The sequence below is a fragment of the Phragmites australis genome, chromosome 2, assembly GCF_958298935.1.
Source record: "Phragmites australis chromosome 2, lpPhrAust1.1, whole genome shotgun sequence".
NCBI lineage: Eukaryota > Viridiplantae > Streptophyta > Magnoliopsida > Poales > Poaceae > Phragmites > Phragmites australis.
The window spans coordinates 45108083-45169030 of record NC_084922.1 but is presented as its reverse complement, the minus strand read 5'-3'; the positions used below and the strand labels follow the sequence as shown (position 1 = coordinate 45169030).

Below are 60948 nucleotides of genomic sequence, written 5' to 3'. Positions count from 1 at the left end.
ATCACTCAGTATTATGATTGGATTGAAAAGTATGGTAAAGCTGATAAAACTTTTTATTCCATAGGGTTGGATGCCATTTGTTAGGCCATCTGAAAAGCACACAATAAGGCTTACTTTGATCAAAAGTTGATTATGCATCTAGTGAAGTCATTGTTCACTCTTGCTCTTTACTGACTATGTGGGCAGATTATCTCAAAGATTTGAGTAAGGAGGAGTTAATTTGTGGTGCTCAAAGCTTGTTGCATATAATGTCTCATGATGCAACATCAATCCTCTCAAGCTACTCTTCGACTTTCTCCAGCTGATGAGGACACTGAAGAGAATCAGGATTCTGACAATAAGATGGTCAGCATTAATGGGTGTGGTTGTGTGCTAGTTGTTAGAAGCTACTTGATCTTTTGTGTTCTTGGTCATCAAGCTTTTGTTATTAGTTATTGTTTCTGTTTAGTAGGACTCCTCTGGTCTTTGGTTCAATCTAGGTCATTTCCCGTCTCTTGAATTTGTGCTTCCTTTTATGCCTTAACTGTTGGTGATGTAACACACGCTATGATTCCATTATTCTCGTAATGAAAATGGGTATCCCCACGTTTGAAGAAAAAAATATCTCATGTTTAAATTGGACAATGCCTGCGAGGCTGCGATAGTTGGGTCCTGTCTCTGGTACTAATACGTATGGTACAAGTGCTTGACAAGCCACTTTACAAAAAAAAAAAAAAAAGTGCTTGACAAACAGACCTACCGATTGCTTAGATGCAAAACACAATCGTTACGAACTATGCTTCCAAGTAGTTTGGTCACGTTAAGCTTCGGAGTAAATCCATTTTTTCTTCCACAACTTCCCGTCAAAAGTTTGGCCTTGTACGTTAGGTATGCCTTAAGAACTGTACGTTGGGTACATGCAATATGATACTCCTATTAGGCATTAGCCCACCAAATGCCTTGAGTTTGTGCAAAAGAGAATGCGATGGTTAGAAGGTGATTATGTTTTGCATGTTCAAGCGGGAAAACGATACAGGAGGACAAAAAACCAAAGCAAATGATTGTGAGTTCTGTCGTATGCTGTGTCCATGAGTGGCTCCAGAGTGTGATGAGGTGTTAGCTGCGGACCAGGATTCATAGGAAGTATGACGAAATATGAGGAAACAAGAGAAGGCATTATGTTTTGGCCAAGTGCTCACTGGCAGAAGTCCACTTGGAATTTGGAAAAGTCTGGAACGAGAAACTACCAAGTCTGATGAGTAACGATAAAATCAACAGCAGATTCACAAATATTTCCAAATTTATAAACTAAATTGTTGTCAACTAATCCTCCACAAGCATCTTCACAACAACTTGTTCACAGTCAAGAACGATAATCTGATTCGGACAACAGATTACAAAGCCAGGCAAAAGAAAAAAATAGTAAGCTATCAAAACACATGACAGCACCACTGTAGCACTACGAACAAAGGGCTACCACAGCTAACTCAAGCTTAAGTTGCAGCTCGGAATGAATCTTTAGTTCATAGTTTTGAGTGGATCCAATAATGTAGAAAACACAAAACTTGCATGTGTTCAAACTGAAGGATATGTTTGATAATTCAAATTCTAAAAAGACTCATCCATCCTCTCGCTCGACTCGATTAAGAGTTTGTTGGGTTAGATCGAGTTTTTTTGTTTTTAGTTGAAAAATTATTTTTAGTTTCTAACTATTGATTTTTTACTATTAATTTTTACAATAATTTTAAAGCTTTTTAACACTTTAAATTTAGAAAAGCTCATCTTAATTAGTTTCTCGGCTTTTAGTTTATTTTCTCATAAAATAGTTTTCAACTTTTTAAAATCAGCTCAGTAACCGGGCTATTTAGTTTGACTTTTAACTTCGGAGAAATAAAAACTAGAATTGAGAAGTTTGATTCAGCTTCTGAAAAGGAAAAAAAACCCAGCCTAAATCGGTGACTTTAATTCATCCAAAAGTCCAAAACCAACTCCCGTCTTCGGAAAAAGAAAAAAACGGTACTCGCCCAACCCGATCCGATCCCCAAATTCCCCACATTTCATGGCGGCGAGCCTGTGGCGGGCGGTGATGGGCACCGGCGCGTCGCCCGCGGACGCCGACTCCGCGGGCGGCGTGGAGTTCTGGCGCGCCCCGGAGCGCGGGGGGTGGCTGACCAAGCAGGGCGAGTACATCAAGACGTGGCGGCGGCGGTGGTTCGTGCTGAAGCAAGGGAAGCTCTTCTGGTTCAAGGACTCGGCCGTCACGCGCGCCTCCGTGCCCCGCGGCGTCGTCCCCGTCGCTTCCTGCCTCACTGTCAAGGGCGCCGAGGACGTGCTCAACCGCCCGTACGCCTTCGAGCTCTCCACCCCGCGCGAGACCATGTACTTCATCGCCGACTCCGAGAAGGAGAAGGAGGAGTGGATCAACTCCATCGGCCGCTCCATCGTCCAGCACTCCTGCTCCGTCACCGACGCCGAGGTCGTCGACTACGACAGCCGCCCATCCACCGCCGCCGGCGACAGGTGATCGATTCTTCGGTTGATTGGTGAGCTAGAGGACCGGTGACACCTGTAACTCTTCAGCATCTTTATGTTACTTCTTTAGGTTTTGCAGTTGTGTCTTCTTGTTTCATGGATATGATCTGTGCATTTGTATAATATTGATGTCATCGGGTAATAATAATTTGGGATCCTGATGTATAGCGTGCTCTCTGTTACAGTACCATGGATCGGTTCTCTCTTTGTAATTTGTAACTTTCTCCAATGCCGTTTGATTTGTTTGGTCAATTAATTTATATTTGGTTGTTTCAGTTTTTGTATGAAGCTCCACCATTGGACTTGTGAAGTTGCAGCTAATCCCGCAAGCAAATTTTTGTGACTGATTTTGACTTGCGGTTTTTGAATATCTTATTGGCTTTGATCCATGAAATTATTTGAATTGCTGAATTCGACTTGCTATGTTTGAATACCTTTGTCTTTGATCCACACTTGAATAGTGTCTCATTTAGTTTAAATCTTGGCTTGCTTGCGCTAGCAACTATGTTTCGTTAATCATGATGAACTTAAAACAATGCTTACACAGGAAAGACTTATATAACACCATGCCTTCTGCATCATCTATTTTATTGTTCTTTGGGAGCTCGAATCTTTCAATTGTCTATTGAAAGTCATGTTGATGAAAACAGATGTACTGCTTGAAGTAGTTTGTTATTTTTATTTTTTTACATATACTAGTATGGTTATAGCTAAATTATCCAACCATGGAAATAGCAACGAGCAGCGATCTTATAGGTATCACGCCATAGTTGCAGCTGATAAGTCAGTGGATTATCTGTGTCGCAACTGGAAATGTTAAGGGTGTGGGTATGTGCAAATGGCCAAGTTCCAGCATGACTATGTCAAGATGGATGCTATAATCCGGTGCCCAACAACCAACACTAATTGCACTTTGTTGTGTGTGGTTCACATTTTACTTATTGATCCGATATGTTTGCGGTGAATCCTGCCAAATGCTAGCTCTTGTTATTATTGTACTAAGTATTCTTATCTTTGTTTAGTTTTGTCCTGAAACGCACATGCTATATTCTTATGTTTGACTCAAGGATACTTCTTTGCATCTCAAGTAAGGTTATGTTTCGTCATCCTGTGATTGAACATTTTATAGAAGTTATTAAATATTAAGATAAACTCATGATCACATATCTGCAGCAGTTAGATTGGGACCTTGAAGATGATCAATTGATAATAGATAGTATTTAGGTAAAGAAATGTAGTCGAGTTGCAAAATAAATGATCTGCAGCCAGTTTGGGAATGCAAATACCAAGTTTAACAGCTAGATTGTTGTCTATGAATTTTGATGCCTGTACCAGGTAAACCTGATCAGATACCTTTATATTGTCCATGCATAATTGTAATTGTGCTTCTCATGAAAGTCCATACAACTTCTATTCATTTTCTAAAAGTTTTATTTTCCTTGTAGAAATTTATGCTCTTTTTTAATCAGGCTTCTTTCATACAATTTTAGATCCAGCGTTGCTTCATGCTTCTGCTGTCTACCATGTTACGAGTTAGCTGTCTCATGCCCTCCAATATTTTGGCATGGACATGTATCCAGCAATAGTTGCCGGTGGAATCTCTAGGTTCGAATATAATTTAGGAAAACATAATGTAAAAGAAAGACAACCGAAACGCCTGCACAAATGCACGGTTAGATATTATCTTTCAAAACTATCCATCCTCTCATGCAACATTCGTTCAATGTATTGGTCAATCACCTTGGTGTAAATCGAAAATGGTGCAATGATCTCTTTGGCATGACAGCTGGACCCTCGCTTGGATTTGTTCCACATTCGTTGGCCAAATCTTCACCTTTCACCGTGTACCCAACAAAGCATGATGCGCGGATACCAATGTTGAAATACAAGCCCCTCTCTCTCCTAATGTCTGGCACTGAGTACGATCTAACTATGATCCGGCTTGATAGGCGTGACTAATGTAACAGGTTAGATCCGGCTTGATAGGCGTGACTAATTTAACAGGTCATGTCGTATTGGCTCGCGTGCTATATCCTTTATTCATAACATAGTCCGTCATACAATGTGTCATGTTGGTCTAACTCGAACACGATTGTGACATAGTGACCTAGCTGGCACGATGAGTATGATGCCAGGGGGCCCACGAGCATCGGTGGCACGATAACTTTTGGCCTGAAAAATAAAAAATAGTTATAAAATTAAAAATATATATAGAAAATAGATAAAATGAGATAAAAATATAGAACATAAATAAATAACTATAAAATTAAAAATATAGAAAATAGAAAGTAACCGAGCCCAGACGTCTTGACCCGGGTCATGCCGCTCCTTCGGCCCAAACACGGCATGTGGCCTCATGCCTATAGTATTATGTCTCAGATCGATCTAGTAGACACAATCTATTTAGATAGCTTTAGTCTCCAAGACTCTAACCTCAATTATCCAGCACGGCTTGATATGAACTACTCCCTCCGTTTCGCAATATTTGTCCATGGCCTCGGGAGTATTTGTCTCAAATTGTTTGTCTATTGCGGTAACCAATGATGCTTTATAGTTTATTTTTCTTCTATGCTCTTGAATGCATGCATGTATTTACTCAACGTTGGTAAATTACTTGCTCTCATTCTTACATTAATTAGGGGTAGTATGGTCATCTCAGTGTATTTTTCACTCAATTTCAGTATTCCTTAGTTTATACGTACTGATGTATATGAACAAATATTACAAAACAGAGGAAGTAATCTATATTGCGGAGCACTTGTCTTTCAACGTGTGGCTATAATTGTCGAACCAAGGACCACGTTGGTGACATTATTTAGACTCCTCCTCGAGCATCCTCAATAGAATAACTCTATGACAATGGAGTTAGTTTGTCACTCAATGACACGAAGCAGGTGCACTCTGCCAAAAAAAAAAAAGTCTAGTTTTCTTGCGCGTTAAATGTCTATGTGTCACGGCAAGACCTTGACCCCTCCATAGGGTTAAAAATTCGTCGAAAACTGCTTGATATTCGTAAAAATTGGTTAATTTGATCCGCATCGAATACTAAATTCGATCGGTTTTTGAATTTGAATTAAAAAATTACGATAAATCTAAAAACGCTAGAGGAAATTCTAAGATCTTTTGTGAAAAATATTAAAAAATAATGTCATTTGCATTAAGTTTGAAAAACAAAATACTAAAATAAGCCGTATGAACATGATGATTTGACCCATCATATTAAGGAAAAACTTAACATGCAAATACATATTTTTCTTATGTAGGACGTCTCTTAAAGAGGATCTTTAAAATTTATTTCACTTTATTTAGAGTTTTGTTAAATTCTCCATGATGCTTACAAGTTCACAAGCATAAAGTGAATATGTTAAGAAACAACATTGTAATTAAAATTTTCATGTCTACCAGTATTTTTCTACATAAAGCATACTATAAGTAAACTAATAAAAGTGGTTTCATAAATTTTGGAGGTATGATGGTTAGTTATGAATTAATCTAGTCGCAACACATTTACACAATCCTGTATATTGCGATAACACTTTCTTGTAATTTTAAAAGACATAGGATCAGTAAGAAGACTAACATAATTTGTTTCATGATTTTTGGATTAGAAAAGAATTAATTATGCATTTAACTAAGTTTAGCAAATACATTTTCTCACTAAAAATATTCAACTTTTTTATGATTATAAATACTTTTATCATGTAGATCATGTTACAAGGAAACCAACAAAATTTGTTTCACTTGATTTGAAGCTCAGATGAATTAGTTGTTGATTTTACAATGTTGAGCTATTTTTTGGTCTTTTTGTTGAATTTCACTGAAATTCGAAAAATGTGCTCGGTAAATCGGGAAATTCGATTGGTTTTGGACTAATTTGTTTAAAATGTGTTCAATGCGGAAAATGCAATCGGTAAATCGGAGAATTCATTCAGTTTCAGTCAAATTCGAACGGTTTTTGCTTACTCGATTTGGTCAGTTTTTGCCTTCGATTTATAAATTTGACCAAGTGAATTTATTCAAATTCTCACCAAATTTTGACCAAATTTTCTAGTTTTCGTGTATTTTTGAAAGTCGATGGGTAGCAGCTTTCGTTGCCCAAACGAATTTGTTAACCCTGCCCCTCCATCCCGCATCATCTTAATTGGGCATACATTAGGTTTCTTAGATAAGGCAAAAGGGGTTTGCCCCCTTCCAATTTCTATTAATAGAAGCCAAGTGCTTACACCGAGTTCATTAATATATACTACTCCATCCATTTAAGAATATAAGACGTATTTTATTTTAAAAAATAGCAAAAGTAAAATTGGTCCGTTAATTTCTCTTATAATATGCTGTCAATTGTTATAAAATCAACATCGTGTTAAAGTACTTCAAAATACAGATATAAAGTTTATATAATAAACATACATATAATTTTACTAATTGTGGATCAAAATTTATGATATTTGACTTTGTGAAACAAAATACATCTTATATTGTTGAACGGAGGGAGTAAAACAAACAAGAAAAAAAACTACATAACTCCACGAAGGAACTGCATGCTGCCTCCCTCCCAGCCAAGGTTCGAAAAATTGTTTAAAATCTTTCGATATTTGCAAAAATCGGTTAATTCGGTCCAAACTGAATTCTAAATTCGACAATTTTTTGAATTTGAATTAAAAAAATCAATTTTTTTAAAAAAATACAAACATCTAAAAATACTAGACATAATTCTAAGACATTATGTAATTTTTTTCAAATATAATGTGATTTGCATAATATTTTATATGGAGGAAATTTGAAAAAAGAGAGAGGAGAAAATACTGAAATGGGTCATATGAATATGATGATTTGGCACATCACATTAAGTAAAAGCTTAACATGCAAACACATATTTTTTTTGTGTAGGTAATATCTTAAGAGGATCTTTAAAATTTGTTTCACTTCATTTAGAGTTTTATTAATTTCTCCATGATTTTTACAAAGTTTATAACCATAAAGTGAACTTGTTAAGAAATAGCACTTTAATTAACTTTTCATGTCTACCATTATTTTTCTTCCATAAATAATAGTACAAATAAACTAATAAAAGTGGTTTCACTAATTTTGAAGGTGTGATAAGTTAGTTATGAATTAATCTATTTGCACCACATTTACACAGTCATGCATGTTACAATAACTATTTCATGAGTTAATGTATTTTTAGAAGACATAGGATCATTTAAGAAGACTTAAAAAATAGTTTCATGATTTTTGAATTAGTAAAGAAATAACTATGCATTTAACTAAGCTTATCAAATATATTTTCTCACAAAAAATACAACTTTTTCATGAGTATAAATATTTTTAACATGTAGATATTGTTACAAGGAAATAAACAAAATTTGTTTCACTTGATTTGAAGTTAAAATGAATTAGTTATCGATTTTACAAAGTTGAACTATTTCTTTGGTTTTTCTTGAGCTTCACTGAAATTCGATAAAATGAGCGGGTTTTGATGGAATTCGAGCGGTTACCAAATGGTCAATTGGTTCGATTTTTTGCCTCTGATTTATAAATTTGATCAAGTGAATTTGTCCAAATTCTTACCAAATTTTATGGTTTTCGCGAATATCGAAAAATCGCTAGGGGCGGTATTCGGGTCCCAAACGAATTTTTGAATCTTGCTGCCGGCATGCTTTTTGATGTCCTTGCCACTAAACAGCATAAGGACATCAATATAGGTACTTAAGAAACCTACTAGCACACAAAGATGTGAGGATGCCGACTTCGGGCTCCATTGTGCCTCCTGTATCAGTCTCGGTATCAAGTAGGTAATACGCACAGAATTCTTCATAATGATATTAAATACACACTTTGAATAAAATAAAGTAAAATAATTATCTAAACGACGCAAAAGATGGTCTTGTGGACAAGGATCCACGTCAGACTAGCTAGGCAGAAGAGGCTACAGCAGAGCAGGGCAAAACAAGCGGAACAACACAAAACCATAGGAAACTTGGGTGCAGACGTGACCTTAGACTTTTTCTCTTTAACTTCATCTGGATTGAGTTTGATCTTTATCTTAACAATCTGAAAGCAGCAAGACTGAGTATGGAAGATACTCAACAAGTTATATACTACTCCAAGAGGTTGATAGATGCATAATAGATGAATCAAGGATAAAATTTTACAGTATAGTTTTAAACGAAAATCAAGTTTTATGCCGATATCCAGTTATATTCTCTACTGTTAACCTTTTGAAACAAGTCATTTGCTAGCCTCAAAAGCTTCACCCGTGACCAGATCAAGTAGCCTTGTTCCCTGCTCCATTAACTCTTTGTATTCTATCTTTCTATTTTCTACCTTTCAGACTGAAAGATCCATGCGCTTAGAGTAGAGTTAGTATGCTTTAATGATTAATATTAACATAGTCAATGAAACTAATTTGATTTGTAAGTACCTAAGGTTTAGTCTCATTGATACTATATGATGTTCTTGGGTATCAAACACCTCAAAGAGTTGTAATTCAAGATCAAAGAAGAGCTTCATAAAGATATACTAAGTGATCATGGCATTGAGAGAAACATTTATGTAGAAAAGTTTGTTTCTTTCTAGCCGTACTAAAAAGAGGGTTTAAGTTTAGTATCTTATAATGTTTCTAGGTTAGTAGTAATTCACACGAGGCTTAGCTAGTGCTAATAGACTATAGAAAGACCCAAGATATAAAGGAAGAAAAGATATCGAAGTCGGGACAAATTTGGATTGAATTGGATAAAGTCTCTGTCATATAAAACTCATCGGATGATCTGATGTGAACACTGGATGGTTCATCGGAAGTTACGATGTTCACTGAAAGGTTACGTTGGAACATGTTTTCAAATAGGGATGAAGTAAAGAAGTCAAGGTGCCAACACTCATATAATAATCCATTGGTCCTACTGAAAGATGAAAAATACACACATCCGATGTTCTGATGAGCACACCAGAGGATTCACCGAAAGGTTTATGCATGGTTTCTCGGCTTGGAGCTGGCCAGATATACTCACCGGATGTTCCAACGATAAAGATTGAAGACCATCGGATGGTCCAATGATGTGGCAGTGGACTCCAACAGCTAGTTTCTGTTGCATTCACTAGATGTTTCAGTGCTAAGGAAAATGTCCTCATCAAATCATCCATTGTTCATAGTTTTCTAGGTCCGAGTAGCAATGACTAGTTTTTGGAGTTAGGGCTATAAATAGTCTCCTTACTCGGTTATTTAAGGGTGCTAGAGCTTAGGAGCATACACATACACTTTAGAGGAGTTATTGCCATCAAAGTTGAGTATATTTAAGACTAAGATAATTAGTACAAGATTAAGAACTTGATTAGTGCTAGTTTAGGCTTAGTGTATATCTGTCTAGGTAATTATTCTAGGGTTGGATCAAGTGAGTGTTCCACACTTGTTACTCTTGTGCTTGTCATTGCATAGATGGCTTGGTGATGTTCTTATCTTGCGAGGCCCTCCGAGAAGGTTGTAGAGCAGGTGCAAGCATTGTGAGTGGGAGGAGTGACCCATACCAGAGTGGCAAAGCACTATCATAATGAAGACGACAATGATTATCTAGGAGAGGTTTAGTAGGAGACCCATTTGCGAGTGGGGAGCTCTAATAACTATCCACGGAGTTATCCGATCGGGAAGTTTGGCTCTTGCGAGTAGCTCCAACATGGACTAGGGGTGAATGGCAAACCACTGATACTATGGAAAAAGTCATCGTGTTGACTGTTTGCATTCTCTCTACCTTTTACATTTTCATTTATTTCTTCCACTTACTATTATGTATTTATATTTCCTAGAATTGATATGTGTAGTTGGTATGATTGGTTCCTAAAATGTAATCGGAAGAGTAGAAATACTAGATAAACTAAGAGCATATTTAAATATAAATTAAAATAGGTTTATTTTGTGGTTTGGAGCCTTAGTTTTAAGTTAATCTAATTCACCTCTCTTAGTTTTAAGTGATTCTAATATATCACTCTTAAAACATCACCAATCCTTACGTCATAGACCATATTTTCTATCTACAACATGTATTATAGATCACATCTGCGGGATCATTTGACAATTTATGTCTAAAACCAACATTATTCCTAGTTTTTAAAAGACTCCAAAAACTGCAACTATTCCCACCAAAACCAGTCTTTTGGTTTCACCTTTTAAATATCTGAATCCAGTCACTACATAACTAAGAAACAGAACTGGGTTGGTGTTGAAAACCGAAAGCTGCCTTAACCATATTCCAAACAAAACGGCCTAGGGGACTTTGGAAGAACAAATGATCAATTGATTCTTTGTCCCCGCAGAATTGACATTGGGCATACATTAGTGACAGCCCTTTCTACCTTTGAGTCTTCTAAATTTGCTTTAGTGAATATGCTGAAGGTTTAGTTGTATTTGTAATACAAGCCTAACATTTGGAGTAATTACCTAAGCCATTATAATTGGTTTCATCAATAGAACAGCTTAGATTTTTTCCGAGGGAATTTCTAAAATATCATCTTTTTGGATGGTGCCACAAATGCATGGATCTATAGCCTTAGGAGCCAAAAGATGCCATCGGTCCTATCATCATTTGCTAAAGTTCTGTACAAAAAATACTCATTGGCAATTGTTAGCTTACGTCAACTTTTTATTGACGAATCCAATCTTTCCACTCTAAATTTAAGGTACCGGAATTACCTTTTCATTTTTTGCTTCGCAAGCTTTCCTCGAGGAAAAATTTGGAAGTCACACTGTCATGAATTTGTTAGAAAAATATCTACAGCCCTCGTTTGTGGAATCAGAATTACAGGACAAAGTTATCTACTTTGGACCTCGAGCTAAAACAATAAAACCGGATCAGTAAAATGCAAGGCCATAGTTCAAATTATTCACAAAATTCACATATCTTGCTCATGTTTAGCAACACTGCAAGAGCAATCAGCAGCCAACATTTCCCCCCAAATCACTCCTCCCTCTCGTAACCCTATTTCAAAAAAGCGCCACAAAAGGCAACAAAAGCCCCAACCCCTCCGCAAGCCGCACGGCCGTGGAGCCAGCGGCAAAACCACACTAAAATCTCGCCCAAATCAACGTCGACCCAGCCATGGCGACCTCCTTCGGTTTCGGCGGCTCCGCGGCTGCGGGCTCCACCGCCTCCTCCCCCTTCTCCTTCTCCCAGCCGGCCGCGGCCTCCTCCCCCGCCCCCGCCCCCGCCTTCGGCTCCTCCCTCTTCTCCGCTTCTTCCACTCCCGCTTTCGGCTCCGCCCTATTCGGGGCCTCGTCCGCCTCCGCCTCCGCCTCCGCATCCACCGCCGCCGCCTCCCCTTTCGGCTTCGGATCCACCGGTTTCTCGTTCGGTCAGTCCACCGCAGCCGCCACCTCGGCCGCGTCCGCGCCATCCCTCTTCGGCGCAACGGTCGCATCCTCCGCCGGAACCACACCTAGCTTATTCGGCGCCGCCCCCTCTGCCGCGAGCACAGCTAGCCTCTTCGGCGCGTCCGCCACCGGCTCTGCGGCGACCACCCCGGGCCTATTCGGCGCCACCTCCGCCGCCGCGACCACCCCGGGCCTATTCGGCGCGACTTCCTCTGTGGCGACTACCCCGGGCCTATCGGGCGCGACTTTCTCCGCGGCGACTACCCCGAACCTATTCGGAGCAACCTCCGCCGCGGCGACGACACCTAGTCTGTTCGGCGCCACCGCCACCGCTGCGTCCACGCCAAGCCCCTTCTCTGGCGCCGCCACAGGATTCAGCTTTGGCTCATCGGCGTCCGGCTCCACCGCTACCACGACCGCTGCCTCGACACCATCATTCGGCTTCTCGTTCAGCTCGGGAGCCGCCGCGTCGACCACCCCCTCCACCCCTACTTCTGCACCGGCTCTAGGGTTTGGGGCCGCCACTGGCTCGTCGCTGTTTGGATCCACCACCTCCGCGCCACTCTTCAGCAGCAGCACCGCCTCATCTCTAGCAACTGTTGGGACCACCACGCCATCATTTGGCTTCTCATCCGTGCCAGCAACAACAATCTCTGCCCCGGCGTTTGGCTTTACGCCGTCATCAACGAGCACAACGACGGTGAACACGGCTCCTGCTTTGTTCTCGGCTGCTTCCTCGGCCCCTGCCTTCTCCTTATCTAAGAGCACATCGGCCACTCCTGCCACACCAGCGTCCGGGCCCTTCACTGGCTTCTCCTTGGCCACCTCGCAGGCTGCAGCTGCGCCCTCACTGTTCCCTAGTACCAGCGCAGCTGGTAGCTCGTCTGCTAGCACGCTTGGCTTCTCGTTTGGTTCTTCTTCAGCAGCTTCTATACCAACATTTGCTTCTGTTTCTGCGACTGGTGCATCCACTTCACCATCAGCTACTGCAGCCCCTGCAACATCGGGGTCATTGTTCTCAGCTGCTTCTACTGGTGGATTCAGTTTTACAGCAGCACCATCATCGTCATCAGCAGCGGCAGCTACAGCCACTACCACCACTGTCACAAGTGTGTCTACATCTGCAGGCATGACGACCACGGCAACTGGAACTACAGGGTTTCCTAGTTTTAGTCTGCAAGCAACTACACCAGCTTCTACATCAACTCCCACAACTCAGTCAGCACTGTCATTTGGTGAGCTGCCATGGTTCTTCATTATCTGTAAACATGGTCTTAAAATGTTAGTCTGGTTTGAACCGATTATCATGCCTCTATTTGGTTTGAAACAATTAAGTTTCGTTCAACCGGTTTGTAGCTCATAACATCTCAAATGACTTACACCGTCTTTCAGGACCCAATATATATCATTGTACTTTTGCAATTTTTTTGTTTTTTTTGGTAACACAGGGCAGTTGCACTATACTGACTGTTATGTTTGTATTGCAATGTGTTTCTTAAACTATAGGTGTTTCTACTAGAGCTGCTAGCACATCAGCCACTAGCACCAGCACAAGTCAGGCAACTTCCTCAGCTGTTCAAGCTAGCAGCACAGGGTTGTACAAGTTCCCTTTATCTATTTCTACCGTTACTTCTAATGGGATCTGGGCTGACATTTTCCATGTTCTTTCTGTTGTGTTTGTGCAGTCCTTCTACTACAGCTATCACTCCAGCAGCGTCCCAAGCACCTAAGCTACCATCAGAAATTGTTGGTAAAAGTGTCGAGGAGGTACTGCACTTATCTGTCTAAACTACAGTTGGTTAGTTTTCACTGTGGCAGATGCTTTTTGATATCGGCAATGCATTGGAGGCTAGATCGAAATTTATGCTGTCTGAACATCTAATTTCTCGAATTAAGTAGCTCGATACTATTTCACTTTGTAGATATACTAATATAATCACTTATGTTGTAGATTATTAGGGACTGGAACAATGAGCTTCAAGACCGTACTGCGAAATTCAGGAAACATGCCACTGCAATAACTGAATGGGACAGGAGAATTCTGCAAAACAGGAATGTTCTTATAAGGCTTGAGGTATGTGTTGTCACTGTTTTTTTTTTTTGAACGTCATGTCTTTTTTTATTTTACTATTGGACTCAAACTATCTTGATATTTTTATGCTTGTACTTTTTCTAGTTTGTTGTTGAGGGTGTTTTGTAAGATAATATTTTAGACAAATGATAGTGTATGTTTTGTTACAAGTAGATGAGAGCAGGACAGAAGAAAGTAGTTGAATTTAATGGTCTTTTCACTATGAAATGGTTTAGCAAATATTTGTAACGCAAAGACCTGAAGCCCTACTTTACCCAGTTCTGAATTGTATGTGTATTGTTGTAAGATAGACATGAGCAGATGAGTTTTAGATGATCCTCTGGTAGAGATTAGCCACTAGACAAAGTTTTGTTGTTGTGACTTAGTCTTGGAATAGCAATGCAGAATTGATTTCAGAAATCGGCATAGTAAATTCCTTTTTTATTATTATTTATTCTTTTCCTTTTTAAAATCATCTTTCCTTATTTCAAATTGATTTGTTCTTTCTTGAAAACATCAAATTTATTAGCATGTCCTACTAAGGTGTTGTGTGCAAATTGATTTGTTCTTTCTTGAAAACATCAAATTTTTCAAATTTGTTCTTTCTTGAAAACATCACATTTTTAAAATCATCTTTCCTTATTTCAAATTGATTTGTTCTTTCAAATTAAATTTGTCTTTCTTGAAGACATTCTAGGAAATTTATTTCAAATTTCCTAGAATGTCCTACTAAGGTGTTGTGTGCACTTTAAACCTGGGAATTGTGTACAAATTTGAGGGGATATATACCGTTTACTGCAAATTCCCTGCTTTCAAAACTGGAGATAGTGCACTTTAAACCCAGGAATTGTGTACAAAATTGAGAGGATATATACTGTTTACTGCAAATTCCCTGCTTTCAAAACTGGAGATAGCTATAAGTGTTCTTCGTCTCAACATTCCTATATACTCCCTTTGGAGCAAAGAGAGGTGTTCAATTAATTAATTATGGTAAACATTTTGTAATGTTGCATTAGTTACTACCTTTGTCTTTATGTATTTGAGCTTGGAAGAGCTGAATTAACAAGTAGAAAAGTCAACAGGTATTCACACTTATTGGTACTAGTTATTATGATAAAGAAACAGAAGGAAAAACTGACAGTTTCTCAAGGAACTCAGATTGTCTATCAGTGCAATGATATGATTCAGATTAGTAATTAGCTGGTAGTTTTTCCCTTTTCGCCTATGTTCATGCTAGATTTTATCGTGGTCATGTTTTAAACTGACTATTTACCTCTTCTTTTGCAGGCTGAGGTGGCTAACGTTGTTGACACACAAACAAGCTTGGAGCGGCAACTTGAGTTGATAGAAACTCATCAGCGAGAGGTGTGTTGCTGTATTTTTTTACTTTGCTCAGATTGATTATAACTTCATTCTTTGTTCTTTTTTTGTTGCTTATTCATGCAATTTGATCTTCTGGTAGCATCGACGTATTTGAAATCAATTCAATGTTCATATGCTAAAATGCCAAAGATGGATGCCTCTTTCAATTATGCCCACCCTATTGACCTGCACATATATAGTTTTTAGTTACTTATCATAAATTCAATTTTGTCGATTGAAGATTTGAAATTGATCTCTTTTCTTTGATGAGAAGTTCAGCTTTACATAGTGACTACTGACTGTTATGCTAGTCAAGAATCAACATTGCGAACAGATGAGCTTCAAATTACTGAGTCCCTTGGCATATGTACTAATTTAACATTAATATATAATGGTTGTTCTAGTGCTCTTTTTTCTCACTTAAATGACAAGGTAGGCTACCTAATGGTTAATCAAACAATGTTTAAAAGTTAAAAGTTTTTTGTATCTAAAATAAAGAAGACCCCCTATGGAAAAATACTGGCAAATTGAAAGGCCTACACCAATACAATACATGTCTAGTCCGTGTCGAAAATGGGGTGACTGTTTGAGACCTGCCTATTGGAACTAATGGTGCAACCTTGAATGGGTTAATACAGTCCTTGAACTCAAATATGGCAATTTGACTATAAGATCCATCAGCATTCTTGTACTTCACACTGATTTTGCTTTAGATTAGAACTTGCTATGGTTTAAGATTCATAGAAGTAGATTTGAGATACATTAAAGGTCAGCGATACCAATGGCAGTGCTTATCGCTTGCCCTTGCAATTGTACATTTTTAGTTTAACCTTGAAATTTCTTTTATCACGAGATTAGTTCCTATAAATGCGAAAAAAGAGAAATGACACAATTCAGCTGCTTCCTTGATCTGCTGCCTGGCCTTGACCAATTGAACAGCATCTGGCAATATCTTCTCTGCAGTCTTTACTAACTACTACCAGTTGGCTATATGGATTTGCTTGCTTAGGCAAACACTAGGAACCTGCAGAGACTAATCATTCAGCTTCTAACTTGCATAGAACTGAATTTATAATTGCAGGTAGACAAGGCTCTGCAGGGCATGGAGGAGGAAGCTGAACGCATATTCCAGGATGAACGGGTGTTACTTCGTGAAGATGAAGCTGCTTCAGCACGAGATGCAATGTTAGTTCAATGAATTTTGTCTGACTGTTTCAGTCTGGGTAAAGCTCATTTTGGAAAAAGAAAAAACAGTAATATAATCTGCTCAAAATGACCTCTGAATTTGTTCTGGCCTGTTAAAAGTGGCTGACACTGTTGATTCATGTTTGTGATGGAAAAGTTTAAGATTACTGTCATTCCTGCATAGTTTGTTTTGTATCTCTAACCAAATTTGTTTTGCAATGCCAAGGTATGAACAAGCAGAAGTTGTGGAGCATGAATTGCAACATATTACAGAACAAGTAAAATCCATCATTCAGACAATGAATTCTACTCAGGTAACTAGTCATGATGTACTAGTGGAACTTGCTAATTGTTAGCAGTCTGCAGCAATCTCTTACTTCCTTTGTCCAATGCAGGGTGGTGAGCTTGAGACTGCTGATAGTATGACACCATTTGATGTTGCTGTCCGGATACTGGATAATCAACTTCGTTCTCTGATGTGGATTGATGAGAAGGTCAGGATATATAACTGCTGATAACTATTTTATGGTTTATTTTAAGTCTTTTTATGTCTTTCAGTTTGACATGTTACATTCCGGGCCTAAATATTTTGTGTAGCATGTTTCCTGATGAGTCTTAGAAGGTGGCACCTTGCTTTGTGCCCAGCAATCTTGTTTGTCTCAATAAACTATCCGATTTATCCCTGTGGCATCCATACAATCCTACAATTTGCGAGGATATAAATGGTAGCAATGATTTTGGCACAACGCAGAATGGCATTGTCATATTCTGTGCTATGATCTGCCTTTAAGCTTAGAAACTTAAGAAGCCTATGCCTGTACTTTTATTTATTGTTCAGTTGTGTCTTACCTTTTTTTTCACTAATTTCCTACTTTTTGTAGCCTTTAAACAAAACCTCACTCATCATGTTTGATGTATTCACGCACACGTCTCGTACTAGTGATTATTTAGTGGAATTAGTTATCTGATCTGCTGGCCCAGAGTCGTTATTTATACCCTTTTTTTTTCCGTTTTGCCTAGGTTAACGAGTTCTCTGGCAGAATACAGAGGTTGCCTAACAATAGCGCTTCAGTTGAACGAGACTCCGGAATTCCGAGATTTTGGTTAAGCTGATTAAGCTTGATGTTCTGTCAACGCTAGTGGACATGCGGTGCTGGATTGTTACGCTGCGCCACAGCGAAGTTTCTCACCATTTTCTTCCCGTTCAAGTACTTTAGTGACATGTACTCATGTAGCTTTAACGTGATGCAGTCTGGAAGTCTGGATTATTCAATGTCCCTTAGATTGCTGGTTATATGAACTCTGCTTCACAACAAATGCATGTGTTGGCAATCTAAAGAAAATTGCTTTCGAGAGTAACTACGGTTCTGCTCCTTGCAATGGGCGTTAAAAATTTGTTAAACAAAAGACGATGTTGAGAAGGGCATAAAAGGAGATGTGGGTGGACGGATGGATGGATTGGGATGAAAGGCACTCTTTAGCTTCTTTTAAGTAATAGAGATTTCACTAATTGTCATCAATATCAACTAAACCTAGTTAGATTACATCCCAAAATCTCTCTTTCAGATCATATAATACCATTGAACAAAGCATTTTTAAACAACTGCGAACATCAGAACATACCAAGCTCCCATCCATTGAATCTGTAGCCTTTGTTCGCAGTATAACATGTTAGTAATGTTGGATTGGTGTAATCCCACAGCCCTCCCATCCGTTCAACCAAACCGTTCAGCGCATTCAGCTCGAACACGATACTCACACTGCAATTGTGCAACATCATGTGATTCTCACATCCTAGATAATTCACAGTAAAAGAGAACTAAAGCTTGAAAGGTTTAACTGAACTCACCCATGTTTCTGGAACAACGTATTGAGCTTATCCCACCCAACACAAGTAGGCAGCCCTGCATGAATCCATGCATCTCCAATGCGTTCTTGGCATTACGTCAACCAGTTAGTGGCTGTTGCAGCCATAATTCCACATTAAAAGATTAATGATGTTTTTAAACACTGAACATGGAAAATGAAGCAGAAACGAGAAGAAATAAACAAAAAAGATGGCACATTTGGCATAATAACTAAAGGAGGCCTACACACCCAAAACTGTGTTCTTTGAACCACACCATTGGACAATGTCTGAACTGTATTGTTTTTCGCCAGGATGGCAGCAGCTGCGATATGCTCAGACAGACAGTAGTGAAGCAGGGAATTCCATAGAACAACTTACAGGCGCCACATGTAGCTGCTCTGCCACTCGAGCTCCGCTTCGCTGCGTCGAACAGCTGCTCGGCCGGTGCGATGCACTTATGCATGACATCTGCAGCCAGAACTGGAGGAGGCACCAAGAAAATGGAAACAAATGAGTTTCGTAGCTAACTATCAAAGCAAGTTTTTGGAAAATGATATAGCAAAAGGAAGAGAAAAACAAAACATCCATATTGTTCTCAGAGAGAACAAGTCAGAACAGATGACAATAGGTTACACGGCGCTCTCCCAGTATAAGCAGGACAAAGCAACTCTGCACTTAGATCAAGCATATGGCATGGTCGATACCGACCTACCTCAACAACATTACCCCAGATAGAGGTCAATCCATCCTAAATCACCAAGAAAAAGGACAAAAATCATCAACGAGCAGTATATGAGTATATATAGTTACCGATAGACGCAAGCAAGCAGCCAAAAACAACTATATATGGTTTCATAGAGCTATTTGATCGTCACACCCATACCAAAGCAGTAAGCAAGCTCCTTTGTCCATATCTTATTGAGGCCGTGGTCGTCGAAGAGGCTGACGGCCTCTTCCACGAAGTATCGCATCAGGTTGTTATCAGAGGATGAACTCTACAAGCAGAGATTCGGAGGGACCCCTTTTAGATTCGGTCGGAGGATGATTCTGAATCTACCTTCCCTTTGAGATTCGGTCGGAGGATGATTCTGAATCTACCTTGTATGTAAAATAAATATGAGTAAATGAGATGCAGGTGGAATGGATGATCGGATGCATGAGAAAATAAATACTCAGAGGATTTTAGACAGGTTCAGGCCGTACGGAGTGTAATATCCTACTCCTGTGTGTATGCTATAAATGCTCAGGGAATATCTCTCTGAGGATCTCTTGTGTTATAAGGATGTTTGTCTAAATCTAGAGCTTCGTGAGCTTGTCTCGGTCTCGAAGAAGCCGCTATCTTTTATGTCTCGATCTTCTCAGTTCGGTCTATCAATCCAGCCTCTTCCGATCCGAGCCCCCCTTCTCCGGGGAGCCCGCCCCTCTTTTATACCCTGTTGGGACGGGTAGCGTGCCCAGAAAGGATGTGGCGACTTCCAAGGCGCAATAAATGAAAAGCAATCATCATGGGCTGCAGCCTGATGTTACGGGGAGGATTAAAAACGCGCCCCCATCCGATCTTGTCGTCATCATCCTGCTTTTCGGCGGATGCTGCGGGGAGGGCCCACCGGGCAGCCACTGAGCACCCCGCGTGCCCGCCCGGTCAGAGCGAGCATGACACAGCAGGGCGGCAGGCGATATGCCTCGAGTCCTGCGACGTTATCCCGAGGCGCGCCGGATGACGCGCGATGGGACCCGCGCATTAAATATCCTCACGCCTCCCTGCCAGACCATGGCAGGGACTGACAGCAGGCGTGGGGGGAGTGGTTGGAAGTGACAGGCCACACGTCCTCTTAAATGCAGCATCGGGTCTCTCACTAATTGACACCTCACCACTGAGCCCCTGTGGGGACTACTAGTGAATGTCTCAGGCTCTCGGGGAACTGTTAGTGCTCGGGGACTACTGTTCATAGCCCCGAGCACTCTCTCCCGGATATGCCCTTTTTTGGTCCACAGAGAACTCGGGTGCTCGGGGACCACTATTCATGGCCCCGAGCGCCCTCTCCCGGAACTTGACTGCTCGGGTCCTCGGGGAACTCGGGTGCTCGGGGACCACTGTTCATGACCCCGAGCACCCTCTCCCGGAACTGTGACTTCTCCTGTCATCGGGGAACTCGGGTGCTCGAGGACCACTGTTCATGGCCCCGAGCACCCTCTCCCGGAACTTGACCTTCTTGGGTCATCAGGGAACTCGGGTACTCAGAGACCACTGTTCATGGCCCCGAGCGCCCTCTCCCGGAACTTGGTCTTCTCGGACCTCGGGGAGATAATCCCCGAGGGAGGGTGCCACGTGACACTCTGTTGTCTTGGCTAGAGATGGCAATGGGGGCCCAAAACCCGAAACCCGGTGGGTAATTACTCCATTAGGGGCCGGGTATGGACCACTTCTCATACCCGCGGGTCTATTAATGGGAAAAATCGTCACCCATCGGGTGGAGCGGGTATAGATCCGTTCTCCTACTACCTGTACTCGTGTACCTAATCGAATTAGTTGGACCTAGGTGGGCTTCCGCCGCCCCTCCCAGTGGCTTTCGTCGCCGTTGCCTCCTCCATCACCCCTCCCTTCCGCCACCGCCGTCTCACCCTCTGTCGCCCCTCCCGATCGTTGAGAGTGAGTTTCTGGGTGTGGGTAACCCGTTGGGTACCCGTTACCCACACGGGTATAGGTATGGGTAAATATCGTACCTGTGTGCCGGTATAGGTATTGTAGTGGGCGTAATTTTTTTACATGGGTATGGGTACGGGGTGGTACAACCCGACGAGTCTAGACCCACTGCCATCTCTAGTCCTGGCCTCGAGATTTAGAGACCTCTGATTCACATGTCACCGATAGTTGTATTACACCATGCGCCCATGAGGCGTCTAACCATGAAACCTGAAATCGAAGAAAAGCAACATTATTAGCCATATAACTTACAGATTGTATAAACATATGCTGTTTTCATAGCAACAATCATCCAAACAAATAATCTGGCTGCGAGCAAACATCAAAATGCTTCTAAAAAAGCAAAAAAAAAAACATCACGAGCAAGGTCCATGAAGCACCATAGAAACACATGCACAATCCAGTTTCCTCTCCATAATCTCGTATCAACTTGGCACATAAATCATGAGCTCCTCCAAATTTGCAAGGCAGCCAAATAGTAACTAACCGGATTAATAAAATGATAGAGCAGCATCAATATACTTGTCCATGAAGATTCAGTGCAGCCTAGTCTTCTCGGCCAACACTGGGGTTAAGCTCGTTCAGAAGGTCCAACCCCATGAGCCTGGACTGCCCCTCTCTGTCGCACGCTGTGACAGCGGATAGCTGCTGCCCTCCGTGCCCTTCGACAAAGCATTCGCCGCCACGGCCACATCGAACTGCGCCCGGATGTGTCTCTGCAATTCCTTCCGATCGCGACCAAACCCAACCCACCACAATCTGATTGAGTAATCCAACCCACGCTCCGCAAATTCACAGCTTTGAACGCGCTGCTTACCTTAACAAAGGTGAGGCTCCATGACTGGATTTAGCGCTCAGCTCCGCTAGCTTCCCATGGAGCGCAGCGTCCTTGCCCATCTCTTGATCCGGCCGATGCAGAGACCCATATCAAAACGAAGCAGAAGAGATCGAAACAGATCACTGTGGTAAGATCAGGCCGAGTGGGAAGACCAGGAGGAGGCGTGGGTGGATTGAGATGGTGTCTGCTGCTAGTTTCGGCAGGCAGGGATGAGGCGCCTGGCCGTCGAGAGCGCGTCGCCTGCGCCGCGGCAGCGGCCTTCCTGGCGTCCACGCTCCCCTCCCAGCGGGCAGCGCGGGCAGCGGCGACGTAGCGGAGGTCACCCACGAGGTGTTACGCGGTCGTCGTCCACGGGTGCGCGAGCGCATCTGGTTTTCGTTCTAGACCCAAGGAGATCGAGAGCGATGCGGGCGAATTGGAGGAAGGAGGGGTCAAAGGCGCTGGCGGCGCGGAAGGGAGTAGGGTGCCACTGGAATCGTTAGTGGCGCGGAAGGGGAATAACGCCGCCGGCCTTGTCGGGCGATAGGTTTGGAGTTCGTTTCAGGGATTGGATCGGATTCAGGAGGAGCGAGGAGATCGGGAGGGTGAGGAGCGAGATTATCTCTGCGAGGGAGCGGGACGATGCGCCGGTGAACCAACAACGGCTGATCTAACGGCTTGGCGGGCCGGCGATGGATCCAGAGACGCCACTGAGCGGGGCGACGAGCCGGCGTAGTGGCGGCGTATCTCGCGAGAATCCCGTCCAGAGCGTGGGTAGAATAAAACTGACGGTATATGAATTAGGAATTTTTTAAGTAAGAGAGATGAAGGCAACACCATCGTAGGCTGTGGAGAAAATTTTGGGGGGAGAGAGATGTCCCCGCCTGATTTTCCATTAATCACTTAATGGGGGCCCAAAACCGGTCCCGGTTTTAGATGGTTACAAGCCTGATTAGCTTATAGAATCACGTCGCCGCACGGGAGGCGGTATCTCCAGAGGTGGCCATCATCGTAAGAATTCATCAGCAGCCGTGTGAGCGACTGTGATGAATTCCTGTAGGCATCTAGAAAACTTCTTATGTTCGGTTTAAATCTGTATCATCTATATGACCAGTCGATCCAGGTACTCAAGCCATTACATAACAGGCCCAATACATATTTCTGTCCTGAAGCTATTATCAAATGGGCTGACTAGGCTTATATTACTTCGAATGGGCCCATCGAGTTCCAATTTCTTTGGCAACGCGCTATGACACTTGCCCAAAAGCACACGCATACCAGCTTTTCTTTTTCGTTTTTTCCTCTTTCTTTTTTGGAAAGATGCTATATTGCTATCTCAGCTCACTTCCCCCCGCTCCTGTGAAAAGTTCGGCTCGATGACACAGCTCGCTCTGCTGTTCCATGCTAAGCTTACCTACCTTGTTATGCTTTCTTAGCGTGGTTTTGATCTGTTCTATAGAATCTAGATTTTTAGAGGAATGAATAATATTATTCTGGCTTCTGCATAGCGAAATGTATACAGTCGCTCATTATTACAAAGTTTGATATAACACCTGGTAAACCAGATAAGTTATGGAAAAACAAAAGCATTCTGAACATTGGTCGGTCCAGTTCCTGCTGGTAGTCTATTACTAAATCGCCAACCAAAACGAGCAAAAATCTCCATCACGGTTATTTTCAATCTTCAACATACATCCTTTATAAGAGGCTGATCGTCCGTCTTATACAACAAAGACCAGTACCGAATCCAATACGTGTCCGGAAAAAGAACCTGCATGAAACCATCAAAGAAAGTCATCGCCTCCCTTCACGGGAAATAGTGGAAGGCTTGGCAAAAATAGTCGGACAACTAGAGTCGTTGGCAAATTAGGCACGCCACATACACTTGTTCGCGGCATGCCACACGAACTGTTTTCGGCCATATCTTATCATCATCAAAAAGTCCGTTGCCAACAGTAAGCACGAAGCATCGCTCGATAAATCATGGTGGGATTCCGTTCAACGACAAGTGGGAACTGCGAACCATGTGCCGAGAACTTTAAGCTGGGAACCAAATCGAACAAAAAACGTCATCAACGGCTACTCGCTGGTAGCTTAAACCATCTGTGAGGTAGCCGAAGGCACATGCTCCCTCTGCCCCCTTGCCTCTCTGACAGTTATTAGAGCTCGGAGAACACAGATTGAGAGATGCGAGCGAGAGGAAATCTGGAGAGAAACTGGTCAAGGGAGCACATGCCCGCTGCATGTGAGCCTGGTGCCCGAGGGAATCCCATTTGAAAGAGCTTGGGGAGCGCCTAGGAGGCTCAGATGGGCAAATTAAAGCGCAATATTCGTAATCAAGGTCCGTATAGATGCTGTGATGGGTGATGCACAAGCGTAGTACTATGTACTGTACACAGCACACTAGTGGCAGTAGTGGAGTCTAATCCATGAAAGTGAGCCTTACCCACCGGTGTACGAGTATGGTACGATTAGACGTGCCGCTAATCCGAGTCATCTAGGTGACATGGCGTCACTATGCAAAGCCAAGATCTTCGGCTACGGCTCAAAACGCTTCAGCCTCCCAACGGAGCCGAGTGTGCGTGTAATTATGGTATGCGCCGACTCGCGAACTCGACCTCACTCCACTAGCATTCATCATCTTTCTTTCTCCCTTTGCTTTGTGGTCCTTTCAAAGAAGCCCATAAAGCTCGCCAAGAAACTTTAATTGCTTGGCAAAGGCGACACGAACCAAAACGCCCGTCGCAGCGAGCAAGGGTTGCTACATTTACACCGAGAAGGTCCAACGCGAAGGCAACGTACAAAGGCCCCTGTGTTTTGCCTTTAGCTAGCACGAGGAATCGTCCAGTCTATTACAATCACCCGCACGCTACACAACATGGACCAAGCTGTCAATCAAAGAAGGAAAAACTAAAGAACCGTATAGGATTAAGCTTGTGAAAAACCTTATACGCCATGACCATCAATCACATATATATGGGGGGGTGGGGGCAAGCCAAACAAACACAAGGACGCCAATGGCGATGGATCGGGGGCCGGGAAAAGCAACTTGACAACGGCACGGTCCGGGGCGAGACTTTGTTAGGGCAGGGACCCATGCGTACTCTGCTGAGTTCTACTACGGTGTGACACCCTAGGAGAGGAGAGGAGGCTTGTATATTACAAGGCGACCAAAACCTAGCAATTAACACGCACTGGCTGCAAACGATGTGCCGGGAGAGAGCTCCTTGCCCTTGCATCCGGACGGCGCTGTCGCGTACGCGCGGGCGGCGCACCGAGGCACTAGTGGTGCGGCAACGGCGCCGGCGACTGCGCCGCCACGGGGACCGGCGGCTTCGGGCACTGGTAGCACTTGGCGAAGAGCCCGAACGTGTCGATCTGCCTGATGAAGTTGACCATGCTGGCCCAGCCGCCGAGCCCGAAGCCAACCACCAGCACCCACACCACGATGAAGGCGTTGAGCACGAACATCCCCGACCAGCTCGGCAGGAAGAACGGAGGCTTCTCTGCTGCGTTCTGTTCAATTGCATCCACAAAGAAATACTCGTGAGAATTGTTTCGAAAAAAGAAATACTCGTAAGCAGAATAAACACCGCACAGCTGTACGAAATATAAACATCGCGCGTGCGTGTATGGCTGATTCCCCGTGCCTGCATTGTTCCTAGTACTATCTCCTTTTTTTCCAACACTGTTTGATTTTCTTTTGGAAAGCTGAGGAAAAGGAGGGCGAGGAAAGGAACCGCCCAGCGCACACGGAAATCTCCATCGCCATCTATCGCTATCCCATCCCATCTCTCGCGCTGCTCTCCCCGTCTGCCGATGCCTCGCTATCCGCCGCGCGAGCAGCAGCTAGCCGAGTCCAGAGTCCAGACGGGCCACGCCGCGACGTCGACCACCGGCGCGCCAGGGTCTCCCATGCTCCACACTTCTTCCTCTCGTGACAGCGTTGCACCAGACATCAGCACGGCATCGGTGCTACGTCACCAGCAGCTGCCCAGATATGTCAACATCGTACCCATCGACGCCGTCCCATCGCGCAAAAGTCGCGGCGCAGCGGACGGACCGGTGGACCCTGCGGCATTCTTCTCCAGTCTCCCGTCCAGCCCAAGAAAGGCCATGCTCACCTGTGCGTGACCTGCCGCTGGGCACCGGAAGTGACAGGAGGACTAGTGTTAAGCTAAGTGGCTTAAGATAGGGGAGACTGATCTGCTATTGCCAAAGCGATGGCCAGACGGATCCGGACGGCTGCAACGTGGGAGGATCCGATCCATATCGTTGTCGGCCGCCGCCGGGAGGGGCCTGCTTCGAATTAATGTGGCTGTTGGCTGCATTCAATGATTGGGGATTTGCCCATGCAAGCGATGGGGCCGGGAGGAAAATAATCTATGGTCTCATATACTATTTGCAGTTTGGACTTAGTTTACAGCATAATACATAGCAAGAATTATCATAAAAATTATGATAAAATTAAAAAAAATCATATATGAGAAAACAAGAAAGAAAATAAATTATCATATGTCACGCTATAAATTAAATTTAGACCGCAAATATATAAAAACATGTCTCGTATGATTATTTTCCGGAGCCCTGGGCCTGTGACTCTGTGCATTTAACATGAACTGGCTGGTGCCTGTACACGGATCTCCACTGTCTAGGAGTATTCTATTGCTTATGTATGTGTGTTTTCCAATCGTCCAACTGTTCATGATGGATGCACGGCTACTAGTCCTACACTACCAGAAGCAAGGTTGAATGGATCGAGTTGCTAGTACTTGTTGGCAATGCACGGCGAAGTGAGAAGATAAATAGATAATGCCAGTACATTCTCCTGCCTACCCTTTAGTACGTGGAGCACGGGAATTGAAACATGCACTGAGCGACCACAGTAAAACTAAAATGCATGCACGTATGAATGAACTGATGGGCGAATCGGAATGCTTACCATGCGCGCGGAGGCCGTGCGGTAGGTGAGGATGTGCGCGAGCGCGGGGATGATGTAGACGGTGAAGCTGACGAGCAGCGCGCCGACGGCGGAGTTGATGGGCCCGAAGAAGGGGAAGATGATGGCGAGTAACCAGATGGGCACCACGATGGGGAGCCGCGCCAGCGCGCGCTTGAAGATGCTCTTGGCGTCGTGCATCCCGATCACCTTCTCCCACACGAAGTAGAGCGGCGTGCACGCGAACCCGAACGTGATGAACTGGTGGATCAGCATCAGGATCACCGCCGCGTCGCGCCACTTGGTCTTGGGCAGCAGCGAGAAGGCATTCGAGTGGTTCAGCAGCTCGTCGCCGAACGCCCAGTACATGGCCGACGCCGACGGCAGCGTCAGCGTGAACACGTACAGCGTCGCCAGCAGGTAGATGTACTTGAACTTGGCGGGCTTCCACATCGCGTGCATGATCTCGCTGTAGCATATGCGCCCAACATTCATCAATCATCAACATATATACAAGTTATACAACACACAAAGTTCAGTACGTTAAATAAACTTATTTTTTTCTTTGTTCCACACATAACTTTAAGCAATTAAAATTCTTCATCATCAGAGTAGCGAAATAAATAATCAATACAAGAAATTAACGGACAAAACGGTCTCGCACATGCGAGTCAATGATGCAGAGGCTTTAGTTTGATCAAACGATACGCGAGGACGGCAAAAGAGTGCTAGTGCTTCTCCTAGTCACGCACGGCAGGATACTTGCAAAGATCTTGGCGGCAGGAGGAATCTTGCAAGCTCTCACCAACACATGCGCCTCCCGTCAAATGATGGCGGACCCGACAAATACGGCCAAATAAGGCCGTTATACTAATCGTCTTCTAAAAACTCTGATCCAGCTTAGAAGATCTCATGCTGCAATGATGCATATCACTCTTGCAGAGTAACTGCCTAACTGGCCTTTGAAGAAATTGCTTGAAACCAGCTGCACTGGTGATAGGCATTGTGAAGATGGACAGAGACACTCACCACCTTCTTCTTTCAGGATTAGGATGCAATACTCAAAGTAGGCATGTGTCTCAATTTCTCCACTAAGCAAAGACTTTCCCATGGTAGTCTAGCCTAATGTCCATGGATGATTGGATGGTTGTAAGCTTATCATAATATCGCTCCTTGCATGAGGGCAACTAGGATGGAATTTCATTTTTCACAGCACGATGTGAACTCAGCAATAGCTGAATTTAATGAAGCCGGACCCCCATCATCTCTTTTTATTTCTACCCATGCATGCAAATGATATCCCCCCTCCCATTTGAGCACTGGAACAAGTAGTCAAGTACCCACATGCCGAAGCTGGAGATAGAAAATTCCCTGATCTCCGACCCAACGGCGCCCACTAACGACCAAGGCGTTTGAACACCGCAATACACCGCACGCTAATTATTCCTCTCATGGCGTCTAATCACGCCCCTGCGAGAACCATCAATAATAATCTCCAGGCAATAGAATAAGCACAGGCAATGAGCAATGCGAATAAAGGGGGTCGATCAAGGTGTCTATTCTAATGCAAAGTGGCTAACACTGCATCCCTTTCCTTGCTCTCCCCATAGGCTATATCTTGTACCAGTAGGGGAGCTTTTGGATGCATCACTCCACGCATGATGCACATGACCGCACCGAACTTTAGCGGCTGGATCACTGCATTTTTTGGGATCGATCGGTCGAGCTGATAACGAATGGCTGCAAGCTAACGCAGCTGGTTCCCACCACGCACGACCTAGAAGTTTTTAAGTGGTCATGACTTACGGTTCATGGGGATCTGCACGCCATGGATGATGGAGCTAGCTAAGCTAGCTACAAAGCTACAATCATGTGCAGTTAAGATTAATTATACTGTTGCGGTGAGGTATTGCTGGTACCGTCCACCCTGGATTGGAAGGGGAGGGGACCGATGGAATGGAAACCAGAGGCAGATTTCCAATCCGGACCGTGTCCTCCACATCGCCAGGCAAAAGCTGCAGCCGGTGAAAAGCTAACTTCGCCTCTGCAGCTTCAGGGTAACTTAAGTGTACTTCAGACAGAGTAATTAAGGCTACTCCTAGTGCGATATCATGCACATAAATAAGGTATTATATGTAAGATTTTTTACTGATGTGTTAAGCAATTAAAGAAGAGAGAGGAAATGGCAGTATCTTGTGAAAGATATAGGTATGATACGATATTTTAGGTAGGCAGACTATGAGGATGGAGTATTTATAAGGTGGGTCAGCTGTAGAAATAATGTACTAGATGAGAAATGTTTACTGTTGTGTCAATATGATGTGACAACATAAGAAACTGTGCTAGAGTTTTAGCATTGCGAGTAGTCTAATAACTAAACAAAGAACCTCCTCTTAATCAACATTGTGCTTAAGTTTGCAGTGTGGTATTAATTTGAGTCCATTTGGGAAAGAAATAGTTGCGACGACTTACACTGTGACGGCGTGGCCGCCGAAGGTGTAGAGGATGTTGGTGGCGCCGGTGAAGTAGAGCACCAGCTTGGTCGGGCCGGTGTGGGAGACGCTTTCGACCTGCGTCGGCACGGACGAGACAGTCAATCATTGCTTGCTAGACCAAGATGGATAGTGTGTGCGCGTTGGGATGGTGCTCTCTGGGTCGCTGGCGTGGCTTACCTGGCCGTTGAGGAGCGCGGCGATGGCGAGGTACCACGCGGTGTAGGTGGTCATGCCGAGCCCCAGGAACGACCAGATCCGGTAGTTGTGGAAGGACGGGATGAACACCGTGGTGGCGCAGCACGCGCCGAAGATGTACGTCCATGTCCGCTTGTCCAGCCGGTCGTTGATGTAGTAGATGTTGCTGCACGACACAAAAATCCCACACAGGTTAAGCTCATTCAGTCATTTGTCACGAGCCACACTCTGCAGTTGTCGCAGTAGTACAATGAGAGTGTGATGGAAGAATCGACCGACCTCGCGCAGGCGATCAGCTGGATGACGGAGCCGAAGAGCAGGAACGTGCAGTTGAAGGCGAGACCGGCCGCCTTCCAGTACGGGCCCAGCAGCCCATCCAGCACTTCGAACCACTGGTCAACATCACATCACACGATTACTAATTTTCTTCTCATATTAGCTTGCTTTCTGAATCATGACACTTCGTCCCAGTTAGCTAGTGGCCCAGAATTTCCTCAGAAATGGAGTCTCGCTTTTGCGACAGATAAGGATCAGGGAACTCCCAAAATCCACTCCATGTACAACATGGCTCACTTTTCGTTTGAGACGCAACAAACAACAGAGCATGCATATCGAACGCATGAGGAGCAGGGGATCCATTACGGCAATACCCTCTCCCGTTTTCACAAAAGGCGGCATTTTGCAGCCAGGGCGGATCGATAACGACCAGACTGAACTAAAAAAAAAGGGAATTTTAGTAAAAGCCGGAGAAAAAGGGAGGGAACTGTTCAGTTACAGAGGTTTTGGCAGGGTGGAGAAAGTGGAGGGGACGACGAAGCAAGATGAACGAGCTGTGGAGCACGGCGTGGCGGGCAGGTACCGTACCTGGATGACGTGGTTCTTGAAGCTGACGCCCTCCTTCTCCTTGCGGGAGCGGTACTCGACATAGAGGACACTGATGAGGTAGGCGGTCCAGCTGCCCATGAAGCCGTAGAAGATTTGCAGCAACACGCCGGACAGCATCCCCAACTGCGAGAAGGAGTACGGTAGAGTCAGAAGCACCTGCGCCACCTGCAAAACCAGTAGAAAAAATCGTCACTCGGTGCTCCATCTGCTGCCTGAGTCAAGGCGCATGCCATGGCATGGCGGAGGCAGGAGGCCGACCTGGTTGGAGGCGCAGCTGAACCATGCGTCCCAGACAGAACCGCCATGCCAAAGGATGCTCTTCATTCTGAACTGTCCGCCGCCGTGCTGTTCATCGCCGTCGTCCGCGGCGCCGATGCGCATGACCCCGACCTCCTCCTCCTTGCCGTTACCGTCGGCCACGATGGACTCCTTCGCCTGCTCGCGCGCCATCTTGAAGCGCCTGGCGTTCCCGTCTCCTGCCGCGCGCGCCCGCTGCGTTGTTCGGAGCATGTAACCGACCGGATCAAGATCCAAAGAACAATATAAAACGGAACAAAAAAAAACAGCGGCCCGTACAGAATACAGAGCAAGAAACTGGAACCCGAACAAAAAAGCAGCAAGAACAGCAACACCAACGCCAACACCAACCTTTTCGCAGAGAAAGATTCGAAGATCGCGGATGGCCGGGCGAGTCGGCGAGGGCGAGTGATGTGCAGTAAATGCAGGGTGGGTTTCGAAAGGGAAGGGAATGGAATGCCGCGGAATTTACTGTGCTATCGAAGGGAGGGTCTGTTCGTCTACAAGGAGCTAGCGTGGTGGCCGCGCCGCGCGGGTGGCGGTAGTAAAAGGCAGGCAGGCGGCGAGCCGGAGTTGCAGAGCAGAGATTACGGGGCCTCTGCCTCTGTCTTCTTTCCAGGCCCTGCTTCCTTCTGCCCTGTTTTGTTCTTCCTTTATGAGGGAGTAATGGTGAGGGGCTAGAGAGAGAGCGCGCGCGCTATCACTCGTAGGTGAGGGACTGAGGGGACGGAGAGAGAGGCAGCGCCTCCGTGCCTCTGTGTGTGATTCGGTGAGAGGAGGGAGATGGTGAGGGAGAAACGATACCACTCGTCGCTTTAAAACGCGCGGCTTGCAGAAACGATACCGCTCGCCCCGGCCCTTTCACGTTTTGCTCTTCCGTTTTGTTTTCCTTTTTTTTTAGTTTTCTCTCTCCTTTGTATATGTACGCTTGCTGGGTGTGGTTAGTAAACTCGGTGTGATCCTTGGCCAAGGGTTGATTGGACTACAAAAATGACCGTGGGAAGCAACGCCAGGATGTCAGAGGGAGTAGTATATTGACAGCTGGCTTCTCACAGGTCTTCGCTGCTGTAACACGGCTACTCAACTCACACGGTGACAGCCCGATAGGCCATCTCCAACTATTTTCTTTTTCTTTTTTATTATTTTTTATTCTTCTTTTTTATTTTTATTCTTCTTTATTTTTTTATCTCTAACAGTTTTTTAAAAGGATTCGCAAAAGAAAAAAAATCTTAGTGAAAGTACTAATCTTGTAATCTCTTTGTGAAAAAAACCGTAAAGTAAGAAGTGAATGTAACGTGAAAGAAATATGACTCACGAAGAGAATCATATTCTCTTTATTTTATCTATTTTTTATTCCTCTCACTGTTATCATTTTCTTTATTTTCATCTCATCTTCAACAATTTTGCTTCGAATGATTCGTAAAATAAAAAGAGAGAATAATAGATGAAGAAAATGAATGTAGGAATCCCTTCATGACAAGAAATACGAAAAAAATATTAGAACACTAAAAAAATAAAAATTATTAAAACGTTGAAGAAAACGAGAACTGCACATGGATTCGATTAGTGATGACCTTACTTTCCTTTTTTTCTAAGGGGCGCAGGAGCTTGCTTGCCACAGTTGAAAAAGTAACTGAGAAAATACGTTTTCTTGAGGCTTAACATTGGTATGACATGGAGTATCTGAACGCATATTATATCTTATATATATTCTGAGACACATATTAGATCTATAATTTATAGGTATATGTTTACTGAAGATATTTACGAATCCTCTCACTCCGCAATTGACAGATGCATCGCGATTCCATTATAATAACTAGCGGATTGGAGTGCTTGCGCCGCGCCTATTTTTTTTCTTCACAGAACATGACAAAAGAAACCAATTTAGTATATCTCAATATTTACTTATAAATTTAACACATTATAGGAAAAATAGTAGTACTTTTATGTATGCACATAATTTTAGCATGTAGACAACAGTAATACAAAACTAACAAAATTTGTTTCATATTTTTGAGTTTATATATATTTTTCTTTGTATTTTAGATTATTTCAGTCGATTTATCAATATAACTAATATTCTTGTTGATATTTTTTAATTTTTTCGAAAATAAAATTATATTATATGTGTAAATATATGTATATATGTATACACATACATACATATACATATATACATGTATCTATACATACACAATATGCAGGCCGCTGCTACAGTATCTACAGTACCGAACCCCTTAGATATGTTATAGATACACAGATGCTTAAGACTGTCCAGAAAAATTCTATTTAAAAAGATAAGTCCTACGAGCGTCTTTGGGTGGATGAGGGGACTGAATCCGGGGCCCAACCACCGGCAGAGGATCATCTGTTGATGCGATCCAGTATGTAACTTGTGCGCCGCAATCCGTCCGATTGTAAAGCAAGCAAACAGACTGGGACTAGTAAAACCTTTCTTCAAGCAAGTAGATGTCGTCGTCGATTTTGGGTGAATTTTAAGATGCTCACTTGCAATTTTCATCTGTTTGACGATGCATCCTCTTTCCAGTTGCTGCACATGCTGCATGCATGACCCGAGTGTTTGTCGTTTTATACTTGCATTGCCAACACATACTCTCTCTCTCTCTCTTTCTTTAGAAGAAAATAAATGTGCTGCTTCTAACGGCCATGGCTCATGGATGACATGGACCATTTCCTTTTGCGTTTCTGAACTTCCAGAAAAAATGTTGTCTGTGCGTACCAAAATACATGGAAATGCAACACTTTTGTGTATGCAGAATTGCAGATTCTTGTTTCTTTCTGTGATCTGTGTTTCAGGATATTTGTGGGATATTTGTGATGGAGTATACCATGCTAGTAGCTTGGATTAGCTCTTCCCTTTTTTACTTTTACAGTTGATGAAATTGAGATTGGTGAAAGAGGCAAGCACTCTGGTGCCTCTGCCTATTGTTCTATGAGAAAATAGTCAAACCAATGATGTCAAACTCAGCAGCTTCTCCACAAAATTCTTCTCTGCATACAACGCTTTGATTTTGTACAACCTGTCCAGCAAGAATCCTGCATAAATTCTGTGGAGGGTTTTTCAAGAGGAGGAAAAAGAAAAAGAAGAAGCAAACTTGCCGATTCCAAACTGATCGTGTCATCAGCGTATATTCAGAAAAATCAAGGCCAGAAATATCCCTTTATTTTGCCAATTGAAAAAGTAAACAGCAGAAAAGGAGTAAAGTACTACTACTACCAGATTAGTAATACTAGTATTGTATTTGGTTGCTCCCAAAGGTTTCATGGGAGGTGGTTGGGGAGCTTTTCTCCCTTTAAACCCATCGACCTTATGAATGGATTATAAGTAGTTCTTTTCGATTAAAATATTTCAACGTACGCGTTCAGATGCTAGCCAAACCAAGAAATCAAAGCAAAACAGTATTCTCAAACAAATTACAGTTGCTCTTGTTGCATATTGTCTCAAACTCACTACAAAAGTGAAGTATTACGCTCTCTTGTTCATGAAGCCGACAAGATCGTAGCTTTTTATCTTTTCGTGGAATTAACACCACCCAGAAATGCATTACGTTCCACACAAACTGTGTACACAAAAGTTTCTGATTTCTTTAAACATGTCACTGAAACTATATTAGGACTGGCATTTGAATTCCACCCCTTTTCATATCAGAATGGTGACCGAAGTACAGTACGGCGCAGCTTGCCGCAATCAACCAGCTATCCCGCCCGTTCCCCCTTCATAAACCGAAGCAGAAAGCGTGTCCTGCCGCACTTAATTCCATCCACTTTCCCCTTTTTTTGGCGCAATACAGCCGCTCGCTGTAATAATGGAAGCGCGGACTGAGTAAAGCGAGAAGCAGCGAGGTTGGTGGCTCCGTCTTAAAAAGACTACTCCCGGTGTATCGTATAATACACATTTATTACGTGTCGATAAATTAAAGATAAGAGAGAAGAAAGCTACTATATCTAAGATTAAGAAACCGTGTAGCTTGTATTGTATTATATCATATGAAAAATCTGTTTATTAAACACACAATAATTAATTGACTTTTTTTTTTGAGGATCAGTAATTAATTGACTTTAGGCACCTAGAAAACAACATTATGATACTATACATTGTAGTAGTTGTTTTAACACACTAACTTACTGCTTTTCATATGATGCGAAAATCTTGGATATAGCAATTTAACACTATGCAACACGAGTAGTATAAGCTCACTCTTAATACTAATTTCTTAGATATTAATTAAGTGTCTATCTAAATAAAAAAGATGATGTAATAACTAATTTAAAGATAAAAAAGAAGGAACTTGTTTCTTAAAAAAACTAACTTTTTGAGTAATCCTAGTTGATTACAAGATAATAAATTATCATTAAAAAATCGTAAAAATTAGCAAGACATATACATCTATTAAAAACTTATTTCTTAACATTACATTTTACTTTTTCTCCTCTTAGATAATACCTAAGAAACAAAGCATTAGGCTAGATGCAGGTTCGCGAGCGTTCGATTCATTAGAATTTCCAAAAGAGCGTGTGGATTATGCGGGCAGATTAGATACCGGCGACAGCGTGATAATCATGTCTTGACAGGTGGAAGTGAAAACCCCGTCCTTGTTTAATGGGCGCCGTGTGGGCAGAGGGATGGGAGGACGAAAAGCTGTGGCGGAAATGGGCGGATTATCACGCTAATCATGAAGGGGTGGTTCGAGATATCATCGAGTGCGAGCTTAAAGTTATTCTTTCGATCGACCTTCTTTGGGGATAAAGAATATTCTTGGTTCGTTTAGGCCGGCTAATCCTTCTTCTTTTTCAAGGAAGTAGGTTGGGTGTTATCACTGAGCAGCTTACTCAAGCGGCTGGCTGGGTCCCCAGCTATTTGATGAGTATGTATTTGGACTTTCAGGGGATTTCTTTTCTGGAATGATGCCATTGTTGCCACTCTCAGGACACTCGATTTGAGATTTCTCGTGTAAAAGTATGTGATTATAGTTTTTTTTTTTCACTACAGAATTGAGAACCAAACGCATAGATCGCAATTTCAATGGCATGGAGTCAATTGTATTTTTTTTCGACGGCAAAGATGCAAATTCAGAACTCACTAATAGCACAGGTTACTATAAAAAAAACTGTTTTTCGAGACGTCCAGGAGTCATTTTCACATGTAGCTTAAATGACAAATAGTCTATGCAGATCTTTGCAGTTTTGAGCCACCTGTACTACAAACAAATTTTCACAAACGAGCCATCGCTTATGTAAATGGTCATTTTCAGAGACGGTTACTTATATAAACCGTCTCTGTAAATGAGATGATTATCACAGATGATTTATATAAGAAATCATCCTTAGAAATAAGCATTTTAGGAGATGGTTATGTAAATCGTCTCTCATAATGAGTATTATTTACAGAGGCAGTTTCTTATATTAATCACATGTGTTAATGGGTTACAAAAATTCAAAACTTTTTTATACGAAATCAGATGGGATCAACTTTATATGAAAATTGTAGGCCTCAACGAGATCTACAACTTTATAGTTGAAAACTTTTTTATTTGATGTCATTTAGATGTTTAAATAATTATTTAAAGTTTCAGATATAAGAGATCAAAAGGATTACATATGCTATTAATATCATTAGTACTTTCATGGTGGGATGATAAGAATTATCCGCGCGCTGAGAAGTCTCAGATTTGAGTGCCAAGAACTACACACATGCGTATTTCGTGCGAAAAATCACATGACTTGCGACTACGAGGGCCCCTAGTCGAGACAAAAATGGCTTTTTTTTGAGTCAAGAAATATCAATTTAGGGATCGATTATCACAGACGATCCGCTTAAAGAACCACTTATGAAAATCTATTCACCACAGGTGGTTCCTTAAGTAAACCACATGTCGTAATCTGTTGTGTGTTTTCACACGCGATTTCTTTTGCGTATGTAAAAATCATCCATTTTTATAAGTCTTCAACTAGAGATGGATGACTAACAAATGGGTTATCACCTGTTTCTAAAAATAGTTTTTAGTAGTAGTGCATGTCATTCGACCTTTTTCAGTACAAACGAGATGAAGTGATTATCGTAGCCATTCATAAGCTCGCACATACACTTAAGTGAAATTCAAATTGTAGCTATTTGTGTGACAAGAAATGGATGCCATACCAGTTGGACTAGCGCTGATTTTCACACAATTGTAACCATATTAAGGGGGGCCTTTGGAACATAGGGTTTTTAAACTATTTCATAGGATTCAAATTATACAGGAATTGTTCCTACATAGTTATTTGGAATAGAGAATTGGGCGTCTTAGAGTCTTACGAAATTCTTATGAAATGACTCGATCTGTAGGAATCTTAAAGTAATTATGACATGAGGTCTAACCTCACTAAATTGCATTGTTTCTTTATCTCTCCTCGAATTTCTATGATTTTCCTTTGCACTTACCTTCCTGCCAATGCTGTTTTTTTTTTCAATAAGACCCTAAACAAGTGCGCATGAAATTCTTCTGTCATGCAAGTCTCGTCCAATAATTTTTTATGCATCATCTTTCATTTCCTCTTAAATTAAATAACACACAATACATGTTTTCCTAAGATCATCTTCAACGGTTTTCCTTTAGGACCCAGAATCGCTTCTGTCGGAGAGTGAACTCCTGTCGCAGGGATCCCGAGAGACCCCATTTTTAGAGATTCTGCCGGGGGGATGATCCTGGAAAAGCTTATGTGGGAAAAAATCGGGAACGGAAATAAATGCGATGGCTGGTGGGAGACGATCACCCTAATGCAAGGAAAAGTGGGTACGCCGGGTTTTAGACAGGTTCGGGCCGCACGGAGGCGTAACACCCTACTCCTGTATGAACGCTATATTTATCCTTGAAGGGGATTCTTCAAGAAGATATCTGGTTCTAAGGGGAGAACTGTTTACAAAGAGCTTGAGGCTCTTCTGTTCTAGCTTAACTTGAGCTGGTTCGAGTGTCTGTCGATCTATCTTTGGCCTGGTTCGCCGGAGATTGTTGGTTGTCTGGTCTCTTGGCCGTCTTGTGGTCGGGGGCTCTTTTTTTGCTCTCTCTTTTTAGTGTTCTCCATCCTTTCCTTTTATAGGCGCGCCGACCTCAACATATCCTGAATGGGAAAGAGGGGACGCGAATGCCAAGGTGCCACGGAGAAGGGCGTAATCATTTCATCTTGGCGAAGTGACAGGGGCGGTGGAGAAAGGCGGCGCGCATTCGACCACCAGCCGCTGCGGAAGCCTCGGGCCGCCCTAAAAGGGGCCCACCGGGCAGCCTCAGAGGTGCCCAGTGCGCCCACCCTGTCTTGTTCTTCTGCCAGGGCAGGGTGGCAGGCGGAGCGCTTCGATTCTGGCAACGTTATCCCGAGGCACCTGGATGAAACGGGACGGGACCCGTGCATTTAATGGACCCACGGCCCCCTGCCCGTGCATGGCAGGGTCTGACACTGGGGCGTGGGCAGCTGAGAATGTCAGGATGTCAGGATGTCAGACCGCGCGTGCCTATTAAATGCGGCATTGGGCCTTTGACTGGATGACACCCTGACGACGGGACCCTTCGGGTCGTTGAATGATCTTGCGCGAACCTTCGGGGAACCGAGTCCTCGGGGGCTGCCACGTGCAGCCCCGAGCACTCTCTCCCGAGCACTTCGGTGGGACCTTCGGGGCACCGAGTCCTCGGGGGCTGCCACGTGCAGCCCCGAGCACTCTCTCCCGAGCACTTCGGTGGTACCTTCGGGGCACCGAGTCCTCGGGGGCTGCCACGTGCAGCCCCGAGCACTCTCTCCCGAGCACTTCGGTGGGACCTTCGGGGCACCGAGTCCTCGGGGGCTGCCACGTGCAGCCCCGAGCACTCTCTCCCGAGCACTTCGGTGGGACCTTCGGGGCACCGAGTCGTCGGGAGCTGCCACGTGCAGCCCCGAGCACTCTCTCCCGAGCACTTCGGTGGGACCTTCGGGGCACCGAGTCCTCGGGGGCTGCCACGTGCAGCCCCGAGCACTCTCTCCCGAGCACTTCGGTGGGACCTTCGGGGCACCGAGTCCTCGGGGGCTGCCACGTGCAGCCCCGAGCACTCTCTCCCGAGCACTTCGGTGGGACCTTCGGGGCACCGAGTCCTCGGGGGCTGCCACGTGCAGCCCCGAGCACTCTCTCCCGAGCACTTCTTCCGTGGGACCTTCGGGGCACCGAGTCCTCGGGGGCTGCCACGTGCAGCTCCGAGCACTCTCTCCCGAGCACTTCGATGGGACCTTCGGGGCACCGAGTCCTCGGGGGCTGCCACGTGCAGCCCCGAGCACTTCCTTCTTGGTATTTGGGCTCTGCGGATCATCGGGGAACTAGGGTGCTCGGGAACCAGAAGCGGCGGCCCCGAGCACCTTCTCCCGGGACTTCGCTTCTACCTACCTTGCAGGGTGGTGATATGTGGTGGATGGCCGGCCTGGCCTCGGGACTTAGGGACCCCTGGTTCTAAATACACCGACAGCTTCATGACGGGATTTTTGTTCTCTTCAGCACTTCAATAGTTTCCCTTCACGATTCCTATCACGAAGGAATTTTCAAAGTCATTCCCTTCGGGATGAGATTCTCTCTTCTTTCACTTCACGATTCTACTCGAAGGAAAGCGGTCGGAGATGAGAGAAAATAAAAAAATAGGAACGAAAAAGAGAATCGAAAAAGAAATAAAATAAATAAAATATGGTTGGAGATGATATACGCCTAAAAAGAGACTAGAGACCCTAAATTGACCTTTCATACCCTATCCGCCCCTCCAACTTTTGCGTCAAATCAAAGATTTTTCAAATGATACGAACTGACCAAGGTGGAGTAATATTCCCAACATTGCCTATCCTGGACTTGATATCATGTAGTAGAACTATTATGGACGCCACCTGTTCTTTTCCACACCTATGATTATGAAATTAAACATAGACTTCAAATTTAACAATATCCTGAAAGACACAAAGCAGGGCTCTGATCAAGCGAATAACCAAATTGATCTCTCTGCTTCGTGGATTCGAGATATGGTTTGATCCGATCCTCCCTAGCTCCATGCTACCCCATGCAGCCTTTCCACGGGAGGACCGGTTCCCCGATCGTACGCTTTGCCGTCTCCCCACCCACCGGAAAACGACACGCATCACTCTGTAATTGGCCGTGCATGCAGCTAGCTCCTAGCCGCCGGGCTGGATCGGTGACATGGGCGTCAATATTCTCATGGCGTCGCGAGATATATTATTCCTCGATCGGGTGTTGATTGATCTCTTGGTTAGAGGCAGATAAGCACAAGGTTTGAAGCCTAATCCGGAGCATGATTGGTAGGAATCTCGGACAGAAGCGCGTCCAAAAGACACCTCAGGAAAAGGAAAAGGAATTGGAGTTTGGCCGGGGTTGCTGCTTTTCTTGAGGCGCTGCTCCGTCGCGGCATGGGGAGACCGCCGGGGATCGAGCGAGCGCACGTACGTCCGTCCCCGACACGTGAAGCCATGCCCCGTAACGCGACGCATCTGCCCCCGCCCATACGGGAGTTGTCGCTTGGGTGCGTCTTCTTCTCGGGCCCCGTCCGTATGCGCTTACCGGTATCCCTCCCTGCATTTTCTGCCCCGTTTTTCTTAAAAAAGGACAGTATCCAAAATGCTGAAATATTTTGGGAATTTCTAGAGGTAGAAATTATAATCAAACGTCTATTAGTGATTAGTCATTGAATAATGAGTCAAATACATGTGTTTACCGACCCAAGCACATGCAATTTGGTAACTACCCCCCCCCCCCTCTAATAAACATATTGAGTGGAGATAAAAATATGAACCTACTATAGTTATCGAGTGGCTGAATACTAGCATAGGCTAGGGGTGACGATATAGCGAGCTAATTGATCCAACCGCGCTAAAAGTAATCAGCTTTAATTTGCTTTGGCTAGTGGATTAGATCTGCTGTTAGTAAACTAGATACTGGCGTCTCCCTCGCACCAGCCTAATCCGGCGTCAAATGATTACCGAGTGGACTTTTGGCAGTGCCGAACTGCCGATCGACCTCCGAAAGAGCGCCTTAACCCGCGTGATTAAGCAACTGCTAAGCTCAATAATCATGACATGTGCACACGGGTGGTCTGTGCTGTCCTTTTCTGCTTGGCAGTCCGGCAGATCTATCGCACAACAGTTCCTACAGGAAAAGGAAAATTGCGCCCAGTTCCCAAAAGAAAAAAGAAAATAAACTATACTCCCTCTAATCATAAATACTTACTGTATCATTTTTTTACTTTTTATACAACTTTAACTATTATTTTATATTAAAATATAGTTGTAATATTTAATAAAAATATGATATTATGAAAATATTTTTCAAGATAAATATTTGTTCGCAAAAAGGAGAATTGCGCCCGGTTCGCAAAAAAGAAAAAGAAAAAATATATTCCCTCAAGTCATAAATACTTATCGTTTTTAACTTTTTACGCTCTTTAATATACAACTTTGATCATTATTTTATATTTGAATATAGTTATAATATTTAATAAAAATATGTTATTATGAAAATATTTTTCAACAATTATGTTTTTAAACTAAATATTTGAAAGTTATTAATGATCAAAATTTTAAAAAATTGATCAGATCTTAATCTGATTATAAGTGTTTATAATTGGAGGAGTATTTGTCAGTCCCATCCATACATGCAGAGGCCTTAAAATCCAAGAAATCCATGGGTTTCCAGCTGGTTAAATCAATCGGATGGCTCCAACAATTATTAAGCGCTGCCAGTACTGTTTCTGACTTGCCGTACAACTGTCTAGTCATGGACATGCAACGCAGCGATGGCCTCGCAGATTCGGCGCCAGCCCCTAGCCGAAGACTTTCTCGCTCCCAGCACACGATACAGGCTACTGTGCCCCGTTAATCGATGCGTGTATGCATGTGTGTGTGTGTGCGCGTCGGCCATTGGCTCGAGGGAAACGATAACTCTCATGTGTACGCGATGCCATGCCGGCGTGCATGCAGCATGCTTGGGCGGACGGCGACGACGGGGCTGGGCTGGCTGCCGTGCCAGCGATTTATTTCCTTGGGAACCCGGGAACCCAACTCGAGATCCGATAAAATGTGGTGCGGCCGGCGAATCCTGATTTCGAATCACGCATCCAAAAAATTGTTACACGCGTGACTCCCCAAGCCTAGCTCGGACTTGGAAGACGTGGTGGTAGTTACACCCAGGTCCAACCTAACTAATCGCGAGATTAACAGGCACCTCTCGAGCTAATGACCCTACTTAACCGCTTTACAGTGTACTTTACTATAGCCTAGCACTACTATATAAATGATTCAGTAGGACGTCTCTCTAGAATTTTTTTCCTTCTTGGCTAGATAAAAATGCTTCTAAACTGTGTCGTCTAAAATTCACGAGTTTCAAACACTGAAACACGCAACTAATTCGTGCAGGACAGGGTCTGCATTGCACAGTGCTCCGCCGCTATCTCGAAGAATACAACTAAGGCCACTTGCCTGAGGCTTTGAACAAGCAAGAACGGCCTTTGAATTTGAAAAATGTTTCGCATGTTAGGTGGGGAATTGATTTGTATAAGCGGCAAGGGGACGTTTATGATGAGACTATGGGACTTTGCATAAACTAGAGTATTTGGGGCGGTCGGTTTCCTTGGATTCGGGGTGTTGCACGGCAGTAGGTGGCTAGAGACCACACTTGTTCAGATTTTAATCGGACGATCAGATCAGATAGTATACTCGACACGAGCGGTTGCTTCACGATTTTGGTGGATCGACGCACGTACGCTAGTCGCAAGACAGCGAAAAGTACGTGCACGCCGTCTGCTTTAAAGCCGACTCTCCTATGAGCGCAACTGACTCATTAATTTGGGTGACTTAGGCACTTAGCTCCAAGTGTTCAGTGAATTATACTCAATTGTATACGGATTTCATTTTTGAAAGAAACTCAATTGTCATGGACGTACGACGGAAAGGAAACTGAAATACTATTTGAGTTGGACCGGAACAGTAGTGAATTTGAAGTCATGAACGGCTAAGCAGTCATTTGACATAAAAACATCAAGTAATTTGAGAAAAATGGTTTCATATGCTCGCTTTCCAGGATCACGTGACCTTGTGTCCTCTATTCATTTTGACCCTGTTCAGTATCAATCTGTTTTGTTCAACTCCGATTTAGGTTGGTAAATGGTTCTCTAGCAAGACACTGAAACCCTGCAGGTCAGAATATAATGCTTGAACTTGGGAGCAGCAGAGATCGATTCCCGTTGCATCTTTCGAACGTTGGAATAGATGCAGTACAAGCAACTGGAACGCAATTTTAATCAAGAGTCAACTGAGGAATTGCCGGAATATGTACGTGAGCCCTCCGGTTTAAACAACAACTCAACGGATTAACGAGACGATCAGCACTGACGTAGATTTTCATATTGCGTGACAGTGGTTGTGTTTCCTTAAAAATTAAGGAGAATCGAAGATGCATCAGTAGATCGACCATTATCCCGTAGCCTGATTGTATTTCTTGACCAGATCACTTATCCGTTGCAACCCAGCTCTGCATAGCATCGAGCCACTGAGACAGAGTTGACCGTGCACGAGCGTTTCTAGCTAGCCGTTGCAGAACAGCAGTTGACCACTACACTACCACTGCATTAATCATAACGAATCAAGCGACCAAAATGTTTCAGGGAATCAAATACTTGTATAATTTTTTTCGTTTTCTGAACATGCACTTTGGTCGAGAGAGAGAGAGATTTTTCTCAATGCATGTCTTGTCTTTTTTTTTTCTTTTGACGAATTTGCATGCCTTGTCTTTTTTTCTTTTGACGAATTTGCACGTCTTGTCTTTTTTCTTTTGACGAATTTGCATGTATTGTTATTCTTCTTCCGATTTGGAGATGCGCCTAGTGTAAAGAAGCCCATGCGTCATGTAATACATGCTATCTGCACCCAAGGGTTTGACGTTCAGTAGTAAACATCCCCGAAGGAGTAAACAATTTGAGAACTGGCCTACGGTGTTCGTGCACACTAACGAACCAACTAAGGCCACGGACGTGCGAGCAGAGACAGAGATCGATGGAGGCGGCGGCTTAAAATGCGATCACGCTAGCTAAGCCGGATCCTCGTGGTAAAGCAGCAACGTGGTAAACTCTGCTTCGGTTTCCGACGCGGAACGGAGCAAAAAACGCCCGCTCCGCCCCCCTGCCTTGGTCCTCACGTAGGAAGACGAGGGGGATACGCACGGGGCTACGCCAAGATCGCATTACGCCGCGCTCGTCGGCCGCCGGCCGGGGTTAATCGCCCTGTGTTCGCGAACCCCGCGGGCGCGATCTCGTGGGAACCGCGAGATCGAAGCGACGGCACGTGCCGAGGCGAGGCGGCGACCGTCTCGTTCTTGGACGGGGCGTCGTGCATGGCGCGGCCACTGGCCGCCCGGGGAAGTCTTCGCCTTCACGTACGAGCATACGGGCTACGGCACCCTGCCGAACAAGCCCCGCACGTCACTGTGTCTGCGCTCCAATCGGACGGTGCACAGCTGAGACAGCGCCGGGGTTTCGGATCTCTTGGGTGGTTGCCGCACGCCGACACAAGACGCCTCCTCCCGGACAGACACAAGGAAACGGTATCGCTATCCGTGAGTTGCTGGATCTTTTCCGCGTAAACTTTCCCAACCGTTGGATTAGATTTGTGCGTGTTCGATTATGCACCTAGTAGGAGTGGTTCAGAAAAATCAGTCGCCTAGTCAATGCCTTGAAATACTCCTAGTAAGCGTAGATCCAATGGATCGGAAAACGCAAGCCCCAAAAGTCAATGATCCCCCCCCCCCCCCCAGATCCAGTATACTACTGTAGGCTACATCAGATGGATGCCTGCATGTTGCATGCATGCATCCTACGCATATCTGGAACCTGAAAGCAGCTAGCCAATTGACATCGCCCGTTCCCTGTAGCTAAACTGAAGCCCACGGATTAGGTAGGAAGTAGCTCAGGACAGGACTAGCAGCTAACTAGGCAGCCGGATCAGGCTCCTATTGGGTGTATTTAGTTATCTAAGCGGATGCGTATAATCTTATAAGGAAATGTGTTTGGTTTTCTACATCTATTGTTTTCATCTGTATGAGCGGATATAAAAATACGCCTCATCCTGGTTGAGGAGTGAAACTTGATTTGAGCTTCACTCCTTAACCTGGCTCGTGCAAACGAGTTTACTTATCAGTATCATAAAATCATATAATACGAGTAACTAATCACAATTTTAACTTTTGCATCCGCTTATATGGCCTCATATTCAGTCAACTAAACTGAAAATTACCAAACTACATCCACTCAAGCGGCATAAGATATAACCAATTAAACACTCTTTTTTCAACATATATAACTCCACTCATCATACTTTTTTTCAATCTGTTTATACGATACAGCTCTACGAAACATTCCAGCATCCAAATATACCCATTATGTCTTACCTAACCCCAAGAATCAGAAGAGAATGTGTTTTCAAGACATGGACTTGAAAAATTTCTCCGTGATTTCTACCTTATTTTCTATGGGGACCGGTACACCAAACTTCGGAGATCGGTTGGACTCGAAGTTCCTCCAACATCAGACCAAAACACTTACGGTTCCTTTCAAAACCGTGACATGTGTGCGTGTGCATAAACATGATGTGACAGGCAAACAATGACGAGAAAAGGAACAGATGCTAATTGACAAACAAAAAAGATCAGGGTGAGTCGAAGCATTATTGCAGTGTTCACCGGAGGGGTAACCATTTTACGTGATCTAGTGCCCACACCCAACCATTGGTCACTTTTGCTCCACTGGTGCACATTCCTACTGGCTGGCAATCTATGCTGGAGCAAAAGATTTAGAGATTTCTTCTGTTTTTCCCCATGTTTTCCACTATGGACTCCCAATTAAAGAGACTTCTGGAGCTGCCTAGATTTCCTCCCCACCTGGGCCAAATCCAGCGCACACTTGACACAAGCATGGCGCAGTTCATGAGCGAGCTCTCCTCTGCGCACGGTGCACTAGCGAGTGGCGCGCACTGAGAAGACACCACCGCATTTAACAACAACGATGGCCATGCAAGCCTGATCGATCGATGCTCATCTTCAAAGAAAGCCTCATGATATGCAGCGCAGCAAGCTACGAGTCTACTCCACTTGCGAGCTCCAGCGGCAATGCCAACGCCGACGGTCACACATACGCCACCCGCGCGCTCCACTACCGTCGTCTGCCCCACTCTTGTCTGCCCCTGGGGGATCCCAATGCTTCCATGGTTTAGACCACGGATCATTGCCTGCACTAGCTCACTCACCGGACAAGAACATGTCACCTCCACTGGCCTGGCCGCTGCCCACAGCCACCATCTATAATACTCTATCTATCCATCCATCCATCTGGGTCTCTGTGCGGTAGTGCCTGGTAGGGTATAGTGATACGCCAAAGCGGTAGGAAAGCGGCCGTGAGATCGAGCGGTACGTGTGTGGTTGTACTAGCATGTATGCACACCGGCTGCTCCGTTGGCTCCACAGGGCTGGGGGTTGGGGGATGGACGGGCCAACCAGGTTGCATCTGTCCGGTGGCTGTACGAACCTTGGGGCGCACCGGCGCAGCAAAACGGGGACGATAGGCTTTGCGTAGTGCGTGATTCGGTGTTTGCTCGCTGCGCCGGCGAGAATCCGGTGGGCCGGCGGCCATCATGCCCGCCTGGGTCATGCAGCTGGTGCGTGTCGGTTGACCTTTTCGTTAAGGAACGCTCACGCGCGTGACTATGAGATCGATCGGACGGACGGACGAGGTTTGCTTGCATTTCCATTACATGTAGCTATCATCAGTCAGCACCAAGTGGTGCATCTGAAAGCCTTTTCTACGAGGAATTTATTTGGAGAAATGAAAAGGTAAATGCTACTCAGAATGTGCCGAATATGTGTCATCGTCGAGAAAAACTTCCAAATACTGGGAAAAGGAATTATCCCGATTAAAGTGACTTGCTTGATGTGGAACGTGATGGTCCCTGGAAAAGGTTACACAGTTTCGGTGCGAAATAAAACTGCGCAAAAGCGAATGGATGTCCGTTTGCATACCGCCAAGCCGGGCTAACAATAGTGCTCATCATATAACGTCCCGAATCCTCCAAGGTATCTGATGCCGGGGTCTGATGGTGAACAAATATATGCGCACTGAAACAAACGAGTAGCTCGAATTTAATCGGACGCGCTTGGATCACTTCGTTGCACGTATGTCAAAAGTGGGCTGGACACACGCCAAGGCTCCTGCACATGCAAGCGGCAACAGGATTTGACTGAGGCGATGTGAGAAATCCTGCCATGGAAACCAGCCCCCGGGAAGCAAGATCTAATGGCAGAGGTGAAGTGACAGTGGCTGGGGCCGGTGCTTAGAGGCTTTGGGACTTGGATTTGGTTTTGACAGTAACCAAATGCTGATGATATATTTAACAGCTCCTGTCAATTCAGCCACTAATGGTCCCCGCAAAAAAATAGCCACTAATGGAGAATGTTTTGAGCATTTGATGCAAAGAATTATTTATATGGTCCCATGTTTACCCTTTGTGTGTTTGAGCGCCCTATTTTCACACAACCTGGGCCGTCCAATCCCACTCACAATGTGGCCCATTTCTTGTGTGAGGAAATAGATGGGCAGTACTAGCCGCAGTTCGAACATGTCATCATGTCGATCGATGAATGCAGTAGAATCATTCACATGGTATGGCTTGTTCCGTTTGATTCTTTTCGTTTCAGACATCAGCTTCAGTCTCCGTCTAATCGTGTGCCAATAAGAGAAATATAGGCTGTTTCGGTGCGGGAGGATTCTGGCACTGAAGATGTGTCAAGTTTTCATGTTAGGGAGTCCGATCTCCAGCTTGAAAGTGCGCATTGTCCAGAAAAAAAATGCGTCTGGGGTCATTATGATCGACTCAAAAATATTTATTTTTTTTATCGGAGAAGAGATCTCTACTTCTATTGAAAGCAATTAATAGAATATAACTACCAGTTTAAATAGTAAAAAAAAACTAGCAGCACAGTATAACGACCAAGCCAAGGTTACTAGCACCACTGAAAAACATAGACACAAAAACAAAGTATATGATCCCATATTACAGCTCCCAGACATCCAATTGGACTACCTCGTTTGGATGGAAATTGTTACACCAAAGCATCAACTGCTCAAGAGCCGATTCAATCATCTCCTTGTCACCCTCTTTGAGCAATATTTTTCAGCTCTGCAAGAACAAAAGACCTTTAAGAAGAGAATTAATTGGCCTTTTGAGGGAGTTTTTTTTTCAATCACTATCTTATTTCAAACATTTCACATCGCCAACAAAGCCCTGCAAAAAATAAGAGACCCAGATTTATAGGTAGGTTAAGTTTCTGATATAACCAGCCAGAGATAAAGTCAAGGGTCTAAAATTGTTCGGACCAACCAAAGCATTCCTTAATCACACTCCATGTGAATTTAGCGATAACACATTGGAAGAAAATGTGATCAACATTTTCCTTTCTACCGCATAGGCAGCATACTTCGATGCCCTTCCAACCTCGCCTTTTTATTGTGGATGTCGTTTGGAGGCGATCATTAAATATCTGCCAGAGGAAAATTTTAATCTTCTGTGGCACCTTACATTTCCAAATTCCCCCACTGATTTTACTTATAACCCCCATCCAGCATGAAGCGGTATAAGAATTTGGTGGTAAAATTTTTGGACTTCTCCAGAGCCTAGTGTACTTCATCATCATGGTCATCCAAAACGATAGAGTTTATCAAAAACTTCAACTCCTCATATCTCCCAAGCTTCGAGTGAGTCAGCTCTCTTTTGAAGTCGATGGTGAAGGTGTCGTCCTCAAAGCAATCCGTCACCTTAGCAGTAGCTTCCAAGGTCATATTATACAACTCAGGAAATTGGATCTTGAGGGGATATCATAAAACCATATGTCAATCCAAAACCTAACCATTTTCCCATTATATACTTTATAGATAACCCCTATCAAAAGAGGTATTTGACTTTGTGCAACCCTTGTCATAATTGAGAGGGTCCTTTTCTCTTAGAGAAAAAGAAATCCCCATAACTCATGTATTTTACTCTAAGCAGTCTGCACCAAAGCTCATCTCCCCTTTAAAATCCTCCAAATCCATTCTTTCTGAAGACACGTTCTTACCTTTTCAGATCTAATCTTTTCATAAGCTTCTGTACAAGAGAGAAAAACAGTCAGACTTATTCGCTGATCATCAATTAAGATCCCAATATTTGGCTCAGAAATATTTATACTCCATGCCACTATCTAGTTTGGATGTTAAGTGCTTCTCAAGAAGTGGTTTTAGTCGTGTATTCTTCAGAAGGACTATTAGTCAAACAGCTTGCAACAGACAAAGTTTGGCATGCCCTGTTAAGAGCAGCAACCAATAAATCGCACTCGGAATCTTTCTCTTTTTTTTCTAGAAATTTTTCTTGTATATTTTTTATTTTTCACACTCGGAATCTTATGACTGGCTATTCACGTACCGGCAGATATAGTACTAATCAGGTTTGAACGCTATCTCAGACGCATCCGTGGACTGCGCTGCACTGTCTCGACCTGCCAAGTGCATGCGCCTGAGAGTGAGCACTAATTGCAGAGACTTAAACAGTTCACAGCCTAACAGAGAACCTAGCGTATGGAGGAGTAGAAGTACCACCAAAAGCAAGCACAAAAAGGTTTTCTACGGTCGTGAGTGTTTGGAGTTTGGACTCCAGGGTTTCAGTGTCCTTTTTCCAGGTACCCAATAATTGTGCCTGCCCATGAGTTCTTGAGTGATGCCCACGACTCCAGATGGAAGGCGAGAAGCACTGATGATGAAAGGAGCTTGGGAGTTGCTGGGTGATGGCTGATCGGCGCCCGATCGCCCAGGACCAAAGCGTGCACATGTGGCGTCTGGTGCGAGTAATCGGGGCTATTTGATCGAGTTTTGATCTTCTGGAAAAATGTAGTAGCTCGTACCTCGCAAATGCTACGTTTCCAGAGTACAGGGTCCTTGACAGCGGCGTGTGTGGACAAACATTCGTGTGGCGTCGACGCCGACTCCCCGTGCCGTTCACGTGCGGGCACCCATTCCTAGCGACGCGGCGCGCCATAATTGGGCTACATGATAGCGCCGATTTGCGCGAATCCATCATCGGTTTCTCGTCACAAAATCCGGAAATGTTATCGCGAACTGTGGTGCATTTGGTGCTCCGTGAGATCGATAGCTTCGACGCGCCGGGCCCAAGCGACGAAACGCAGCGCTGGGGCTCAGGGGGCGCCGTGTCGTCATCTCGGGTCCCCGCCCTGCCTGCGACGCGAGGACGACGCCGCAGCGCGTGCTACTACCTACTGCTACTAGTAGTATCAACGGGAACTTGGGATCCATACCACTATTTCTTCTGAAAGCGAGTGCACGAGAAGCAACAGGCGTGGGCGAGCCAAGCGATCTGCAATCATATGGCGCTCATTAATTCGGGAGGAGTTTGGTCACGATGGCCGTGGATTCTGCAGTTGAGCCATCCCATTCTCGGTTGCAAATGATGGCCGCGCTCTTGGTCTTCGACGCGGTGCTTAAAGAAACAGAGTGGAGTGTTCTGGTTGGGACGTAAACAATTCAGAAATTTGACCTTTTGAGTTTTTACCGGGCTTTTCGAATGCAAAAGAAAAGGAGGGTATCATGAATTTTGCCAAAGCAGGAGCTTTGAGGGTTTGAAAATCTGGAAAAAGTGAGGTTTCAGGTTTGTCCTTTTGGAAAAGCGCCATGAATCGGCTTTGTTGCATTTTTTCTGTTGCATGCATTTCTTTCAGTTTCAGACATGGAGTGGGGCTCAAGCCTGGTGTAGTGGAGAGCGTACTAAGATATGATCAGGATAACAGTGGCCGTCATTTCCAATTGAAGGCGCCGTACCACCACGTTGAGCCGGACTAGGCGGCATCGAATGAAGGAGGGGATCTGAGCTGTGAGTGATCAACTGATCATGGTGGCGGTGGCGGTGATGATCTGATGATGGTCTCGGCCAATCCAATATTCCAATTCCAGCCCCCGGTGGGGTGGCACCGTGTCAGGCCTCTTTGGAACTTGCGATACTGCCTCCTGACATGGACCAGCGCAGCATCTATTCCCTTCCGTCCACACCTAAACTAACCAAATCCGGCGTAGCAGCGTTCTGAATTCTGATGATGCCATTTGCTCTGCTTCTCTTATCTTCTCTTTCCTGGCGCTGTTTTCTACTCACAGTTTTCTTTTAATCCGAAAAAGAAGTGGACCAACAGCCTACACAGGAGAATAAGGCGTAGGAGCATGTTGCTTCGTCGTATTCCGTTACAGAGTCAGGTGGAATATTCTTTGACCTGAATGTTACATCATGCTCGAATAAATTCAGTCCTGGCGGTCTGAATACTAGACTGTTCAGCGATGAATCTGTGCTGACAGTGGAGAAACCGTTACTACCGGTGTAGTTTAACTACCTCTCAAGAGAACAATTATAAAAAGAAATACAAAAGTAGGAAAAAACTATCTATTTTCTATTACAATGAGGGGTAAAATCGAATGATACTAGAGATCGAGATGTACCCATATTCAATTAAAAAATTTCAAGATTCTTAACACTCCTCCTTTTGACGTTTCTCGCGAAATACATATATCTTATCAAAACTCCCCAAAAACCCAGTGGAAAAAATTGAGAGAAAGAGTAAATAGCTCGCATCATGATCACACGAATTGCCTCATTAAAAATCTTATCATGAGAAACTTTAGAAAAACTTACCTAAGGGAAAAAAAGTACAATCTATCCAAAATGTTTCATACAATCTTCAAGATCAACCGTTGGTACTTAATCTTCTTAACTAAGATTTAATTCTTCATATCGATATTATGTAAAAATTCTCCTCCTGAAATGTGCAGCTCTCTAAGTCTCATTATCCAAATATCAAAAACACATCTTTCAAAACTAGATGTATGAAGAGACTTAGTGAATAAATTTGTAGGATTTTCACGTGACTTGGTATGAATTACCTTTATTTTATTCATCTTATGCGATTCATGAGCATAAAAGAACTTGGGGTTGATATACTTCATTAAGTTGCTTTTCACATATCTCGATTGCACTTGTGCGATATATACAGTATTATCTTCATAGATAATGGTAGGGATGTTAGTAGTGTTCAAACCATATGACTGCTGGATATGATTGACTACTCTTATAAGCCATGCACATTCTCGTACGGTTTCATATAAAGCTATTGTTTTCGAGTGTTTTGTCGAAGTAGATACAAGACTTTACTGTTCTACCACATAAGAAAACATAGTCAGTCTGTGATTTCGCTATATGCGAGTCTGACAAGTATTTAGCATCTGTGTATCCAACAAGACTTAGGTCCTGATTCTTTCTGTAGAAAAGTCTCGTATCTTTGCTACCTTGCAAGTAGCGCATAATGTCCTTCAAGCCCTTCCAATCTTTTTTAGTGGACTCTGCATTGTATCATGCAAGTACGTTTACTGTAAATACTATGTCTGGCCTAGTGCAATTAGCCAGATACATCAGTGTATTTATTGCACTTAAGCATGGGAATTCTGGTCCCAATAATTCCCCCCTCTTCTCTAGGTCTATATGGATATTGATCTGCTTGCAAAGACCTTCCGACCATAGGGGTTTTAGCGTGAAATGATTTTTCAAAATCAAACCGCTCTAACACCTTCTGAGTATAGTTTGACTGATGTGCAAAGATTCCATTTGCCATATGCTCTAGCTTCAGGCTCAAGCAAAACTTGATTTTACCCAAATCTTTCATTTCAAACTCAGATTTCAAGTATGAGCTTATTTCCTCAATTTCTTCTTCTGTACCGATGATATTCAGATCATCTACATATACAAATATTATACAAAATTCATTCTGGTACCTTCTCATGAATACACATAGACAATCCGTGCTATTTGTGTAGCCTCGCTTTCCGAGAAATTCACTCAAATGATTGTACCATATTCTACCTGACTGTTTCAAACCATATAACGACTTCTTCAATTGTACGCTATAAAGGTGTCTATTTCCTCTATCCTGATCGGCAATGGTATTCCTTCAGGTACCTTCATATAAATATCTGAATCAAGGCTCCTATAAAGATATGCGGTCACAACATCCATCAATTTTATTTTCAACTCCAGGTTAACTACCATTGAGATTAAATATCTAAAGGTAGTACTACACATCACCGGGGAATAAGTATTTTCATTATCAATGCCTGGTCGTTGAGTGAAACCTTATGCCACTAATCGTGCTTTGTACCTTACAATTTTATTCCTTTCATCTCTCTTACGAACAAAAACCCACTTGTATCCTACTGGTTTGATGTGGAGAGGTGTGCGGCATATTGGCCTAAAAACATCTCTTCTGTTCAGGGACAACAGTTCAACTATTATTGCCTTCTGCTAGTCTTCCCAATCCTTCATTGGGAGATCATTTACTGTCAATGTGAGAGCATCATCAACTTTCATATGAGATGTTTCCCCCACAACTGTTGATGCTTTGTCCATATCCATCCCCACTACAATGGTGAGGTGTGCTTCTGCCTGCTCTTTTTTTTTCTGGTATGCCTCCATAACATGCTTTGGTGCTTTACAGATTCGGGACCAATGGCCCTAAACACCGCATTTATAACATGTCTGGTTCTGCTCACCGTATGGATTGACTTGTTTCTTTGTCTTGCTATTATCATCACCGGTCTTGAATTTGTCTGTCACCACTTTCCTCCCTCGTTTCCCCCGCTTCTTATTACGATTCTTGCGTATTTTTAAAGAGCTGTGATTGATTTCTAGGCAAATGCTCTTTCCTTACGGCTGGGACAAGAAGTTCTTGTTTATGACTTCGTCATGAACTTTATGGAGTTGCCACACATCAATCAATTAAGAATACTTCTTGTAATTTGATTAACGGTGATTGCGTGCGGATTCTGCCGCATTTGGGTGAAAAGTGGAGAGAGTCTTCTCAATTTTCTCCTTTTTCGTAATGTCTTTCCCACATAGACACATGAGTGTGCAAATATGATGCAGCGTGGAGTTGTACTCTTTGACATGCTTGAAGTCACAGAAACGGAGCCGGACCATTCTTGCTCTGCATGAGGCTTGATGGTGTACTTAAGGTGCTCAAAACGCTCATGCAGTGTGTCTCATAGTGCCTTAGCGCAGGTCATTGCCATGTGCTCATCCTTCAAAGTGGGGGAGAGATGTGGCGGAGAAAAATGAAGTGCCTGATCATTCTCATCCTCAGTGGGAACCATTGCACTACTTGTTCCATGGCCAATTGCAGCGTGGAGCCTTTTCGCTCCAAGTACAATTCAGGCATCCGATGCCCAAGTGAGATAATTGCTGCCATCAGCACCTAGCTCAGGGAACTTCTTGTTCGTGATGCCAGCCATCTACATATTTAATAACACAAGCATTACCCAGTAAAGTTGCATTTGTTGCTAAATTGGATTACTGCAAATTTGTTCGACATTTTCTATGCTATTATACGAAATTTATTGAATTTAAATGCATAACGGGCAATTTAAATAGTAAAAATAATAATTAACAGCATAGAAACCAAAATAAGAGAATTAAGTACTGCATAATTGCTAAAATAGATACAAAATTCGAATTCCAGGATACTTCTTCGTAAAAACAGAGCGTCTGGATAATTTTTAGAACATCCAGGGTCTAAACGCAAAATTTCAAGGACTATGCTTAATTAAAGGAAAAACTAGGGGCTAAACGAAAAATAATTCTTTCCTTTTTTTTCTTTATTCCCACCAGCCTACTTCTTTATTTGGGTCGGGCCATTAGCATTGGGCTGGGCTGGCCCACACCGGCCTGTCCTCCTCTTCTAAAATCGAGGCGGCTAGGGTTTTCACACCCTAGCCACCATTTGGATCGGCGCCCGTGCGAGGGCAACGAAGTGCGGAGCGACGTCGGCCAGCGAGGAGGTGACGCGGCGGTGGCGGTCCGGCCGCATGCAGGCGGAGTGGGAACGACGCGTGGTGGCGGTGGCCCGGTCGTTTGTAGGTGGTGTGGGAACGACGCACGGTGGTGGCGACCCAACCGCATTTGGGCGATGAGGGAACAGCGCGCGGCGGCGGCGGCCCAGCTGCATCCCTGCATCGCGAGAATGGCACGCGGCGGTGGCGGCCCGGCCGCATCCGAGCGACGCGGGAACGGCGCACAACGGTGGTGGCCCGGCCGCATCCGAGCGACGGGAAGCCACCGACTTTCTTCCCGGCGATGTGACTACTTTTTTTGGATATGTGGCGATGGCCTTCGAGCCACCGCGCTTTCTTGTAAGGGAAAGTTTGCCAATATGCCGGACGGCGGGGTGGCGGCAATGGCTGCAGGCCCCACCATCTCGCCGTGTAGATCGGTTATATTCCTTGATGCCATTTCTGTGCTACTGTTCATACAATACTCGCTACATTCATGCGATCTTGTTACTGTAGATACAATTCGGATCTATTTAGACGCAAAATAAATAGTGATAGTGAGTATACGTACCGAATAGATTATATCTTTCAATCCTTACGAGCGAGACGATCTGATCCCTAACTTCTCCTAGCAAAGTCTCGTACTGATAACGTGTTGAGAAACTACTGTTACCGGGTGTAGTCTAGTGATCCCTCGAGAGAACAATTATAAAAAGAGACACATGAGTAGCGAAAAAGTTATCTTTTTTTATTCATCTCTATTTATAATAAAAAGTACTCTGCACATATATAGTACCAAAAACACTAACGAATAGACTTGAATCCTACTAGAGATACCCATATTCAATTGGAAACTTCCAGGTTTCCTAATACTGATAATTGTGATTCTTTTGTTGTTTGGGCTTCGTAGTTACGTAAAAGAGATCCATGCAAGCCCAGTTAGTCTGGAAACGTGTAGCCCAGTTTATTCTGACGCCAAGAAGTTGGGCTGGGTTATATGCCACACCATCTTGAAAAGAGACCGCGGATGAGATGCACCATTGAAGCTTAGACTACAAGAAATTCCTATCACAGCCCAGAGTACAAGGAACCAGTGGGCTTGCTGATGGGATGGCACAGTTCATAAAGGAGGAACATGTCGGCACACACTTGGAGCCCAACCAAATTGGCAGCGGGAGGTTTATTGGGGGCCTGCATAAAAGCCTGGTGCCTCATCAAGGAGGATGTCACACAACGTGCAACGGCGTTAAGCCAGTTGCCAGAAATAGCGACCAAGGAGTTCATTCAGTAGCGGTATTTTTTTAACGATCCGGCATGAGATTGTGCCAATTTCATCTAGTAGAGATGAGTTTTACAGCATATGACACTGGGAGGTCACAGCTAAAAGGGAAACCAAAGTTACAAAAGGAATTATAATAGATCTTAATTGAGCCACAGGGCTCCTGCCATTTCTTCCAAAAAATAGTATATAAATGCAGTTTAAAGACTCGACAATTGATCTGACTCCAAAACAATATCACGAGCGTATTCAAGCTTCGCATTGCTGATTTCAACTTTCAGCAAGAATTGTGCCAAAAACTGTTATTGATATGTTAATGGTTAGCTACATAATCAATAGGTTTTGGAAGAAACAAAAAAAAAAAAAAAACAGAACTACAGCCAACTATCTTTTGGAAGAATTGTGTCAGACCAGACTATTATAACTCATTACATGTACACACTTCTCTCGGAGCTCCAATAGAGTTTCTTCATAATTATACCACGGATTGATCCAGTATAATGCAACCATCTGAAATGAGGAAAACGCACTGAATTGTAAGCAATCCATTAGGAAGAAGCAGCAGAAAAGTGCGGTTTACTGAATGCATGACAAATAGCAGACAATGTAGCCTGCTTTATTATCATTCGCATGCTCGATCACATTAAGAACTGAGCTAGCATAATGGGATTGTAGTTAGCGATTCACCTGGGATTTTGCACATCCAGGGTTGGAATTGTTGATACTTGGCAATGTATTAATGTCTATGCACAAATAATGTATAAACACAATTGGCCGCATGGAGTATTCAATTGAGTCTACGATCTTGGCTGCTCCAGGCATTTTTGAAAGAAACGATTTCCCTGCAACATGGATTAAAGTAATAAATACATCTGAAAACAAAACGCTGACCGTACTGCTAAAAGTATAGGGCTAAAAAAGCTTTATCCGCACCTTAAATGCAAAAGTGATATCTGAACTGTCAATCTGAAGTGTTACTCTCCTAAGCTTATCGTCCTTGGATTGCCCTAGCTTCATGAATCCCTACAGTGCAAACTCCATCAAACACTGAACATTTTGGTTGCATTTCCTTTTCTTCTAATGCACTTAAAAATAATAAACCCTTAACGTACCTGATCACTCAAAACCATACACATGTTGGAAAATTCAAGCATTCCAACTGCTGGGACTTGGGTTGATCTACAGATTTCTATGTAAGATTTGTTGAGCTGAAATAAGGTATGTATAGATAGGTTAGAATTATAAAACATGAAATGATCTAGTCCATTTTTTTTCAGGATGTCACGGACTAAGTGTTACCTCTCCTAGAATAGTAGCTTTTTTCTTGCAATGCTGAAAAGTATTTGCCAATGCACATAGTACCATCTGCACAACATTTCGTGCATAAGAATGAGACTAGAATTAATGGAACAAGGGGATTACATGCCTTTTTCTCAAAAAGGGGCAGGAGCAAAAAAGAGTGATAAAGATCTGAAGGCTTTAAAAGTATTGTGTCCTTACCTGTTGGTGTTGGGGAAGACACAGTATGCTATCTACTACTGCCGACTTGAATGCCTTTGACAAGGCTATATCCATATGGTCAAATGTCACCTGTAAGTATAAATATTAGATTCCACTACTACCGAGGATTCAGCTAAATGAGTTTATCACAAATCGTGGGGAAGAATTGGGATGCGACTAAAATGCAAATGTATCCAGGCTTATTAGTAGAACAGAAAGAGACCGTTGGCAATTAAGACCTAATGATGGCAGTAGTACAAACTGCTTTCAATCAATTTGGAAAATAGGCAGATAGAAGTATAAGAGCAGATTTGTCTAATCCTATTGATCCACATAGTTGGCCCATGAAAACTGATAGGCAAAGACAACATCTGACACCTCAGATTAGATCAATGTGCATATGAACTATTCAGTCTCGTTTGGTCTGGAGTCCTCCCACTTATATCATTTTTCCTTGTGTACTATCAAAAACATCACGTGAGATTGTGAGAGGCAAAACTTACTATTCCTAGATCTTGATCAAATGAATCTTTTAGCCTTGTTTCAAGAACCTCCACAGCACTCCTGGAATTCACAAAACAAGGATGTTATACACTAATGGATGACATTGCTAAACACGCAAATGCAAATCTTAAACAATCACTGTAGGTATAAGCTAACTTATGCAGAAGAAGACATTTCTGATAGTGTGTGCGAATGCATCAACAAGATTCAAAATTCTTTTGGTTTCGAAAAACGTAGTGCAATATATTTTTTCAGATTTAATAGTGTAGGTTACAGATTGCAGAGAATATGATTGTTTCCTCAGCAAAATAAGTGCATTACCTGCAAACACCAAGAGCTTTTCGCATGTCACCAGAGGCTGCTGCGACTTTCTGATAAAATAACATTCACCAAGACGTTACAAAATGAAAACATAGACGAAAATACAATAATGTGGCTTCCGTGAATGAAACTATAATGTGATACGTTGCAGGGTCATTGAACTTACTCTAGCACAAAACTCCAATGCCAGTGGTTCAAAAACATCATACTCGAGAACCTGTATAAGTGGCATTACAAAAAAAATGAACATCAAGCAGTTGAATGTTTAGTAAGTTGCGATAGATGCATAGAAACCTGAATTGGTGACATGACGAGGTAATTACATTTAGCCTGTGCTTAATTATGTCAGATATTTGATCCTTGGAATAAACACGGAAAGTCACAACATAAGGTTTGCCTGTCAATTAGTGTGGCAAAGCCAAAGGCATATTAGTTTACTTCATATAAAAAATGCAGCATTTAACACTGTAAAATGCACTTACAATTTAAGGATTCAAGCTTTGGAATAAACCGATCTGCTAGGTCTATGGCATTTGCAATCCCTGAATCAGAGCACCACTATCAGTCAGCAAGAGGGTATCAACTGGTTCATTGACATAAACGGCTACGTATAGGTGGAAGTATCCTTGAAAATCACCTATTAGTATGCATCTCGAGAAAGGGAAAGTCGTAAGTATGAAAAGATCATGTAGCACAGCCCGGTCTCTTGTTATTAAGTAGTCCATCTCATCCACAACGACCAGCCTGACAACAGTAGCATGGAATTCAGATAAAAGGATCAAAGCATCATGAAAAGCAGGATACAAGTTCTTACATCATCTTTTTTGGAGCTGATTCCTTATTGGAAAACATGCTCTGGAGTTGCTGAAGCGGTGACAATTTGCAGCTTCCCTTCTTCAGGTTCTGAAACTGTCCTAGTATCTGCATCCAAAACTTGATTAGGAATTACATTTTTGGTCGGCTTGGATTGACATAAATAGATCAATAGTACAATTCGGAAGCAGTTAATACCTTGCTAAAAATCTCAGATGTGTTTCTTAGGTTTGTACAATTGATTGCTAGTGCATCAGGTGTCTCCATTCCTATCTGCATTTAAACACAAGTAACACAACAAATCAACAAAAGTATACTCCAAAACCAGAAACTGCTGTGCAACATGAGAAATTATTATAGCCTACCTCATCTGTCCAACGCACCAAACTCCCCTTGACCTTGTTAATAGATAAGGTCTTCCCTGTGCCAGGGCACCCGCACACATACAGGCTTCCAGCCTTCTCCTGCTCGATGCACGCCATGCAGAATTCAAGCACGCGCCTTTGCTCGTTGTCCCGGCAAACCAATCCACACGACGGCACCGTCGCCACGTGCAGCGCCTCCTTGACCGCCCGCATCTGCGCGGTGTCTGCATGGCACAACTAATTCCCCGTCAGACTCCACAAACAACGCAACTAAACGAACACATAGGCTGGCTAAAGTGGAAATCGAGAGACTTGCCTCGGGGATTCCACCTGGGCTTCTCGGCCGCGACAAGGTCTCCGTAAAGCCGCTTCCTGGAGGACTTGGGCGACGCCGAGAGCAGCTTCGGCGTGCACACCTGCGAGATCGAGCAGTTGATGTGCATTAAAACGGGGAACGGACGAAATGAAGCGACGGCCGAGCAGATCTGCATCGGAGACCAAGAAGAGCAGTGGATCTTACGGTTCCAACGCCGTCGTGCGGGGATCGGCGAGGGGAGGTGTGCCGCGACGCGTCGGGTGACTCGCCGGTGCGGCGTGGCGTCAGCCAGCGCTTGACGCTGCGCGGCATGCTCGCCGCGGCAGAGGAGGGGGTTGCGGCGTGGGACGCGTTCGCCGTGGCGCTGCAGCTGCGGACGGTCGGCATTGCAGCTTGGCAGGTTGGGAACTTGGCGGTTACTTTTGGAGATGGGAGGGAATTGAGGAGGAATCGTGGGTGTGGACGGGGGAAGAAAAGGGCGGGGTGGGGAGGGGAGCGACCCGAGCGAGAGCGCGAAAGGGTTTTCGGCTTCGCGCGGGAACGCGGGAGCGCGAACGTGGGCTCACGGCTCTGGGAGACTGGGAGTCTGGGTATCTCTTGAAAGATTTTGGTGCCGCGTACGTCAGACGCGCAGGTGACCAAGATGACCGTGAATGGGGCTGCGTGTGATTGACAACTCGACGCCATATCTTTACAGGTTCACAAATTTGAAAGATTTGCATGACCTGAAATAGTGGAAATGCGCCCCTTTTTAAAATGGGAAAACAAGAAAAATGGCAGTGAAAACGCATCTAGTTGCACAAAACATGGGGTGACGTAAATGTTTTCACTTACATCATGTGTATGCACTTGTGAGTGCATGTGATATAGGGGTTGTGTAAGTGTGTGCTCCTTTTGTACCTTCATAACAAAATAGACCTAACAAAGAGAACTGAATGAAACCAATAAATTAGAAACTCAAGTCCAACCAAATTTTAGGGCCTAACTGGATGAAGCAACGAACCATTATTTCTATTTTCAGCCCAGCTGAAGAAACAGTAAAAGACCTATATTGTAAGTTTCTTATGTATATTCATTTTATTTGGGCTTTCCTTTTAAAAGAGGACAGAGGCTAACCTCCTGAAAGAGTCCACGACGATAATATCAAGCACAAGTTAGTGTATGTTAAAATGTTTATACTTGACTTTGCTTTCTAAAACCTCGATATCATATATAAGCTGTAATA

The 60948-nt window shown here is 43.8% G+C and overlaps 4 protein-coding genes and 1 long non-coding RNA gene across 6 annotated transcripts; 2 read left to right on the top strand and 3 right to left on the bottom strand.

Annotated features, from left to right (window-relative positions):
- The first annotated feature begins 1959 nt into the window (after window positions 1–1959).
- LOC133909194 (pleckstrin homology domain-containing protein 1-like) lies at window positions 1960–2791 on the top strand. Its single transcript, XM_062351513.1, has one exon. It carries the CDS (start codon window positions 2039–2041, stop codon window positions 2501–2503), a length of 465 nt encoding a protein of 154 aa, XP_062207497.1. The 5' UTR covers window positions 1960–2038; the 3' UTR covers window positions 2504–2791.
- Window positions 2792–11492: 8701 nt separating this feature from the next.
- On the top strand, window positions 11493–17804 carry LOC133909192 (nuclear pore complex protein NUP62-like). 2 transcript variants are annotated; one of them, XM_062351511.1, is made up of 9 exons: window positions 11493–13104; window positions 13376–13463; window positions 13555–13636; window positions 13821–13943; window positions 15228–15305; window positions 16384–16487; window positions 16714–16801; window positions 16883–16981; window positions 17508–17804. In XM_062351511.1, the coding sequence occupies exons 1-9, from the start codon at window positions 11598–11600 to the stop codon at window positions 17598–17600; spliced, it is 2262 nt and encodes a 753-aa protein (XP_062207495.1). In that variant the 5' UTR covers window positions 11493–11597; the 3' UTR covers window positions 17601–17804. The 2 variants fall into 2 exon arrangements, with proteins under 2 accessions (XP_062207495.1, XP_062207496.1); XM_062351512.1 differs by lacking the exons at window positions 16384–16487; window positions 16714–16801; window positions 16883–16981; window positions 17508–17804 and adding an exon at window positions 16161–16230.
- On the bottom strand, window positions 16977–22664 carry LOC133909193 (uncharacterized). Its single transcript, XR_009908329.1, has 5 exons — window positions 21563–22664; window positions 18585–18816; window positions 18337–18448; window positions 18111–18247; window positions 16977–17188 (listed from the first exon to the last, which is right to left on the bottom strand). It is a non-coding gene; the product is annotated as an uncharacterized LOC133909193 (long non-coding RNA).
- A 2104-nt stretch (window positions 22665–24768) lies between these two features.
- On the bottom strand, window positions 24769–31559 carry LOC133909191 (auxin transporter-like protein 1). The gene is made up of 8 exons (XM_062351510.1): window positions 31020–31559; window positions 30630–30863; window positions 30351–30536; window positions 29766–29878; window positions 29469–29652; window positions 29269–29366; window positions 26800–27265; window positions 24769–25373 (listed from the first exon to the last, which is right to left on the bottom strand). The coding sequence occupies exons 2-8, from the start codon at window positions 30819–30821 to the stop codon at window positions 25140–25142; spliced, it is 1473 nt and encodes a 490-aa protein (XP_062207494.1). The 5' UTR covers window positions 30822–30863; window positions 31020–31559; the 3' UTR covers window positions 24769–25139.
- Window positions 31560–56134: 24575 nt separating this feature from the next.
- On the bottom strand, window positions 56135–60300 carry LOC133909190 (cell division control protein 6 homolog). Its single transcript, XM_062351509.1, has 17 exons — window positions 59928–60300; window positions 59724–59823; window positions 59408–59631; window positions 59241–59315; window positions 59044–59150; window positions 58867–58973; window positions 58712–58771; window positions 58553–58626; window positions 58396–58446; window positions 58230–58279; window positions 57908–57968; window positions 57405–57494; window positions 57204–57269; window positions 57017–57112; window positions 56838–56927; window positions 56592–56746; window positions 56135–56414 (listed from the first exon to the last, which is right to left on the bottom strand). Exons 1-16 carry the CDS (start codon window positions 60108–60110, stop codon window positions 56702–56704), a joined length of 1479 nt encoding a protein of 492 aa, XP_062207493.1. The 5' UTR covers window positions 60111–60300; the 3' UTR covers window positions 56135–56414; window positions 56592–56701.
- Window positions 60301–60948: the final 648 nt, after the last annotated feature.

What these genes read in the sequence shown, in the direction of transcription:
- LOC133909190 (XM_062351509.1), bottom strand. Translation starts at nt 60,110, where the DNA reads ATGCCGACCGTCCGCAGCTGCAGCGCCACGGCGAACGCGTCCCACGCC. An exon ending in CATCTGAGATTTTTAGCAAG is followed by an intron (nt 59,151 to 59,240) that starts GTATTAACTGCT and finishes TTTTGGATGCAG; the next exon opens with ATACTAGGACAGTTTCAGAA. An exon ending in AAGCTACTATTCTAGGAGAG is followed by an intron (nt 57,113 to 57,203) that starts GTAACACTTAGT and finishes ACCTTATTTCAG; the next exon opens with CTCAACAAATCTTACATAGA.
- LOC133909191 (XM_062351510.1), bottom strand. Translation starts at nt 30,821, where the DNA reads ATGGCGCGCGAGCAGGCGAAGGAGTCCATCGTGGCCGACGGTAACGGC. An exon ending in CCGCGCTCCTCAACGGCCAG is followed by an intron (nt 29,367 to 29,468) that starts GTAAGCCACGCC and finishes GTGCCGACGCAG; the next exon opens with GTCGAAAGCGTCTCCCACAC. An exon ending in GCACGGCCTCCGCGCGCATG is followed by an intron (nt 25,374 to 26,799) that starts GTAAGCATTCCG and finishes GCAATTGAACAG; the next exon opens with AACGCAGCAGAGAAGCCTCC.
- LOC133909194 (XM_062351513.1), top strand. Translation starts at nt 2,039, where the DNA reads ATGGCGGCGAGCCTGTGGCGGGCGGTGATGGGCACCGGCGCGTCGCCC.
- LOC133909192 (XM_062351511.1), top strand. Translation starts at nt 11,598, where the DNA reads ATGGCGACCTCCTTCGGTTTCGGCGGCTCCGCGGCTGCGGGCTCCACC. An exon ending in GTTCAAGCTAGCAGCACAGG is followed by an intron (nt 13,464 to 13,554) that starts GTTGTACAAGTT and finishes GTGTTTGTGCAG; the next exon opens with TCCTTCTACTACAGCTATCA. An exon ending in AGACAATGAATTCTACTCAG is followed by an intron (nt 16,802 to 16,882) that starts GTAACTAGTCAT and finishes TGTCCAATGCAG; the next exon opens with GGTGGTGAGCTTGAGACTGC.